The sequence below is a fragment of the Arachis stenosperma genome, chromosome 4 (assembly GCF_014773155.1).
Source record: "Arachis stenosperma cultivar V10309 chromosome 4, arast.V10309.gnm1.PFL2, whole genome shotgun sequence".
In the NCBI taxonomy this organism is placed as follows: domain Eukaryota; kingdom Viridiplantae; phylum Streptophyta; class Magnoliopsida; order Fabales; family Fabaceae; genus Arachis; species Arachis stenosperma.
The window spans coordinates 53,157,220-53,229,308 of NC_080380.1; the positions used below are offsets into that span (position 1 = coordinate 53,157,220).

Below are 72,089 nucleotides of genomic sequence, written 5' to 3' on the forward strand. Positions count from 1 at the left end.
TCAAAACTACTCCTATATATACTACTATTCATGATCTTCTAGTGAGTTCTTCAAGTCTTGGATGTGGACTTTGGACCTTGAGTTGAAGCAATTCTCATCTTTAGTGGGCCCAGCTTGCAGAGAAATATGAATTAGGCTTGGGCATTTAGTGAGATTAACGTGGAATACATTTCTGGGTGCGAGAACGTTAGTGGCATTCACCTTTTCCACTAACGTTCCACCTTTATATGCCCACATTATTTTCACCGTTAGAAGTCTTAACGTGACTTCTAACGTTCCTTCTCAATTCTTGGCCAACGTTAATGGGACTCACTTTTCCCATTAACGTTGGCTTGTGCCCCTTTTCGCAAACATTAATGGGAATCACTTTTCCCATTAACGTTGCTTGCCTCTTGACCCCTACGTTAGGTCTCACGTTAGCTTAGCTAACGTAGCTCTTAACGTGGGCATCTATCACCTTCAAGAGCGTTAGTGACACTCACCTTTGTTACTAACGCTCCAATTGCCTTAAGCCCCTACGTTAGAACCCACGTTAACTAAGTTAACGTGGCTCTTAACGTAGTAATGAAGCCATCTCCCAACGTTAGTGACAAAAGTGAGTGTCACTAACGTTGGCTCTTTGAACCCCACTCCACGTTAACTTTCACGTTAACAATCTTAACGTGAGAGTTAACGTAGGCAATGCTAATGATCCAACGTTAGTGACAAAAGTGAATGTCACTAACGTTGGCATTATTGATCCTCTTCCACGTTAGAGTTCACGCTAACTTAGTTAACGTGACTCTTAACGTGGGGCATTGCCTAGTTTCCCAACGTTAGTGGTGTTCACTTTTACCATTAACATTGAGGAGAAACGTTATTGGAGTTCACGTTTCTCATTAACGTGGAGTCCTCTTTTTCTTCTACATTAAGTACCACGTTAACTTAGTTAACGTGGCTCTTAACGTAGGCTATGAATGGCTTCGCAGGCTTTATTGGTGATCACTTTTCTCATTAACGTTGCAAGGTATTTGCCATCCCACGTTAGTAGTCACATTAACTAAGTTAACGTGAATGCTAACGTGATTCTTCCATGCTTCATTTGTCTTGAAATCAAGCAATTAAAGTGCATCAAAGCTCTAGCCAAAGTCATGAGATTATGCATCATTAAATTATCATGCAATTCTGGCAAAAATCTCATAAAATCATGCAAAATTCACAATAGTTGCTTAAATGAAGGTGTAAGTGTATTTTCACCCAAAACTTGCCTTGTTTACTAGGAAAATGCATGAAACTACCCTAAAACAGTAAAGAAAAGGCCAGTGAAACTGGCCTAGATGCCCTGGCATCACTCTCTACCATGCACCCCTTTACGTCAATTTTGTGGGGTCACGCGTGCGCGTGGGTGACGCGCACGCGTGGAGGGCTGGATTTGCAACTGACGCGGACGCGTCAGGGACACGTTCGCGTGCATGTGTTGGTGCCAAAGGCGCGCTTCCAGCCACGCTCCCGCATGAGTTTCTGTTCAAATCCCCTTTTTCGCTAATTCTCCTTTGACGCGGACGCGTCAGCGACGCGGTCGCGTGCTTCACCTTTTTTTTACAGAATGCAAAAATGCAGAATACAGATGACTATGCAGAAATTTAGAATGAACACGAATAGAAATGAAATAAAATAAAATTAAAAACAAAAAGGAAATAATATACCATGGTGGGTTGTCTCCCACCTAGCACTTTTAGTTAAAGTCTTTAAGTTGGACATTTGATGAGTCCCTTGTCATGGTAGCTTGTGCTTGTACTGATCCTTGAATCCCCACCAATGTTTGTAATTCCAATGGCCTCCGGGATCCCAAACTAGGCACACACAGCCGTCAAGCAATCTAAAGTAAGTGACAAGGCCCCAAGAGTGTTGATTGCTAGAATGAATTCCGGGGTCCCAAACCTTGCTTTTGCACCCGTCTTCTTCTTGATTATCATGCTTCCATCCGGGTGGCACGCAATTGAAATTCTCACTAAGGCATCCAAACAGCTTCCTAGACCCATTCAATTGAGCTTTACACCAAACCTTGCATTTCAACTTGGAGGGTACAACCATGTTGAACCTTGCTTGACAACTCCAACCACTAACCATCTTCCTCTTGCTCTTAATGCCACAAAGATCTCTAAGTTGACCATCCATCTCTAGAAGCCCATATTCAAGTGGGAAAGTAGAGGTTAAAGATAAGAATTTTACCCACTTAAATGTTGTATTGGACGGTAATGGCTTTGGGAGAGGTGTTTCTAATGATCTTGCAAGCTCCACTCCCTTGTGCTCTTCTTTGACATCTTCCACCTCTTTGCAAGCTTCTTCAATATCAACCTCTTCCTCTTGGTAGCTTTCTTCCAATTCGATTTCTTCTTCATTGTTCACCAAGAGCATGGAAGGCTGTGCTTCTCCTTCTTTAAACTCCATATCAAGTCCAATGGGAGAGGATTTAAATGTAGATAAGAATTTATTAATGATTGAATCCATCTCTTGATCGTCACCTTCAAAGTCTTCAACCATGATATGCCTTGGAGGTTGTACACCCTTCTCAACATCAATTTCAAACGTCTTTGAAGGAGGCTCTATAACTTGACTTTCCCATGGAGGTTCAGCATCTCCTAAGTCTTCAACCACTTCTTCCTCTTCAATGATTACGACTTCCTCCAATTGTTCTAATACAAAGTCATGCTGCTCGCTATCCACCGGAGTTTCTAGCTTCTCTTTCATGCTGCGTTCTTTGAGTGTCCGAACGTCAAGAAGCTAATCGATTTACTACCTCGGTTAAGGCAGTTGCGAATTCTAGTGCATCCCTTTTCATCTTCGCTTGCCCTTGAAGAAGACCACGAAGGATGTCATCCATTGGAGATTGGGGTGGATATGAGGGTTCATTTCTTGGGAGGAAGGGTTCATGATAAGAGGGTGGTTCCTCATGATAAGGATGTGGTGGTTCATCACTCTCCATCTTTTCCACTTGTTGCACCACACACTTCAGTTCCATGTTCTCAAATTAAGATTCTTTAGCCATGAGAGTTTCGGGTGCCATTCGGCTTACCACTCAGTCCAATTGACGAAGGGTTGCTTGAAATTGATCCACTGTTTCCTTGAGACCATCCCTTGACTCTTGTTCTGCTTGAATATCATAAGTAGGACCATAAGGCTTTTGGATTGATGGATATGGATGCGGTATATATGGAGGTGGTGGTTCTTAGGAATAATTGGATTGGAATTGGGGTGGTTCTATGTATGGTTCGTTTGGCTCATAGTGTGGTTGGTATGGTGGATATGGATTAGGGTCATATGGGGGTGTTTGGTGGTAAGGGACTTGTGAGTATGGTGGTTTAAAGCTATGTTGAGAAGGGGATTCATAGGCGTATGGTGGTGGTTGTCGATAATCAAAAGAGCGCTCACCATAGCCATTATCTTGATATGCTTCTTGGAATGGCTCTTGGTCATAGTATGCTGGCGGAGGCTGTTGCCAAGAGGGTTGATCAAATCCCTGTGGCTCCTCCCACCTTTGATTCTCCCATCCTTGATGCATGTTCTTATTGTAATCTCCTCTTCTTGCAACATGATTATAACCAAACTCATAGCCAAAAGGGTGAGAGTTCATAGTAGTAAGAGAAAATAAAAACAAAACTAATAAAAATAAGCAACAAAGTCCCAAAACTAACAAAAACTAACAAACAAGCAAAAAAAGCAAATATTAACAATAACCAATAATAAGGCACACGTTTGCAGTTCCCCGGCAACGGCGCCATTTTGACGATCGGATTTCTATCGGTAAAGAAATTCACAAGAATATAATCGCGTTGTAAGTATAGTTTCTAAACCAACAGAGAATCCTTTCGTACAAAAGTTTGGTTGTCACAAGTAATAAAACCCAATAAAATTTATAACCGAAGTATTCAAACCTCGGGTCGTCTTCTCAAGGAATTGCAGGGATGTGTTCTTATTATTGGTTATGGAAAATGTATCTTTTTTGGGGTTTTTAAATAGGTTGAACAAGAAAAGTAAATTACAAGAAAATAAATTAATAACTAATAAAGCTCTTGGCAAGGTATTAGAACTGGAAGTCCTATCCTAGTTATCCTTATCAATTGTGATGAGAATTGGCTTTTGCTCCCACTTGGTCAACCTCTAACTATGAAGGTATGTTAAGTGGATAAATCAATTTGATTCCTCAAGTCCTAGTCAATTCCTAAGAAAAGACTAGAGTTAGGGGAATTCAAATTAATCAGCAAAGAATTCCAATTTTCCGTCATCAGCTGAGTTTGATAACTCAAGTGTCACCAATTACTCAACCAAATCTAAGAGTGTAAAAAGCTAAATTAAAATCATAAATATGAAATACCTCAAATTGCAATAAATAGAAAATCAAATTAAACATGAGAAATCATAAACCAAATAGCAACATAAAGTAATCAACAAGGGAAAGTAAATAAACTAAAGTACTAGAAGAATTAAAAGTATAAGAAAAAACTAAATAAGAAAAGCAAATCCTAAAATCCTAAAACCTAAGAGAGAGGAGAGAGCCTCTCTCTCTCTAGAAACTACATCTAATCCTAAAATTGTGAATAATGAATGTTGTGTATGTTGTTAATTGAGTCACCGCATGTTCCCTGACTTTATTATGTGTTTCTTGGCCGAAAATTGGGTTAAAACGTTGCCCGGAATCGCCTCCAGCGTTTTCTAAATTTTCTGTAGATCGCGCATGTCATGCGTACGCGTCCGTCATGCGTACGCGTCATTTGACATTTTTCTCTCCATGCGTGCGCGTCAGGCACGCGCTCTCGTTGTTTGTGCAAACTCCAATCCACACGTACGTGTCAAGCACGCGTACGCGTCACTATGATTTTTTCCAAATCGCGCACACGCGTTAGCCATGCGTGCGCGTCGCTGTTCGCTGGTTGTCTCTTTTATTTCTTGTGCTCCTTCCCTTTTTGCAAGCTTCCTCTCCATTCTCTAAGCCATTCCTTTCCTATGAAGCCTGAAACACTTAACACACGGATCACGGCATAGAATGGTATAAAGGAGAATTAAAATACACCATAAAAATATCTCTAGGAAGCAGTTTTCAACCATGGAACAATTTTGGGAAGGAATTGTAAATACATGCTAATCATATGAATAAGTGGTAAGGACTTGATAAAACCACTCAATTAAACACAATATAAATAAAAAAATAATGGTTTATCAGTCAACATTATAGGGTCACATAGAGTCAATGGAGACCAAATCAACTAACTACTCTAATGTATCAAACAAGAACGGACATCAATGACTCAAGGATCACCAAAACCAACAATTTCAAGCCAAGAATGGAGAAAAACTAATTAAAAACTAAGCCAGGCATTTTATCAAACACTTGGTGTGCATGAAAATAAAATAACATTAAATTTCATTAAAATAAATTCTAAAGCTACCAAACCAAGAAAATAACAATAACAACTAGAAAAAGCAATAAATGACATGAAAACATAAATTTGCATTAAATGAAATTAAAATAACAAGAGTATCCATAAACATAAAAGTGACAAAATAAAAGAAATACAAGAGAAATGAAAAAGATAGAAAAAAGAAAGCATGAAAACATAAATGGAACTACACTAAAACAAGAATTAAAATTTGAAATTAAAGAGAAATTAACTAAACCTAACCTAATTCTAGAGAGAAGGGGGAGCTTCTCTCTCTAGAAACTAAGAGAAAAGCATAAAAAACCTAAACCTAATTCCCCCCCTTCATTCCTCTTCACTTTGGCCTTAAATAGCTTCAGAAATAGATTGGATTGGGTTTTAGAGGCCCAAAAATCGCCCCCAGCGGTTTGCAATTAATGACCTCACGCATATGCAGTCGTGCGTACGCACGACCTACGGTGCGTACGCACAGTTGCGCAAAATTACCATCGTGTGTATGCACGACATTTGGTGCGTACGCATCCTTGCACGAAGTCACTGTTGTGCGTACGCATGCGTCACTGTGCGTACGCATGCGTCACTGTGCGTACGCACCTTTGCAGCAGCTTCCAAACTCCATTTTCTTCATGATTTCTCCTTTTTGGATGCTCTTTCTTCACTTCTTCAACCCAAACTTGCCTTTAAAACCTGAAATCATCATCAAAACTATCAAGGCACCAAACGGGATTAAAGTGAATAAAATTGGCTAAATTAAGCACAAAAGAGCCTGTTTTCACTTTTAAGCACAATTTAGGAAGAAATCTCAAAAGCATGCTATTTAGGTGAATAAATTTGGGTTTATGTGATGAAATTCACTCAAATCAAACCAAAATATATCGTCAAATATAGATTCATCAGTTCTCCCACACATAAACAATAGCATGTCCTCATGCTACACAACCAAAGGAGATGAATGAAAGGGTAAACGATTTATTCAATGCAACTATTATATGCATGCCACTATGCTAAATGCTATCTATATATACCTACTATGATTTCGATTGAGTTTGGTAAAAAAAAAACAAACAAGAGAATCTCAATCAATCCAAAAATAAAAAATTATGGCTAAGACATGAAAATATAGCAATATGCTCAATTTCCAAAGATTTGATTTGAAATTTTCAAAATTCAGTTCAACAACTTGTAAGAAGACATAAGATAAAGGAAACATAGAGTTAAGCGATTGAACCCCTCACCGGATGTATTTACACTCTAATCGCTCAGTGTTTAGGGTCAATTCACTCAATTCTCCTTTAATCATGTTTCTCAAAGGTTTGCAAGTCGTCTAACAATCGACTAATATTCGATGCATGAATGCAAATATCATGAGGACTTTTGTGGGTTGTAATGGGGTTAAGGTAGGGGTAGGATTAATATGGTTAAGTGGGATAATAGATTGAATCTTTGATTAGCTCAAATATCCCACCTAATCCTATATCATCCTATATACACAACAAAACAACCTAACTACCCATTTATTTCTTTTCTCACATTCACTCATGTATATTTTCTCCAATTCAACTACATATGCATTTCTTATTTACATCCTTACTATCATTTCATTTTTTTAACATAAACAAAGTATGTACACCACAAATTTTTTTTCTTCCTCTTTTATTTTATCATATAAGAGAGATTCATATGTTTTAAGTAGTGAATGCATGAGTGGTTACCAATTTTTCCCAAATATTCACAATGAATACCGAAAACGCTAATCTACCAATGTTTTCCCACAAATTCCCTCCACACTTGATTAACACACACACTCAAACCCAAGCTAATCAAAGATACAATTCAAGGACATAATGATTTTTCACTTAGGGGAATGATGTGCTTAAAATTAAAACAAAAGGGGAATTAAAAGGCTCAAAAAGTGGTTTACAAGGGCAGATGTAAGGGTTGGCCATATGGGTTTGTGAGTTTAATTTCAAAAAAATGGCCTCAATCATACTAAATGTAATTCAAAAACATCAAATATAGGACATATAGACTAAAGCAAATCTAAGATCACAATCATAACAGGAGTTTAACAGACAATAACGAAAACTTGTGGCTGAAAAATGTGCAACCAAATAATTAAAGCTAAAGTCTCACTAGGTATTTGTCCAAGCTCTTTTCTATGTTCCATAAAAGGATACTTCAAGCAAGTTCAAAAACATGTTTTCAAATCCAATCAATGGAATGCCCAAAAAGAGGTTTCTTGAAAATTCTTTGTTGTTTTAACCAAATTTATTCAATCAAACATGCAAATGCAAACATCTATCATAAATAAACTATGAACAAGCTATGATATATACAAGCAACTAAACAAAGTGCAATGTAACAAAATACAAAAATATACTATCAAGACTAGAAAAAAAATAGTGCAAGTGTTGAGAAAGAGAGATTACGCCACAAATTTGCGGATCCTCTCCCACACTTAAACGTTGCACGGTCCTCCGTGCATGCACTCAATCCGGGGGTGAAGAGATGCTCTAAGAGACTCCACCTTCAGCTGGTGGGCACCAGGGCTCCGGGTTGCTGTAGAAAACAATTAAACAAGAATTGAGGAAAAGTAAGTTGTTGTGGTATAATGGAGACAATGTGTGTATCCTAAGTGTGCACGGTTTAGAACACACACATTTGTCAGCTAAAATGGTAACCACAAAAGCAAAAGAAATAGTTTGTTCCTCAACTAAGTGGCCTAGGTTGCAAGTGAAGAAAAAGCAAAACTTAAGGTACAAGCAACCCTAGGGAACCACATCTAAAGTGAATTGAGTGTATGAGATATTGGATATTGAAATTGTGCAAGTGAAAGCGCAAGATTAATAGAAAATGGAACAATTAACAATAACCAATTCAATGATGAAAAGAGACTACTTATTCATCCTTAGGAATAATGAAATAATCACATGTATAAGGTGCTTGTTACAAAAAGTGACAAGTCTTGATAAGAATCAAATCAAGTCAATTCAAAAAAATGCAAAGCATTAACAAGGAACAAATACCTTGTTATGTGATTATATTCACTTAAAAACCATGATGAATAAGTAGTTCAACCCAACTCACTAAATTCATTATGCACTTATAAAATTTTCACCTAATATGTATCAACATGTAAATGTGCAAATCCAATTAGGTGCTAGTAATTTAAGGTAAAGTATAAGTACATTAATAAAATTCAATCAAGAAGCAACCTGACGTTAGGATTTTTGCTAGTAAAGAATTTATAAAAATATTCGCATTGTAGATATAGCTTCTAAACTAACAGAAATTCCTTCGTACAAAAGTTTTGGTTGTCACAAGTAACAAACCCCTAAATAAATTGATAACCGAAGTATTTAAACCTCGGGTCGTCTTCTCAAGGAATTGCAGGGAGGTATGTTCTTATTATTGGTTATGAGTTTGTAAATCGGGGGTTTTGAGAATGAGGAGCAGATATGATAAATGACAAGTAAACTAAATAAATGACTGTAAAATAAACTCTTGGCAAGGTATGAGAACTGGAAGTCCTATCCTAGTTATCCTTATCAATTGTGATGAGAATTGGATTTTTCTCCCACTTTGTTAACCTCTAACTATGAAGGTAAGTCAAGTGAATGAATTAATTCGAATCCTCAAGTCCCAATCTTTCCTTGGGAAAACTTAGAGTTATTGGATCTCGAATTAATTCTTGAAGAATTCCAAATTTCAGTCAACAATGAGTTTGACAACTCAAGAGTTACCAATTAATCAACCAGAGCCAAAAGGTAGAAAATCTAAATTAAAATCATTTATCTGAAAATATCTCAGTAATGTATATTAAATAAGAAAATCAATCCTAGCATGGAAAGTTCATAAGCCAATTGGGCAACACAATTCAGATACAAATGAAAGCATCAGAGTAAATAAAAATAAAAGAGAAAATAAAAAGAACATTGAACCTAACACGAAAATGAAATATTCCTAATTTCTAAAAATTCTAATCCTAAATCCTAAGAGAGAGGAGAGAACCTCTCTCTCTCTCTCTAAAAACTACATCTAAATACTAAAAAGTAAATTATGAGAGCATGATCTGAAGTGTCCTTCATTCCTCCACTTTGCAGCCTTTAATCTATGTTTTCTGGGCTTGAAACTGGGCCGAAAATAGCCCAGGATTCGCTGTTTGCGAAATCTGCCACGCTGATTTTCGCAGATGCGACGCGTCCGCGTGGATGACGTGTTCGCGTTGCCTATCTGTACGGTCACTATGGCAAATTATATATCAAATTAAAGCCCCGGATGTTAGCTTTCCAACGCAAGTGGAACCGCATCATTTGGACCTCTGCAGCTCAAGTTATGATCGTTTTAGTGTGAGAGGGTCAGGCTGACAGCTTTGCAGTTCCTTAAACTTCTTGTATTCCTTCTACTTTTGCATGCTTCCTTTCCATCCTCTAAGCCATTCCTGCCCTGTAATTCCTGAAATCACTTAACACACATATCAAGGCATCTAATGGTAATAAGAGAGGCTTAAATAAAAGGAAATAAAAGCCAAAGAAGCATGTTTTCAATCATAGCACAGAATCAGGAAGGAAAATGTAAAACATGCAAATCATATGAATAAGTGGGTAAAGAGTTGATAAAAACCACTCAATTGAGCACAAGATAAACCATAAAATAGTGGTTTATCACAACCCAATCAACATTAGGCAAACACTTGCAACTTATTCAATTAACAAACAAGTAAATTAAAACTAATATAATTACCAAAAAGAAAATGAAATACAAACAAAACAAAGTAAAACAAGTAGAGAAGAGGGTAAAAGAAAAAGAAGAGAGGGGTGGAAGAAGGAAGAAGAGAAGAAGTAGAAAGAAGAGAAGAAAAGAAGTGTAATGGTGATGAAACAGCGGCGTGCGTATACACAGGTATATGTGCGTACACACACTAAGCGAATCAGGGGGTGCGTCCGCACAAAGTGTTCGAACGCTCCAAGCAGAAGAGGAATTAAGAAGTGTGCGTACGCACAAGGGGGTGCACACCCACAGAAGGTACAGAAATGGAGGGTGAGTGGACACACAAGTATGTGAGAGCGCTATCAGTAGAGAGGGAATCAAGATGCGTGCGTACGCACCAGGCTGTGCACATGCACGGAACAGTTTTTTTTTTAAAACATGAAACGTCAGAATTGCTAACTATCACGCCGTCTGTGCGTACGCACAAGACGTGAAAAGAGACCGATGTGGATGCACAAGGAATGTGAACGCTCCCAACAGAAGGGGTGTAAGCTGGTGTGCGTACGTAGAGACGGGTGCGCGTGCACAGAACTGAAAATTGGGGTTGTGTGCGTAGGCACAGGTGTGTGTGCACACACATGATCTGTTTTTCTAAAAAAATTTTAGTGCTCTAAGGCACCAAACATGAAATCCAAAATAGCTTTTCAACCCCAAAATATATTATTCATCAAAAACACATTATCTAAACTAAAATCTGATCAAATTAAGCTTGAAATTAAACTAAACCTAAGCTATATACAAGAGAATAAATGCAATAAATTGAAACTATGTACAAAGAGAAGGTTAGAAAAGTGTTACCATGATAGGGTATCTCCCACCTAGTAATTCTATTTAGAGTCCTTAAGTTGGACTTTATTCTGAAGCTCTAACAATGCTTGGGTCTCCAAATTCTCCATTGATTGCACCAAGTTTGGATGGAGTGTCCAACAAGCTATAAGCTCCCAACAAGAAAAACAAAAAGCAAACAAGAGAAATATATTCATAATATCAACATATTCACAATAGCAACCAAAAAGCAAACTATTTACATGTCAACATTTTTAAAAAAGCCAAAATAAAGCAAGCAACATATGCACAATCAAGCAAAAATAAGCTATTTACAATATTCACATATGCACAATAGCCAAAAACATACATCATTGCAACTCCCCGGCAACGGCGCAAAATTTGATGAAGAGCAAAACCGTCGGCTAGAAATTTTATCTCAAAAATAAGGTTGGCGTTGTAAGTATAGTTCCAAGCCAACAAGTAATGCTCAAATCAAATGTTTAATCCAAAGGATGTGTCACAATTAAAACACAAAATAACCGAGAGGATTTAACTCCCGGGTCGTTCTCCCTAGGAGTTGCAATTAAGTGTCAATTATTGGCTACGAGAGAGAGCATGGGGAATGTAAATAGCAAGAGAGAGATCAAGCGAATGTAAATGGCAAGAGAGAGTAAATGATCATGCAAGAAATTAAAGGAAAATAAGTAAAAAGGGCTCTTGGTGAGAATTGGGGAATTTAGGATTCCTATCCTAGTCATGGACTAGAAACATGGTAATTGTGTGTGAATTAATCCCAATTAGTCAATGCTAACATTGAGGATTAGTCAAAAGGGCATAATTGATCCCAGTCCCTAAGTCCTAAGTCAAAACTAGTGAGTCACCTAGAGTCAAGGGAAACCAAACCAAGTAACAATCCTTACACAATGCGGAATGGACATCCACAACTCAATTTCACCTAAACACCCAATTTCTCAACCAAGAGTGTGAAAACTAAACATGCAAGAAATTAAACATCAAAGCAATAAAAGTTAAAGCAAATAAAATCAAGGAAAGGAAACTTAAAATGCAAGAAACCTCTTGGCAAGTAATTGAGAGCTAAGGTTACCTATCCTAGATATTGACCACTGGTGGGCGAAATTGTGATCACTACAACTTCGCACAACTAACCAGCAAGTGCACTGGGTCGTCCAAGTAATACCTTACGCGAGTAAGGGTCGATCCCACGGAGATTGGTGGTATGAAGCAAGCTATGGTCATCTTGTAAATCTCAGTCAGGCAGACTCAAATGTATAATGGTGATGAACGAAAATAACATAAAGATAAAGATAGAGATACTTATGTATATCATTGGTGTAAGAGCTTCAGACAAGCATATGAAGATGCCTTCCCTTCCGTCTCTCTGCTTTCCTACTGCCTTCATCCAATCCTTCTTACTCCTTTCCATGGCAAGCTCATGTAGGGTTTCACTGTTGTCAGCAGCTACCTCCCATCCGCGCAGTGAAAGCTAATGCACGCACTCTGTCACAGTACTGCCAATCACCGGTTTGGTTCCCTCCCCTACCGGAATAGAATCACTCTTTTGCGTCTGTCACTAACGCCCAGTAGGTTACAGGTTTGAAGCACGTCACAGTCATTCAATCATTGAATCCTACTCAGAATACCACAGACAAGGTTAGACCTTCCGGATTCTCTTGAATGCCGCCATCAGTTCTTGCCTATACCACGAAGACTCTGATCTCACGGAATGGTTGGCTCGTTTGTCAGGCGAGCACTCGGTTGTCAGGCGATCAACCATGCATCGTGCAATCAGGAATCCAAGAGATATTCACTAAGCCTCAGATGCTTGTAGAACAAGAATGGTTGTCGGTCACCTTGTTCATGGGTGAGAATGGTGATGGGCGTCAATCATCACCTTCATCATGTTGAAGAACAAGTGATATCTTGGTAAAAGAACAAGCGGAATTGAATGGAAGAACAATAGTAATTGCATTAATACTCGAGGTACAGCAGAGCTCCACACCTTAATCTATGGTGTGTAGAAACTCCACCGTTGAAAATATATAAGACAAAGTCTAGGCATGGCCGTGAGGCCAGCCTCCCAAATGATCTAAGATAGCATAAAACTCAAAGATAGCTACCAAGATGATAATACAATAGTAAAAGGTTCTATATATAGAAAACTAGTAGCCTAAGGTGTACAAAGGTGAGTAAATGACATAAAAATCCACTTCCGGGCCAACTTGGTGTGTGCTTGGGCTGAGCAATGAAGTAATTTTCGTGTAGAGACTCTTCTTGGCGTTTAACTCCCATTTTGGTGCCAGTTTGGGCGTTTAACTCCCATTTAGGTGCCAGTTCCGGCGTTTAACGCTGGGATTTCTGTAGGTGACTTTGAACGCCGATTTGGGCCATCAAATCTTGGGCAAAGTATGGAGTATCATATATTGCTGGAAAGCCCAGGATGTCTACTTTCCAACGCCGTTGAGAGCGCGCCAATTGGGCTTCTGTAGCTCCAGAAAATCCACTTCGAGTGCAGGGAGGTCAGAATCCAACAGCATCTGCAGTCCTTTTCAATCTCTGAATCAGATTTTTGCTCAGGTCCCTCAATTTCAGCCAGAAAATACCTGAAATCACAGAAAAACACACAAACTCATAGTAAAGTCCAGAAAAGTGAATTTTAACTAAAAACTAATAAAAATATACTAAAAACTCAACTCAAACTACTAAAAACATACTAAAAACAATGCCAAAAAGTATACAAATTATCCGCTCATCACAACACCAAACTTAAATTGTTGCTTGTCCCCAAGCAACTGAAAATCAAATAAGATAAAAAGAAGAGAATATACTATAGACTCCAAATTATCAATGAAACATAGCTCCAAATTAGATGAGCGGGACTAGTAGCTTTTTGCCTCCAAACAGTTTTGGCATCTCACTTTATCCTCTGAGGTTCAGAATGATTGGCTTCTTTAGGAACTTAGAATCCAGATAGTGTTATTGATTCTCCTAGTTAAGTATGATGATTCTTGACCACAGCTACTTATTGAGTCTTGGCTGTGGCCCAAAGCACTCTGTCTTCCAGTATTACCACCGGATACATACATGCCACAGACACATAATTGGGTGAACCTTTTCAGATTGTGACTCAGCTTTGCTAAAGTCCCCAATTAGAGGTGTCCAGGGTTCTTAAGCACACTCTTATTGCCTTGGATCACAACTTTATTTCTTTCTTTTTCTTTTCTTTTTCTTTCTTTTTTTTTCGTTTTTTTTTTTTTTTGCTTTTCTCTTTTTTTTTTTTTTTTGTATTCACTGCTTTTTCTTGCTTCAAGAATCATTTTTATGATTTTTCAGATCCTCAGTAACATGTCTCCTTTTTCATCATTCTTTCAAGAGCCAACAATTTTAACATTCATGAACCACAAATTCAAAAGACATATGCACTGTTCAAGCATACTTCAGAAAACAAAAGTATTGCCACCACATCAAACTAAATAAGCTAGTTTTAAAGATGAATTTGAAATCCTGTACTTCTTGTTCTTTTGTGATAAAAACAGTTTTCATTTAAGAAAGGTGATGGATTCATATTCATAGCTTTAAGGCATAGACACTAAGACACTAATGATCATAAGACACAAACATAGATAAACATAAGCATAAAAATTCGAAAAACAGAAGAATAAAGAACAAGGAAATCAAGGAACGGGTCCACCTTAGTGATGGCGGCTCTTCCTTCCTCTTGAAGGTCCTATGGAGTGCTTGAGCTCCTCAATGTCTCTTCCTTGTCTTTGTTGCTCCTCTCTCATGATTCTTTGATCTTCTCTAATTTCATGGAGGATGATGGAGTGTTCTTGGTGCTCCACCCTTAGTTGTCCCATGTTGGAACTTAATTCTCCTAGGGAGGTGTTCAGTTGCTCCCTATAGTCTTGTGGAGGAAAGTGCATCCCTTGAGGTATCTTAGGGATCTCTTGATGAGAGGGGTCTCTTGTTTGCTCCATCTTCTTCTTAGTGATGGGCTTGAGGTCATGCCTTCTCAGTTGAACCGGCTTTGGATGCCATAAATGGTTATGGAAAAACAAAAAGCAATGCTTTTACCACACCAAACTTAAAAGGTTTGCTCGTCCTCGAGCAAAAGAAGAAAGAAGAGAGTAGAAGAAGAAGAAATGGAGGAGAGGGAGATGGCTTTGTGTTTGGCCAAAGAGGGGGAGAAGTGGTGGTTTATGAAGGATGGATGTGAGTGGTGAAGAGAAAGAGATGTTGAGGTGATTGGTGAATGGGTGAAGAAGAAGAGAGGGTGTGGTGGGTTGGTGGGGTCCTGTGGGGTCCACAGATCCTGTGGTGTCAAGGAAAAGTCATCCCTGCACCAAATGGCATCAAAATCCACGTTTTGAGCCATTTCTGGCGTTAAACGCCGGGCTGGTGCCCATTCCTGGCGTTTAACGCCAGGTTCTTGCCCTTTTCTGGCGTTTAACGCCAGTCTGGTGCCCCTTTCTGGCGTTAAACGCCCAGAATGGTGCCAGACTGGGCGTTAAACGCCCAACTGCTAGCCTCACTGGCGTTTAAACGCCAGTGAGTTCTTCCTCCAGGGTGTGCTGTTTTTCTTCCTGTTTTTCATTCTGTTTTTGCTTTTTCAATTGATTTTGTGACTTCTCATGATCATCAACCTACAAAAAAGATAAAATAACAAAAGAAAATAGTTAACTATAAAACATTGGGTTGCCTCCCAACAAGCGCTTCTTTACTGTCATTAGCTTGACAGAGGACTCTCATGGAGCCTCAGAAATACTCAGAACCGTGTTGGAACCTCCCAACACCAAACTTAGAGTTTGAATGTGGGGGCTCTGCTTGGCTCTGTTTTGAGAGAAGCTCTTCATGCTTCCTCTCCATGATGATAGAGGGATGTCCTTGGGCCTTAAACACCAAGGATTCTTCATTCACTTGAATGATCAACTCTCCTCTATCAACATCAATCACAGCCTTTGCTGTGGCTAGGAAGGGTCTACCAAGGATGATGGATTCATCCATGCACTTCCCAGTCTCTAGGACTATGAAATCAGTAGGGATGTAATGGTCTTCAATCTTCACCAAAACATTCTCTACAAGTCCATGAGCTTGTTTTCTTGAATTGTCTGCCATCTCTAATGAGATTCTTGCAGCTTGCACCTCAAAGATCCCTAATTTCTCCATTACAGAGAGGGGCATGAGGTTTACACTTGACCCTAAGTCACACAAGGCCTTCTTGAAGGTCATGGTGCCTGTTCATACCCTGACCGAGCTCCCCAAACTCGGTAAGTTCATAGAAGGTCCGACCTCGTCCCAAGGCCCACGCCTGAGGTCGGACCTCGGACAAATAAGCTAAGAAGGCCCATCAAAAGGAACGAAGCCCAAAAACCTAAAGGCCGAAAAGGCCTGGGAAAGGCGGTTCCACAAAGATAGGGATAAAACCCCCAAAAGATAAGATAAGATAAGAATATCTTATCCAGGGAAGATCACGGCCAACTACTATAAATACACTGGAGCACCCAGGTATAACACACATTCTATATTCTACACATATCTGCTTGGACCCATGCTAACTTAAGCATCGGAGTGTCATTGCAGGTACAACCACCCGCCGCTCAGCGCATCAAGCTCGGGTCACGGAAACCCCCACCTCGGGTCCTTGCCAGACGACCGAGCTCCACGTTTCAGGTAACCCTCGGAACATTGGCGCCGTTGCCGGGGACCCTGGAAGTCATCCCCTTACCATGGCGGACGACCCTCTCAACAACGACCACGCTGCTTCAGAACAAGAGGAGGAAGTTGACACCGGAGAACGACCGGACAGCCCTCTATCACCTCGCACTCCAGGAGGAAACAAACAGAATCGCCCAAAGACATCTCTCCCAAACAAAGATCCACAAAATCCCGAAAGAGAAAAGAGCTCGGAAATTCTAGAAGCAGTCCGGGCACAACAAAACCGACTGAAACAACTCGAAGAGGACATAAAGAAGCAAAAAGAAACTGAACAAGATCTGAGAAGGGAGGCTCGCAAGCGCAGAGAATTAGAAGAAAAACTGCGGAAAATAGAGGCCAACCTGAAAGATTGGACAGAACGCGACACCACCCCCGAAGGCAATCATGATCCCTTCACAAAAGAGATCATGAAGGAGAAGGTACCGCGAAACTTCAAACCACCCGATATGGATCTCTACGACGGCACCACCGATCCAAGTCACCACCTCAGCAACTTCAGAAGCAGAATGTACCTAGTCGACGCCTCCGACGCGATTCGGTGCAAAGCCTTCCCCACCACTCTCACCAAGTCAGCTATGAAGTGGTTCGACAAACTGCCACCAAGATCGATCACCAGCTTCGAAGACCTAACCAAAAAATTCCTAACAAGGTTCTCCATTCAAAAGGACAAGGCAAAGCACGCCCCCAGTCTACTCGGGATCAAACAAGGTAACCAAGAAACTCTCCGAGAATACATGGAGCGATTCAACACAACCTGCCTGGACATACAACACTTGCCCACTGAAGCGGCCATCATGGGACTAGCAAACGGCCTGAAAGAGGGACCGTTTAGCCAATCCCTATCCAAACGATACCCGACCTCCCTATACGAGGTGCAGGAGCGGGCAGAAAAATATATCAACATGGAGGAAACCTCCCAGCTAAGAGACTCTTCTAGGAAGGAATCAACCTACCCACTCCGAGATCGAGATCGGGAACAGAAGAAGAAAGAAGAACCCAGCTCGGACAAGCCACGGAAGTACCACAACTACACCCCCCTCCGAGTCTCCCTGGTAGACGTCTACAGAGAAGTATGCCACACCGAAAGAATTCCACCGCCCCGACCTCTAAAACACAAGAGAGCGGGGAGAGATCGGTCCGAATACTGTGAATATCACAAGCTCTACGGTCATTCTACCAACGACTGCCACGACCTAAAGAATGTTATAGAAAAGCTAGCCAGGGAAGGAAAGCTCGACAGATACATAGCAGACAAAGGAGAAGAGACCAGGAAGAGAAGACGAGGAGACAATGAAGGTCGGGCCGAACAAGTCCCGCGAACCCCTGAAAGACACGTTCACATGATAAATGGAGGTTTTGCAGGCGGAGGAACATCCAGATCCTCGCGAAAAAGATACCTCAAAGAAGTCTATCATGTCCGAGAAGACAGTCCCCTGCCCGAGTTGCCCACCATCTCATTTACCCGAGAAGATGCTCAAGGGATAATACCCGGGCACGACGATCCAATGGTGATCACCGTTATTCTAGCAAACGCCAACCTACATCGAACCCTGATTGACCAGGGAAGCTCAGCAGATATCCTGTTCAAAGCGGCCTTCGACAAGCTCGGACTTGAAGAAAAAGAGCTAAAAGCCTATCCCACCGACCTATTTGGGCTAGGGGACGTCCCGATCCATCCCTTAGGATACATCTCGCTACACACTACCTTTGGAAGAGGCGAGCAATCTAAAACATTAAGCATCGACTACATTCTAGTCGACGTCACTTCAGCATACAATGCCCTCATCGGGCGACCAACCTTAAACAGACTAGCAGCTATAGTCTCGACCCCACACCTCTGTATGAAGTTCCCTACCACACAAGGAATCGCTACCCTAAAGGGCGACCAAAAACTAGCACGGCGCTGCTACAACGAAAGCCTAAGCCTAAAAGGGAAAGAGATCAACACGATAGAACTCGGACGAGTTCAAGCCCGAGAAGATCTTCGGCCACAACCAGAGGGAAAAACCGAAAAAGTCCAGATTGGGAGCACACCTGAAAAAATAACAAACATAGGGGCAAATCTCGAGGCAGGCCTAAAAGAGGAACTCATAAATCTCTTAAGGGAGAATTCCGACCTCTTCGCCTGGAAAGCCTCCGACATGCCAGGCATAAGCCCCGATCTGATGTGCCACAAGCTATCAGTGTACCCGGGATCCCGACCTGTCCAACAAAGACGCAGGAAGCTCGGGCCCGAACGCATGCAAGCAATAGAAGAACAAGTACAAGCACTATTAGATGCAGGGTTCATTAGGGAAGTAAAATACCCCCTATGGCTCGCAAACGTGGTCCTGGTAAAAAAGCCCAATGGAAAATGGAGGATGTGCGTCGACTACACGGATCTCAACAAAGCCTGCCCCAAAGATCCATATCCGCTACCAAACATCGACGCCTTAGTAAACGCAGCCTCAGGCTATAGATATCTCTCCTTCATGGACGCATACTCGGGATACAACCAAATCCCGATGTATGGACCTGACCAAGAAAAAACCTCGTTTATAACCCCAAGGGCAAACTACTGCTACGTAGTAATGCCCTTCGGGCTGAAGAACGCAGGGGCAACCTACCAGAGGCTAATGAACAAAGTGTTCTCAGAGCACATCGGACTACAACTGGAGGTGTACGTCGACGACATGCTGGTAAAGACACAAGAAGACAGAAACTTGCTGACCGACCTCACCAGTGTCTTCGGCACCCTCAGAAAACACAACATGAGACTTAACCCGACGAAGTGCACCTTCGCCGCGGAAGCTGGAAAGTTCTTAGGCTTCATGCTGACTCAAAGGGGCATCGAAGCAAACCCGGACAAATGCCAAGCAATACTCAATATGAAGAGCCCGACGTGTGTCAAAGTACAACAACTGAATGGAAGGCTGGCCGCCCTGTCAAGATTCTTGGCAGGATCAGCGATAAAGTCACTACCTCTCTACTCACTCCTAAAGAAAGGGAAACCCTTCTCATGGACCCCGGAGTGCGAAAAAGCCTTTCAAGAATTCAAGGAGTTCCTCGGGCAGCCACCAATCCTAACCCGACCTGTAAAAGGGGAAGAGCTCGTACTACACCTCTCGGTCGGACATCGAGCAGTCGCTTCAGCATTAATACGAGAAAATGACCAAGGACAACACCCCGTATACTTTGTAAGCAAGGCACTACAAGGGGCCGAACTAAACTATCAGAAGATAGAAAAGTTCGCCTACGCCCTAGTGTTCACAGCTCGGAGGCTCCGTCCCTACTTTCAAGCCCACACCATCAAAGTCCGGACAAACCAACCCATGAGACACATCCTCCAAAAAACAGACCTGGCAGGACGAATACTGCAATGGGCGGTGGAACTGTCCGAGTTCGACCTCTACTATGAAACCCGGACTGCCATAAAGTCTCAGTATCTAGCCGACTTCATCGCAGAATACACTGAGACCCCTGGAGCCCCACTCTCATGGAACCTATATGTCGACGGGTCCTCAAACAAAACTGGAAGTGGAGCCGGGGTTATACTCGAAAGCGACCAAGGAACACGGATAGAACTATCCCTAAAATTCGAGTTCCAAGCTTCAAACAACCAAGCCGAATACGAAGCCCTACTAGCAGGTCTAAAGCTAGCCGAAGAGGTCGGAGCCCAGAAAATCACAATCTTCAGCGACTCCCAGGTCATCACATCACAAGTAAAGGGAAGTTACCAGGCCAAAGACCCCACTATGAAAAAATACCTAGACCAACCACAGGCACAATTGCGCCACTTTTCAGAAATACAGATCCAGCACATACCTCGGGAACAAAACGCCCGGGCAGACGCCCTCTCAAAGCTCGCGAGCACCAAACCCGGAGGCAACAATAGAAGTCTCCTCCAGGAGACCTTACAATCTCCCTCTGTGATAAGAGAGGAAGAAACGCTGAATATATCCAACCAACAGCAAGGATGGATGACCCCCATACTCAATTACCTGAAGTCGGGAACTCTTCCCACCGAAAGAAAGGAAGCTAAAAGACTCACGAAAGACGCCCAGAATTATACACTAATACACGACATATTATACAGAAGAGGATTCTCAAACCCCCTCCTTAGGTGCGTCCCGACCTCAGAAACAAAGAGCGTCCTTGAAGAAGTCCACGGAGGCATGTGTGGGAACCATCTCGGAGCTCGGGCATTATCCAAGAAAATAGTCCGAGCCGGGTTCTACTGGCCGACCTTGCAAAGAGACGCAACGGAATTTGTGAAAATATGCCCCCCTGCCAAAAACACGCCAATTTTCACAAAGCACCACCCGAAGACCTTATCAGCATCACCGCACCATGGCCCTTCGCAAAATGGGGACTCGACCTACTCGGCCCATTCCCACAAGGACCGGGGCAAGTCAAATACCTCATAGTAGGGGTCGACTACTTCACAAAGTGGATCGAAGCTGAACCCTTAGCCACCATTACGGCTCAGAAAAGCCGCAAATTCCTATACAAAAACATTGTCACAAGGTTCGGAGTCCCCTACTCCATCACAACAGACAACGGGACACAGTTCACGGACACGAGTTTCCAAAACTTAGTGGCCGAACTAAAAATCAGACAGCAATTCACATCAGTCGAGCACCCACAAGCCAATGGACAAGCAGAGGCTGCAAATAAAGTCATCTTGGCCGGGTTAAAACGAAGACTCCAAGAGGCCAAAGGGGCATGGGCCGAAGAGCTCCCCCAGGTGCTATGGGCATATCGGACGACCCCACACTCTACAACGGGAGAATCGCCATTCCGACTAGCTTACGGGATGGAGGCAATGATTCCTGTCGAAATAGATGAAGGGTCGCCCAGAATCATCTTCTACAACGAAGGAGGCAACCCACAGGCACAAAGGGACGAACTCGACCTCCTCCCCGAGGTCCGAGAAAGAGCCCGGATCCGAGAAGAAGCCCTAAAGCGACGAACGGCCCTCAGATACAATCAGAAGGTAATAAAGCGAAGCTTCTCCATTCACGACTTGATTCTAATCCGAAATGACATCGGAACACAAAAGTCGGGAGAAGGAAAGCTAGCTGCAAATTGGAAAGGACCCTACAAGGTAACAGAAGTCTTAGGGACAGGCTACTACAAAATATCCGACCTAGAAGGCAATGAGCTGCCCAGAGCCTGGCACGCCTGTAATCTAAGGCGGTACTACAGCTAGAAAAACTTAACCCGAGGTGTACTCTTTTTCCCTACAAGGGTTTTTTAATGAGACACCCGGATAAGTAAGATATCCGACCTAGTCAAAGGGTAAACACTCTGTAAATATTCTTTTTCTTTTAATACTAATCAAATTTCTCTATTTTCTTTTCTTCTTCCTCATGATGAAACGAATCCTAGAAAGTACCCCGCCAAGGCGCATTAATTTATGCTCGACAAAACGCAAAAAATCATTTGCCAAGAGACCACACAAGGTCGGCAAAGATAAAGCGACGAGGTTCAAATTAATGTGAGGAGTTATAAAGTAACTCTGGAAAGGCTCAAAAAGCCAAATAAAAAGAGATTACAAAAATAACTTAAAGGGCCGACCGGCAACAAGGTCGGACCCAACAAAGGAGGTACTCGAAGCATCCGAGGACCGAGGAAAGGCCCGGACCAGAGAAAGAAGCCTTAAAACGGCGAAAAACCAAGATTTCGAAAAACGCTTACTAAAAAGTTGCTTTACAAAAAACAACTAAAAAGTACAAGCGAAAGAACGAAATCGAAGGAGGTTTCGAAAACGCTTACTAAAAAGTTGCTTTACGAAAAACAACTAAAAAGTACAAGCGAAAGAACGAAAGCACAAGAAGTCAAAACGCTAGCTAAAAAGTTGTTATCCGAAAACAACTAAAAAGCACAAAAGCGAAAACAAAAGGTCAAAACGCTAGCTAAAAAGTTGTTATCCGAAAACAACTAAAAAGCACAAAAGCGGAAACAAAAAGCCAAAACGCAAACACCAAATAAAGCTAAAAAGTTACTACAAAGTAGCTAATAAGCAAAAAGGTGTCCAAAAGCGTTCACAGTAACCATCCAAAAACAAAAAAGCCCACAGGTCGGGCAAAACATCAAAGATTACAGAGGATCAAGGTCCTTTCCAGACTCCGCATCAACAGAAGACTGCGGAGCAAACATAGAAATCGGGACTGCATCGACGGCAACGTCACCCGGGTTCGAAACCCCCACACCAGATCCATCCCCGGCCAAAGAAGAAGTCGGGTTCTCAACAGGAACTTCGGGGTCGGATGCCGGAACCTCATCCTCGTTTGGAGCAGGAACAATCTTTCCCTCCACAACGACGTTATCCGTACTGAACAAGCTCAGATCTAGGTCGGGAGCAAGAACCCGAACCTGAGCCTTCAGATTTTCAAACATAGCATCCATGCCCTTGGCCACATGACCTTCCAGCTCGTAAAACTTGTCCTACGCAGATTGCAACTCCTCCTTCGTCTCCACAAGCTCGGCATATAGCCGAGTATAATTCTCTGTGGCTGCCTTCGCCATCTCCTCAGATGTCTTCGCTGACGCCACAGCCGCAGTAGCCCTAGCTTTCTCTTTCTCCAAAGAAGCCTCCAGCTCAGTAATCCTGGCAGCCTTCAGTTGACTAATCTTATCAAGCTCAGACTGAGCCTTCTCAAGTCGGGAGCTAGTCGCCCCAAGAGGAGATTTCTTGAACTCCCGGGCAATAGCAGCATGAAGACTAGCCATCCGGACACAGCTCCGCGCCATATACTGAAAATGATGCTCCATAGACACATCATCAGTAGAAATAAAGGTCTGAGGGAGGATATGCCGCTCAATCCAACCAAGAGCATCAAAGTCCTTGTCATTAAAACCGGCAAGCCCTTGAGAGGTCTTCTGCTTCTTGGGAGGAGGACCCGAGAACGGAGGAGGAGAAGAAGTAGCAGGCCCAGAGGTCGGAGGATCCTGACTTACAGCTCGGAACTGAGGAGTCGGAATAGTCTTCGACCGAGTTTGAACACCCACAGTAGTCTTCTGCGGAGAAGATCGGGCAGAAGCGTCCCCGGCCTCGATATTCCGAGCAGCCACCGACTTCTTCGTCCGACGAAGGAATTTCATGGAATCCGCCTGAGAAGACATCTCTGCAAGAAATAAAGAAAAGGATTACCACAACAGATAATCCACCAAAAAACAAGCAAAATACTAAAGAAGACAAATTTCGGAAGAGGTCGGGAACTACCTAACTCGGAACGGAGAAGGCTTGGATCTCCCAACATTTTCTTCGTGTCCAAGTGAGGTGCCCGACCCCATAAACTGCTCACCACACCCACAAAGGCCTGCTCCACCTCATCTAGACTCTCAAAGGTATACTTAACAGACACTACATTCTCCTGCCAACAAAGAGGAAAAGAAGGCTCCCCGCTCTCATCTAGAAAGAAAGGTCGGACGTCTCCAGTAGCCCGGACCTTGAAATAAAAGTTCTTAAAATCGTGAAAGGACTCATCATACAGGGTACAAAACTTCCTTCCCTGGTTAGCCCAAAAAGAGACCCAGGATACCTTCCCTCCACCCGACCCCGGCTTCGTCAACACAAACAAATAAGAAAAAAGAGAAATAGAGGGAGAGACACCCAAAAACTGACACAAAAGTTGGAACAGCTTTAAAAATGCCCAAGAATTTGGATGGAGCTGCGTAGGGGCAAGGTTACAAGACCACAACACCTCGGACTCCAGGTCGGTAAAAGGAAGTCGGACGCTCAGTTTAGAGAAGAAACAATCATAAGCGTAAAAGAAGAGCTTCTCGGAACTATCTAAGGGCGGGAAGCACACTCTCTCCTCGGAATCCGGGGCTACTAGCTCATAATCCCTCTCAGACTCTCTATCTTCACATATACTACATTGCCTACGAAACCTAGCTAAATACTTAGAATCTACCACAGAAGGGACTTTTAGAGGAACAGGATCTACCCAACCAAGACCACTCGGAATATTGGTCGACATTGCTTGAAGAACCTTTCGAGACATAAAAATCTTGCCTACAAAGAAGAGTACAAACAGCAAAACAAAAATCACATAAAGGCAGACAGCAAAAACCCATTCAGCAAAAGCAAGAAACAAAGATCTTTTAGAAGAAAATACAGCAACCTGGAGCAAAATACCAGAAAACAAAAAAGAGCCCCCCCATGTACAAACAACAAAGCAATGGCGGCGCCTCTTTTCGGGGCAACCCAGGCACAGAGAAAAAGAAACAGACAAAAGAGCCACACAAAAGAACAGAAGCATATGTACACAAAAAGAAAAAGAGACGAGAACGAACCTGGAAAGAAAGAGAACGACGAGTTCCAACAGCAAGGAGAAACAGGCGGCGCAGAAGAAACCCCAGAAAAACGCACAGAAAGAATCGGAGAAGAAGAACAAAAAGAAAGAAGGAGCGGTGCTCGAAGGAGAGATGGCGAAAAAAACGGAAAAGGGAACAGAATAAACGAAGAAAATGAGGAAAGGGGCAAATAAATAATGCCTTCACAGAGCCCGAACGGAAATCGAGGAGAAACGGTAAAAAGCAATAAATGCTGAAACGGCCATTTTCAAATTTTGAAAAAAAACTACTATGCCCGAGCTCGACCTCTCAAAAAGGATGAACTCGGGTAGGGGCACTGTTCATACCCTGACCGAGCTCCCCAAACTCGGTAAGTTCATAGAAGGTCCGACCTCGTCCCAAGGCCCACGCCTGAGGTCGGACCTCGGACAAATAAGCTAAGAAGGCCCATCAAAAGGAACGAAGCCCAAAAACCTAAAGGCCGAAAAGGCCTGGGAAAGGCGGTTCCACAAAGATAGGGATAAAACCCCCAAAAGATAAGATAAGATAAGAATATCTTATCCAGGGAAGATCACGACCAACTACTATAAATACACTGGAGCACCCAGGTATAACACACATTCTATATTCTACACATATCTGCTTGGACCCATGCTAACTTAAGCATCGGAGTGTCATTGCAGGTACAACCACCCGCCGCTCAGCGCATCAAGCTCGGGTCACGGAAACCCCCACCTCGGGTCCTTGCCAGACGACCGAGCTCCACGTTTCAGGTAACCCTCGGAACAGTGCCTATGGTACAAGGTATAGAAAACTTCCCAGGATCTTGCCTCTTTTGAGGCAGTTTCTGCCTAGACAAGTCATCCAGTTCTTTGGTGAGCAAGGGAGGTTCATCCTCCCAAGTCTCATTTCCAAATAACTTGTCATTTAGCTTCATGATTGCTCCAAGGTATTTAGCAACTTGCTCTTCAGTGACATACTCATCCTCTTCAGAGGAAGAATACTCATCAGAGCTCATGAATGGCAGAAGTAAGTCCAATGGAATCTCTATGGTCCCATTTTGAGCCTCAGATTCCCATGGTTCCTCATTGGGGAACTCATTGGAGGTTGGTGCACGCCCACTGAGGTCTTCCTCAGTGGCGTTCACTTCCCTTTCCTCCTCTCCAAATTCGGCCATGGTTATGGCTTTGCACTCTCCTTTTGGATTTTTTTTCTGTGTTGCTTGGAAGAGTGCTAGGAGGGAGTTCAGTAACTTTCTTGCCCAGCTGACCCACTTGTCCTTCCAAATTTCTGATGGAGGACCTTGTTTCATTCATGAAACTTTGAGTGGTCTTTATTAGATCAGAGACCATTGTTGCTAAGTCAGAAGTATTCTGCTTAGAACTCTCTGTCTGTTGCTGAGAAGATGATAGAAAAGGCTTGCTATTGCTAAACCTGTTTCTTCCACCATTATTGTTATTGAAACCTTGTTGAGGTCTCTCTTGATTCTTCCATGAGAGATTTGGGTGATTTCTCCATGAAGAATTATAGGTGTTTCCATAGGGTTCTCCTAGGTAATTCACCTCTTCCATGGAAGGGTTCTCAGGATCATAAGCTTCTTCCTCAGATGAAGCATCCTTAGTACTGTTTGGTGCATTTTGCATTCCATACAGACTCTGAGAAATCAAATTGACTTGTTGAGTCAATATCTTGTTCTGAGCCAATATGGCATTCAGAGTGTCAATCTCAAGAACTCCTTTCTTCTGACTAGTCCCATTGTTCACAGGATTCCTTTCAGAAGTGTACATGAATTGGTTATTTGCAACCATTTCAATCAATTCTTGAGCTTCTGCAGGCGTCTTCTTCAGATGAAGAGATCCTCCAGCAGAGCTATCCAAGGACATCTTAGATAGTTCAGAGAGACCATCATAGAAAATACCTATGATGCTCCATTCAGAAAGCATGTCTGAGGGACATCTTCTGATTAATTGTTTGTATCTTTCCCAAGCTTCATAGAGGGATTCACCATCCTTCTGTCTGAAGGTTTGGACTTCCACTCTAAGCTTACTCAATTTTTGAGGTGGAAAGAACTTTGCCAAGAAGGCATTGACTAGCTTTTCCCAAGAGTCCAGGCTTTCTTTAGGTTGAGAGTCCAACCATATTCTAGCTCTGTCTCTTACAGCAAAAGGGAATAGCATCAGTCTATAGACCTCAGGGTCAACCCCATTAGTCTTGACTGTGTCACAGATTTGCAAGAATTCAGCTAAGAACTGATGAGGATCTTCCATTGGAAGTCCATGGAACTTGCAATTCTGTTGCATTAGAGAAACTAATTGAGGCTTAAGCTCAAAGTTGTTTGCTCCAATGGCAGGGATAGAAATGCTTCTCCCATAGAAATCGGGAGTAGGTGCAGTAAAGTCACCCAGCACCTTCCTTGCATTGTTGGCATTGTTGTTGTTTTCGGCTGCCATGTGTTCTTCTTCTTTGAAGAATTCGGTCAGGTACTCTAAAGAGGGTTGTGCTTTGGCTTCTCTTAGCTTTCTCTTCAAGGTCCTTTCGGGTTCAGGGTCAGCTTCAACAAGAATGCCTTTGTCTCTGCTCCTGCTCATATGAAAGAGAAGAGAACAAGAAAATATGGAATCCTCTATGTCACAGTATAGAGATTCCTTTAGGTGTCAGAGGAAAAGAAAAATGGAAGACAGAGGTAGAAAATTCGAACTTATCAAAGAAGATGGAGTTCAAATTTTGCATTAAAGAATAGTGTTAGTCCATGAATAGAAGGATGTGAGAAGAAGGGAAGTAATTTTCGAAAATTAAGTAAAAGATTTTGAAAAATTTTTGAAAACACTAATTGATTTTCGAAAATAAGAGTGGGAAAGAAATCAAGTGATTTTTGAAAAAGATTTTGAAATTAGAAGTTAAAAAGATTTGATTGAAAACTATTTTGAAAAAGATGTGATTAAGAAGATATGATTGGTTTAAAAAAATGTGATTGAGAAAATATGATTTGAAAACAATTTTAAAAGATATGATTTGAAAACAATTTGAAAAGATATGATTTTAAAAATTAATGACTTGCCTAACAAGAAAAGATATGATTCAAACATAAAACCTTCCTCAACAGAAAAGGCAAAAAATGTTCAATCAAATCATTAATTGTTAGTAAGTATCTTTTGAAAAGGAAAGAAATTGATTTTGAAAACATTTGATTGAAAAGATATGATTTGAAAAAGATTTGATTTTGAAAAACTTTGAAAACTTGAAAAAAAATTGATTTGAAAACAAAATCTTCCCCCTTTGCCATCCTGGCGTTAAACGCCCAGAATGGTGCACATTCTGGCGTTTAACGCCCAAACTACTACCCTTTTGGGCGTTAAACGCCCAGCCAGGCACCCTGGCTGGCGTTTAAACGCCAGTCTGTCTTCTTCACTGGGCATTTTTGAATGCCCAGCTTTTTCTGTATAATTCCTCTGCAGTATGTTCTGAATCTTCAATTCTCTGTATTATTGACTTGAAAAGACACAAATTAAAAATATTTTTGGATTTTTAATAATGAGGAATAATCAAAATGCAACTAAAATCAAATAACAATGCATGCAAGACACCAAACTTAGCAGTTTGTACACTACTGACACTAACAAAATGAGAATGCATATGAGAAACAACAAAACACTCAAGTCAATAGAATTCAAAGATCAAAACAAGAAAATCATCAAGAACAACTTGAAGATTAATGAAGACACATGCATGAATGTAGTAAGAACAGAAACATGCAATTGACACCAAACTTAAAATGAGACACTAGACTTAAACAAGAAATATTTTTGGTTTTTATGATTTTGTAATTTTTTTGGATTTTTCGAAAATTATATGAAAAGGAAAATAAAGGTATCAAAATTCTTAATGAGAATTCCAGGAATCATGCAATGTTAGTCTAAAGCTTTAGTCTAAAGGAATTAGACATAGCTAGCTAAGCTTCAGCAGGACATTGCATTCAAGAGCTAAATTGATGATGATCAATCAGCTTTGGTGATGATGAGAACATCACCTTGAAACACTAGAATTCATTCTTAAGAACTCTGAAGAAAAATAATACCTAATCTAAGCAACAAGATGAACCGTCAGTTGTCCATACACAAGAACAATCCCCGGCAACGGCGCCAAAAACTTGGTGTACGAAATTGTGATCACTACAACTTCGCACAACTAACCAGCAAGTGCACTGGGTCGTCCAAGTAATACCTTACGCGAGTAAGGGTCGATCCCACGGAGATTGGTGGTATGAAGCAAGCTATGGTCATCTTGTAAATCTCAGTCAGGCAGACTCAAATGTATAATGGTGATGAACGAAAATAACATAAAGATAAAGATAGAGATACTTATGTATATCATTGGTGTAAGAGCTTCAGACAAGCATATGAAGATGCCTTCCCTTCCGTCTCTCTGCTTTCCTACTGCCTTCATCCAATCCTTCTTACTCCTTTCCATGGCAAGCTCATGTAGGGTTTCACTGTTGTCAGCAGCTACCTCCCATCCGCGCAGTGAAAGCTAATGCACGCACTCTGTCACAGTACTGCCAATCACCGGTTTGGTTCCCTCCCCTACCGGAATAGAATCACTCTTTTGCGTCTGTCACTAACGCCCAGTAGGTTACAGGTTTGAAGCACGTCACAGTCATTCAATCATTGAATCCTACTCAGAATACCACAGACAAGGTTAGACCTTCCGGATTCTCTTGAATGCCGCCATCAGTTCTTGCCTATACCACGAAGACTCTGATCTCACGGAATGGTTGGCTCGTTTGTCAGGCGAGCACTCGGTTGTCAGGCGATCAACCATGCATCGTGCAATCAGGAATCCAAGAGATATTCACTAAGCCTCAGATGCTTGTAGAACAAGAATGGTTGTCGGTCACCTTGTTCATGGGTGAGAATGGTGATGGGCGTCAATCATCACCTTCATCATGTTGAAGAACAAGTGATATCTTGGTAAAAGAACAAGCGGAATTGAATGGAAGAACAATAGTAATTGCATTAATACTCGAGGTACAGCAGAGCTCCACACCTTAATCTATGGTGTGTAGAAACTCCACCGTTGAAAATACATAAGACAAAGTCTAGGCATGGCCGTGAGGCCAGCCTCCCAAATGATCTAAGATAGCATAAAACTCAAAGATAGCTACCAAGATGATAATACAATAGTAAAAGGTTCTATATATAGAAAACTAGTAGCCTAAGGTGTACAAAGGTGAGTAAATGACATAAAAATCCACTTCCGGGCCCACTTGGTGTGTGCTTGGGCTGAGCAATGAAGTAATTTTCGTGTAGAGACTCTTCTTGGCGTTTAACTCCCATTTTGGTGCCAGTTTGGGCGTTTAACTCCCATTTAGGTGCCAGTTCCGGCGTTTAACGCTGGGATTTCTATAGGTGACTTTGAACGCCGGTTTGGGCCATTAAATCTTGGGCAAAGTATGGATTATCATATATTGCTGGAAAGCCCAGGATGTCTACTTTCCAACGCCGTTGAGAGCGCGCCAATTGGGCTTCTGTAGCTCCAGAAAATCCACTTCGAGTGCAGGGAGGTCAGAATCCAACAGCATCTGCAGTCCTTTTTAGTCTCTGAATCAGATTTTTGCTCAGGTCCCTCAATTTCAGCCAGAAAATACCTGAAATCACAGAAAAACACACAAACTCATAGTAAAGTCCAGAAAAGTGAATTTTAACTAAAAACTAATAAAAATATACTAAAAACTCAACTCAAACTACTAAAAACATACTAAAAACAATGCCAAAAAGTATACAAATTATCCGCTCATCAACCACAAACATATGATGATTATGAAGAGTTAATCCTACTTAGTCAACCCTAATATCGAGGATAAGTCAAATAGGCATAGTTGATTTCAATCCATAAGTCCTATGTCAACACTAAGGGGTCACATAGAGTCAATGGAGACCAAATCAACTAACTACTCTAATGCATCAAACAAGAATGGACATCAATGACTCAAGGATCACCAAAACAAAAAATTTCAAGCCAAAAGTGGAGAAAAACCAATTGAAAATTAAGCCATGCATTTTATCAAACACTTGGTGTACAAGAAAATAAAATAACATTAAATTACATTAAAATAAATTCAAAAGCTACCAAAGCATGAAAAAAACAATAACAACTAGAAGAAGCAATAAATGACATGGAAACATAAATTTGCATTAAACGAAATTTAAATAACAAGAGTATCCATAAACATAAATGTGACAAAATAAAAGAAATACAAGAGAAATGAAGAAGATAGAAACAAGAAAGCATGAAAACATAAATGGAACTATACTAAAACAAGAATTAAAAGTTAAAATTAAAGAGAAATTAACTAAACCTAACCTAATTCTAGAAAGAGGGGGGAGCTTCTCTCTCTAGAAGCTAAGAGAAAAGCATAGAAAACCTAAACCTAATTGTCCCTCCCACCCTTCATTCCTCTTCACTTTGGCCTTAAATAGCTTCAAAAATGGGTTGGATTGGGTTTTGGAGACCCGAAAATCACCCCCAGTGATTTGAAATTATTGACCTCACGCATATGCAGTCGTGCGTACGCACGACCTACGGTGCGTATGTACAATTGCGCAAAATTACCATCTTACGTACGCACGACATTTGGTGCATACGCATCCTTGCACGAAGTCATCGTTGTGCGTACGCACGAGTCACTGTGCGTACACACCTTTGCAGTAGCTTCCAAACTCCATTTTATTCATGATTTCTCCCATTTAGGATGCTCTTTCTTCACTTCTTCAACCCAAACTTGCCTTGAAAACCTAAAATCACTCATCAAAACTATCAAGTCACCAAATGGGATTAAAGTGAATAAAATTGGCTAAATTAAGCACAAAGAGCATGTTTTCACTTTCAGACACAATTTAGGAAGAAATATCAAAAGCATGCTATTTAGGTGAATAAATGTGGGTTTATGTGATGAAATCCACTCAAATCAAACTAAAATATATCGTCAAATATAGATTCATCACGCACGCGTAGAGGGAGAGAAAGGAAGATGATGCGAACGAGTGGAAGAAAATTGTGCGAAATGCACAGTTTCAGCACACTTGTGGAGTGGAAAGAACCTTGGTGAAAGACAAAGAAACTGACAAGAAGCTTATGGGCAATGACAAAAGGCCAACGGAGGAAGATGAAGCTGTACTAAATAAGAAAGAACCAGAGAAGCTTAAAGAAAAGAATGACCAGCCACAAAATTCAAGGAAAGGGAAGCATGTAATAAAGCAATCATCTCAAGAACAAAGGCAAGGAGTAAAGGCTCACACACCTCCTTTGCCATATTCTCAAAGGTTCAACAAGGAGACCAAGGATCAACACTTCCTCAAATTCCTTGAAGTCTTCAAGAAGTTGGAGATTAATATCCCCCTGGATGAAACATTAGAGCAGATGCCTCTATATACAAAGTTCTTGAAAGAGCTTATCAATAAAACGAGAAGTTGGCATGAGAAGGAAACCACTATGCTCACTGAAGAATGCAGTGCTGTGATCCAAAGAGGTATCTTACCAAAGCTCAAAGACACAGGGAGCTTTGTGGTTTCATACACCATAGGCAAGATGACATTAGAGAAAGCTCTTTGCAATCTAGGTGCTAGTATCAATTTGATGCCCCTCTCAATAATGAGAAAGCTTGCCATAGAAGAAATCAAACCTACCAGGATGTCACTGGTGATGGCCGACAGATCAATCAAGACACCCAATAGAGTTATGGAAAATCTATTAGTGAAGGTTGGAGAGTTCATCTTCCTGCAGACTTTGTGATCCTGGACACAGAAGAGGAAGGAAACAACTCAATTATATTAGGAAGACCATTTCTAGCTACAGCAAGAGCTACTATCGATGTAAGAAAAGGGAGAAATGATCTTCAGGGTGAACAATGAGCAAATGGTCATCAATGTTTTCAAGTTAATGCAACATCCCCCTGAGCAAGAGAACCACATGAACGTGGATATGATAGAAGGGTTGGTAGAAGTAATGTTAGAAGCCAATTGTCATGAGCAACAGGAAGAAGAAGTAGAGGAGGAGTCACTGGAAGATGACAACCAGGAGGAACAAGAAGAGGAAGTGGTAGAGATCTCCATTGAAGACAAGAAAAAGGAGAAGCAAAAATAAGAGTTAAAGTCTCTCCCTCCTCACTTCAAATATGTGTTTCTTGGAGAAGCAGAGGCCCTGCCAGTAATCATAAACTCCTCCCTGAACATGGAAGAAGAAACAAAGTTGATTGAAGTGTTAAAAGCTCACAAGACAACCTTGGGTTGGACAATTGAGGATATCAAAGGCATCAGCCCTTCCATTTGTATGCATAAAATTCTATTGGAGGAAGATTCAAAACCTGTGGTTCAACCCCAAAGGAGACTTAACCCAACCATGAAGGAGGTTGTTCAAAAAGAAGTGATAAAGCTATGGAATGTTGGGATAATCTTTTAAATCTCTGACAGCTCATGGGTGAGTCCGGTTCAAGTTGTACCAAAAAAGGGAGGAATGACAGTCATCTCCAATGAAAAGAATGAGTTAATTCCCACAAGGACAGTGACTGGATGGATGATGTGCATAGATTATAGAAGACTGAATGATGCTACAAGGAAAGATCACTTCCCTCTACCCTTCATTGATCAGATGTTGGAGAGATTGGCAGGCCATGCTTATTATTGCTTCCTGGATGGATATTCCGGGTATAATCAGATAGTGCTAGATCCCAAGGACCAAGAAAAGACCTCATTCACATGTCCTTTTGGAGTTTTCGCCTACAGAAGGATGCCATTTGGGCTATGCAAAGCCCCAGCCACCTTTCAAAGGTGTATGCTCTCCATCTTCTCTGACATGGTAGAAAAGTTTTTAGAAGTCTTCATGGATGATTTTTCTATTTTTGGAAATTCATTTAACACTTGCTTGCATCATTTAACTCTTGTTTTGAAAATATGCTAAGAAACTAATCTGGTATTGAATTGGGAGAAATGCCATTTCATGGTTCCTGAAGGGATTGTTCTTGGGCATAAAGTATCAAGCAAAGGTATAGAAGTTGATAAAGCTAAAATATAAATCATTGAGAAACTCCCTATACCTGTTAATGTGAAAGCAGTAAGGAATTTTCTTGGGCATGCTGGTTTTTACAGGAGGTTCATCAAAGATTTTTCAAAAAGAGCAAAGCCACTAAGCAATTTGCTAATGATTGATAGCCCTTTCATCTTTGATGACAGTTGCAAGCATGCCTTTTGGTGCACGAAATTGCAATAACACTTTTGCAATCCCGCACAACTAACCAGCAAGTGCACTGGGTCGTCCAAGTAATACCTTGCGTGAGCAAGGGTCGATCCCACGGAGATTGTCGGCTTGAAGCAAGCTATGGTTACCTTGTAAATCTTAGTCAGGATATCAGAAATTATCAGGATTGATTGTAAAAAGCAAAAGAACATGAAATGATTACTTGTTTTGCAGTAATGGAGAATAGGCTGAGGCTTTGGAGATGCTCCATCTTCCGAATCTCTGCTTTCCTACTGTCATCTTCATCAAACACGCAAGGCTCCTTCCATGGCAAGCTGTATGTAGGGTTTCACCGTTGTCAGTGGCTACCTCCCATCCTCTCAGTGAAAATACGTCCCTGATGCTCTGTCACAGCATAGGCTAATCATCTGTCGGTTCTCAATCAGACCGGAATAGAATCCAGTGATTCTTTTGGCGTCTGTCACTAACGCCCCGCCTTCAGGAGTTTGAAGCACGTCACAGTCATTCAATCATTGAGTCCTACTCAGAATACCACAGACAAGGTTTAGACCTTCCGGACTCTCTTGAATGCCGCCATCAGTTCTAGCTTATACCACGAAGATTCTTGTTAAGGAATCCAAGAGACATCTACTCAATCTAAGGTAGAACAGAGGTGGTTGTCAGGCACATGTTCATAGTTGAGAATGATGATGAGTGTCACGGATCATCACATTCATCCGGGTTAAGAGCAAGTGATATCTTAGAATGGAAGCAAGCATGATTGAATAAGAAACAGTAGTAATTGCATTAATCCATCAAGACACAGCAGAGCTCCTCACCCCCAACCATGGGGTTTAGAGACTCATGCCGTGGAAGGTACACAAGAAACGTGTAAAAAATGTCATGAGGTCATAAGGTACGGATACAATGTCAAAAGATCCTATAAATAGTAAACTAGTATCCTAAGGTTTACAGAAATGAGTAAATGACAGAAAAATCCACTTCCGGGCCCACTTGGTGTGTGCTTGGGCTGAGCAATGAAGTAATTTCGTGTAGAGACCTTTTCTGGAGTTAAACGCCAGCTTTCATGCCAGTTTGGGCGTTTAACTCCAAATTTTATTCCAGTTCCGGCGTTTAACGCTGGAATTTCTGATGCTGATTTGCCACGCCGGTTTGGGCCATCAAATCTTGGGCAAAGTATGGACTATCATATATTGCTGGAAAGCCCAGGATGTCTAATTTCCAATGCCGTTGAGAGCGCGCCAATTGGGCTTCTGTAGCTCCAGAAAATCCACTTCGAGTGCAGGGAGGTCAGAATCCAACAGCATCTGCAGTCCTTTTCAGTCTCTGGATCAGATTTTTGCTCAGAACCTTCAATTTCAGTCAGAAAATACCTGAAATCACAGAAAAACACAAAAACTCATAGTAAAGTCCAGAAAAGTGAATTTTAACTAAAAACTAATAAAAATATACTAAAAACTAACTAAAAGATACTAAAAACATACTAAAAACAATGCCAAAAAGCGTATAAATTATCCGCTCATCACAACACCAAACTTAAATTGTTGCTTGTCCCCAAGCAACTGAAAATCAAAATAGGATAAAAAGAAGAGAATATACTATAGACTCCAAAATATCAAGGAAACATAGCTCCAATTAGATGAGCGGGACTAGTAGCTTTTTGCCTCCGAACAGTTTTGGCATCTCACTCTATCCTTTGAAGTTTGGAATGATTGGCATCTATGAGAACTCAGAACTCAGATAGTGTTATTGATTCTCCTAGTTAAGTGTAATGATTCTTGAACATAGCTAGTGTATGAGTCTTGGCTGTGGCCCAAAGCACTCTGTCTTCCAGTATTACCACCGGATACATACATGCCACAGACACATAATTGGGTGAACCTTTTTAGATTGTGACCCAGCTTTGCTAAAGTCCCCAATTAGAGGTGTCCAGGGTTCTTAAGCATACTCTTTTTGCCTTGGTTCACAACTTTATTTCTCTCTCTCTTTTTTTTTTCTTTTTCTTTCTTCTCTTTTTTTTTCGAACTTTTTTTTTTTGTATTCACTGCTTTTTCTTGCTTCAAGAATCAATTTTGATGATTTTTCAGATCCTCAATAACAGTTCTCTTTCTCCTCATTCTTTCAAGAGCCAACAAATTTTTAACATTCTCAAAACAACAAATTCAAAAGACATATGCACTGTTCAAGCATTCATTCAGAAAACAAAAAGTATTGTCACCACATCAAACTAATTCAACTAAGTTCAGAGATAAATTTCGAAATCCTGTACTTCTTGTTCTTTTGTGATTAAAGCATTTTTCTTTTAAGAGAGGTGATGGATTCATAAGACATTCATAGCTTTAAGGCATAAACTTTAATTTTATTAATTATGAATTAAGAACAAGACTCAGAAAATAAATATAAGATTAAACTAGAAAATAAAGATAGAGAACAAAATAAAATAAAAAAAAAACGTAAAAACATAGGCTACTAATGATAGAGGTTTTCACAGAGTTAGGACTCAACAACCTTGACTTTGAGAAGTGGATGCTCCCTCAGCTTGAGAGGAGAGCTTTTGGCGTTTTAATTCTTGGATTTCACGCCCCTGCTTCTCTTGTTCCTTCCATTGACTTCTTGGTGATTGGATGTTCAATGGGTATGAATTCATCTGCTTCCATCTTCACCCCAGCCTTTTTACAGAGCAAGGAGATCAAGCTTGGGTAAGCCAATTTGGTTACAGTGGAATTCCTATTTGCAATTGTGTAGATCTCACAGGCAATCATATGATGCACCTCCACTTCTCTTCCAAGCATAATGCAATGAATCATCACTGCTCTCTTGATGGTGACCTCAGAACGGTTGCTAGTGGGCAATATGGAACGCCCAATAAAGTCTAGCCAACCTCTTGCAATTGGTTTGAGGTCTCCCCTCTTGAGTTGGTTAGGGACACCCTTAGAATTGGTTATCCACTTAGTTCCAGGGAGGCATATGTCCTCTAGAACTTGATCCAACCCTTTATCTACTCTCACCATCCTCCTATTAAAGGAGTCAGGATCATCTTGCAGTTGAGGCAACTTGAAGATTTCTCTTATTTTGTCTAGATGGAAGTATATAACTTTTCCTCTGACCATGGTTCTATAGGTATGGTAAGCGGTTCCAGTCATTCTCTGCTTATCTGTCAGCCACAGATTTGAGTAGAATTCCTGAACCATGTTCCTTCCAACCTTTGTCTCAGGATTGGTTGGAACTTCCCAACCTCTGTTTCGAATTTGCTCTTGGATCCCCGGATATTCATCTTCTTTCAGATCAAATTTTACTTCCGGGATCACTGACCTCAGACCCATTATTTTGTGATAATGGTCTTCATGTGCTTTGGTTAAGAACTTCTCTTGATTCCAAAGATTCTTTGGATTAGTCTCTTTCTTGCCTCTTAAATTGGTTTGTTTTCCCTTAGGAGCCATGATCTTGATGAATCTTGGCTTAGTGATCACGGAAAAGCACACCAAACTTAGAGGTTTGCTTGTCCTCAAGCAAAAGAAAAGAGAGAAGAGAGGGGGAGGAAGAGGAAATTCGAATGGTGTGATGGAATGAGGGAGCCAAACGTGTATTTATAAGGTGGGGAGGGGAGTTTTCGAAAAAGAAGAGAGAAATTTGAAAGGAGATTTGAGAAGATATGGAAAGAAATTGAGAGAAGGGTGAAATTTTTGAACATTGTTTGTAATTTATTTGAAATAAATTTGAAGAGTGGTTTTGATTTTTGAAGATTTGAAAGTGAATGATGAATGATTGAAGTGTGATTTTGTAGAAAAGTATGGGTGAGAAAAGGAAAGTTTGAAAAAAATTGAATTGAAAACAAAATTGTGGTCCCCCCACCAAACTGGCGTTAAACGCCCAGAATGGCACCCATTCTGGCGTTTAACGCCCATTTGCTACCCCTTTTGGGCGTTTAACGCCCAGCCAGGTGCCCTGGCTGGCGTTAAACGCCAGAATTCCTTTGTCACTGGGCGTTTTTCCAAAACGCCCAGAATGCTGCACACCTGGCGTTAAACGCCCAGAATGGTGCCCATTCTGGCGTTTAACGCCCAAAATGGCACCATTCCTGGCGTTAAACGCCCAGAATGGTACCCATTCTGGCGTTTAACGCCCAAAATGCCCCTTACTGGCATTTTTTCGCCAGTAAGCTCATTTTCTCTGCTTTTTGAGCTGAATCCTTCTGTAACTCTGTGAATTCCTTCATTTTTGATACTTGCCTCTGTAAGAACTAATCATATACCCTCCTAATGACTGGGTTGCCTCCCAGCAAGCGCTTCTTTACTGTCTTTAGCTGGACCTTCACTGAGAATCACTCAAGTCTCAGTTTTGAGCACTCCTGCTCAAAATTGCCTTCAAGATAATGCTTGATTCTCTGTCCATTAACAATGAACTTTCTGTCAGAATCAATATCCTGAAGCTCAACATATCCATATGGTGACACTCCTGTAATCACATACGGACCCCTCCACCGGGATTTGAGTTTTCCTGGAAACAATTTGAGCCTGGAGTTGAAGAGCAGAACTTTTTGTCCTGGCTCAAAGACTCTGGTTGACAATCTCTTGTCATGCCACTTCTTTGCCTTTTCCTTATAAATTTTTGCATTTTCAAAGGCATTGAGTCTGAACTCCTCTAGCTCATTTAGCTGGAGCAGTCTTTTCTCACCAGCTAACTGAGCATCCATGTTTAGGAATCTGGTTGCCCAATAGGCTTTATGTTCCAGTTCCACAGGCAAATGACAGGCCTTCCCATATACCAGTTGGTATGGAGAGGTTCCTATAGGAGTCTTGAATGCTGTTCTGTATGCCCACAGAGCATCATCCAAGCTCTTTGCCCAATCCTTTCTTCGGGCCATCACAGTCCGTTCTAGGATTCTTTTTAGCTCTCTGTTAGAGACTTCTGCTTGCCCATTTGTCTGTGGATGATACGGAGTTGCCACTTTATGGCTGATTCCATATCTAACCATAGCAGAGTATAGCTGTTTGTTGCAGAAATGAGAGCCCCCATCACTGATTAGTATTCTGGGAACACCAAATCTGCTGAAGATGTTTTTCTGAAGGAATTTTAGCACGGTCTTGGTATCATTAGTGGGTGTAGCAATTGCTTCTACCCACTTAGATACATAGTCTACTGCCACCAGAATGTAAGTGTTTGAATATGATGGTGGGAATGGCCCCATGAAGTCAATTCCCCATACATCAAACAATTCTATCTCTAATATCCCTTGTTGAGGCATAGCATATCCGTGAGGCAGGTTACCAGCTCTTTGGCAACTGTCACAGTTACGCACAAACTCTCGGGAATCTTTATAGAGAGTAGGCCAGTAGAAGCCACACTGGAGGACTTTAGTGGCTGTTCGCTCACTTCCAAAATGTCCTCCATATTGTGATCCATGGCAGTGCCATAGGATCCTTTGTGCTTCTCCTCTGGGTACACATCTGCGGATCACTCCGTCAGCACATCTCTTAAAGAGATATGGTTCATCCCAGAGGTAGTACTTTGCATCTGAAATTAATTTCTTTCTTTGCATATAGCTGTACTCCTTGGGTATGAACCTCACAACTTTGTAGTTTGCCATATCTGCAAACCATGGAGCTTCCTGAATGGCAAAGAGTTGCTCATCTGGGAAAGTCTCAGAGATCTCAGTAGAAGGGAGGGACGCCCCAGCTACTGGTTCTATTCGGGACAGATGATCAGCCACTTGATTTTCTGTCCCTTTTCTGTCTCTTATTTTTATATCAAACTCTTGCAGAAGCAACACCCATCTGATAAGCCTGGGTTTTGAATCCTGTTTTGTGAGTAAGTATTTAAGAGCAGCATGGTCAGTGTACACAATCACCTTTGATCCCACTAGGTAGGATCTAAATTTGTCAATGGCATAAACCACTGCAAGTAACTCTTTCTCTGTGGTTGTGTAGTTCTTTTGTGCGTCATTTAGAACACGGCTGGCATAATAAATGACGTGCAAAAGCTTGTTATGCCTCTGTCCCAACACTGCACCAATGGCATGATCACTGGCATCACACATTAATTCAAATGGCAATGTCCAATCTGGTGCAGAGATAACTGGTGCTGTGACCAGCTTAGCTTTCAGGGTTTCAAATGCTTGCAGGCACTCATTATCAAAGATAAATGGGGTGTCAGCAGCTAGCAGATTACTTAGAGGTTTGGCAATTTTTGAAAAATCCTTTATAAACCTTCAGAAAGCTTCTGATTGCCTTAACATTGGCAGGTAGTGGTAATTTTTCAATTACCTCTGCCTTTGCCTTATCCACCTCTATTCCCCTGCTTGAAATTTTGTGCCTGTTCATACCCTGGGTCAACCTGTCCGACCCGGGATGTTTAGCGACAAGCCGACCGACCTCTTCAGGTCAGACTATCCGACCTCTTCTAGAGCTCGGCTAAATGCCCGACCTCTTCTCAAAGAGCTCGGCTAAATGCCCGACCTCTTCTCAAAGAGCTCGGCTAAATGCCCGACCTCTTCTCAAAGAGCTCGGTCAACTCGCCAAAGGAGCCTAAAGCAGGCCCAAAACGAAGGAACACAGCCCAAATCTAAAGACAGCTAAAGCACAGAAAGATAAAGGCGGTTCCCTTGAAGATAAGATGACCTCACTTAAAAGATAAGATAAAGATAAGATAAGATAACTAACTTATCTTATCCACAGGAGGCCACATCTCACCATTATAAATACACTGGAGCACCCAGGTATAACTCATACTCTGATTCCACATAAAACCTGTTTAATACCCATGCTAACTTAAGCATCGGAGTCTCTTGCAGGTACCCCCCACCCTCCGGTGACGAAGGATCAGCAGTGCAACCAGTCCAACAAGTCGGACGCAACAGCTCCGACCAGTACAGAAGATCTCGTCCGAGATCGACCTACAGTTTCAGGTAACCAACGGAACATTGGCGCCGTTGCCGGGGACCCTGGAAGTCATCCCATCACCATGGCGGACAACCATGACAACGACCATGATTCAGATCTAGAGGATAGAACACCGCACAAAGACGCGGATACTACACCAAAAGATACTCTTCAACCCACCAAAGGCGAGAATTCGCCAAAAGAGGAGGCTATGGAGGCACTTCAAGATCGCTTAAAGCAACTCGAAAAAAAAGGTGGAACATCAACAAGAAGCCGAGAGAGACCTACGAAGGGAAGTTAGGTGATGCCACGAGTTAAAGGACAAGCTCCTAAAATAAAGGACAAGCTCCTAAAACTCGAAGCAGATCTCAAGGCCAAAACAACTCGATCCGGTCACGAAGACAGCCCCTACAAAGATCAAGACCCATTCACCAAAGATATCATGAAAGCTAAAGTCCCAAAGGACTTCAAGGCTCCCGACATGATCCCGTACGGCGGCACATTGGATCCAAGCCATCATCTCAGTAATTTCAGAAGAATGTACCTCACCGACACATCGGACGCCATTCGATGCAAAGTCTTCCCGACTACTCTAACGAAGACAGCAATATGGTGCTTCGACAGTTTGTCTCCAAGATCCATCACAAGTTTGGCGACCTTGTTAAGAAGATTCCTCGCCAGGTTCTCCATCCAGAAGGATAAAGCCAAACACACTTCAAGCTTGCTGGGAATTAAACAAGGAGATCAGAAAAGCCTTCACAGCTACATGGAAAGATTCAACAACGCATGCTTTGACATACAAAGTCTTCCAACAAAAGCGGCCATCATGGGACTCATCAATGGCCTAAGAGAAGGACCTCTCAGCCACTCAATATCCAAGAAGCACCCAACATCTTTGAACGAGGTACAGGAACGGGAACAGAAATACATCAACATGGAAGAGAACTCTCGACTAGGAGAAAGCTAAAAAACCGAATTCTCCTAACCCACCACGGGACAAGGATAAAGAGTCCAAGAAAAGAGAAGATCAATCGGAGAAGATCCCACCACCTCGCCCAATCAAAAGCAAAAAGGAGAAAGAGGTCGGACGAGTTGAAGGCCCACCTCATAACAAAGAATTGGGCAAGTTGAAGGTCCACCTCACACCGAAGAGGTCGGGCGAGTTGAAGGTCCACCTCACACCAAAGAGGTCGGACGAGTTGAAGGTCCACCTCACACGGAAGAGGTCGGACGAGTTAAGGTCCACCTCACAACAAAGAGGTCGGACAAGTTGAAGGTCCACCTCACAACAAAGAGGTCGGACAAGTTGAAGGTCCATCTCACAACAAAGAGGTCGAACAAGGTGAAGGTCCACCTCACACTGAAGATGTCGGGCGAGTTTAAGCTCCACCTCACACCAAAGAGGTCGGACAAGTTGAAGGTCCACCTCACACCGAAGATGTCGGGCGAATTGAAGGTCCACCTCACACCAAAGAGGTCGGACAAGTTGAAGGTCCACCTCACAACCAAGAGATCGGACGAGTTGAAGGTCCACCTCATACCAAAGAGGTCGGGCGAGTTTAAGCTCCACCTCACACCAAAGAGGTCGGACAAGTTGAAGGTCCACCTCACACCGAAGATGTCGGGCGAATTGAAGGTCCACCTCACACCAAAGAGGTCGGACAAGTTGAAGGTCCACCTCACAACCAAGAGATCGGACGAGTTGAAGGTCCACCTCATACCAAAGAGGTCGAACGAGTTTAAGCTCCACCTCACACCAAAGAGGTCGGACAAGTTGAAGGTCCACCTCACACCGAAGATGTCGGGCGAATTGAAGGTCCACCTCACACCAAAGAGGTCGGACAAGTTGAAGGTCCACCTCACAACCAAGAGATCGGACAAGTTGAAGGTCCACCTCATACCAAAGAGGTCGAACGAGTTTAAGCTCCACCTCACACCAAAGAGGTCGGACAAGTTGAAGGTCCACCTCACACCGAAGATGTCGGGCGAATTGAAGGTCCACCTCACACCAAAGAGGTCGGACAAGTTGAAGGTCCACCTCACAACCAAGAGGTCGGACGAGTTGAAGGTCCACCACATACCAAAAAGGTCGAACGAGTTAAACATCTACCTCACACCAAAGAGGTCGGACGAGTTGAACGTCCACCTCACACTAAGGAGGTCGGACGAGTTGAAAAGGACAACGGAGTACGAACAAGCCTTCCGAGATTTCAAAATTCTTGGGGCAACCACCCATCCTTTCCAGACCACGGGAAAGTGAAGAACTCATTACACCTCGCAGTGGGAAGTCAGGCAATAGCCTCAGCACTAGTCAGAGAAGATGAAAGTGGGCAACAACCCGTCTACTTCATCAGCAAAGCTCTACAAGGGACCGAACTAAACCATCAACAGATAGAAAAAGTTTGCCTACACCCTCATACTCACCTCTCGATGACTCCACCCATACTCTCAAGCTCACACTATCAGAGTTCGGACCAACCAGCCCGTAAAAGGCATCCTACAGAAAACAAACTTAGCTGGAAGAATCCTACAGAGGATAGCTCAGATAATTTGGGGGACCCTGGACAAAACCAGAGAACATCTCGGGCAATTCGGGGGACCCTGGACAAAAATAGAAAACAGCTCGGACAAATTCGGGGATATGAGGTCTGACACATACCTCGGGAGCAGAACGCCCGAGCTGATGCACTTTCAAAACCAGCCAGCACCAACAGCTCGGACAATTCGGGGATATGAGGTCCAAACACATACCTCGGGAGCAGAACGCCCGAGCTAATGCATTTTTTAGCCAACACCAAACCAGGGGGCAATAACAGAAGCCTCATCCAGGCTACATTACAAGACCACAACAAAGTCAATCTTGAAGGCGGTATAAGGGATGTACTCAGGGTCATCCAGCCAAATCAGGAATGCCGTCCGGGATCTTAATATATATCTCAAAGACATAGGTCAACTATGGGGTTACTACCAAACAACTCGGGCAAATAAGGAAACAACTCGGACAATAACAGCAAAACATCAAGTGACAGACATGGCAGTAAAAGGGAAACCCCAGGATTCACACAAAAGTCCAGGGGCACCCTTTGAGGCAACAACAGAGTAAAAACCCAAATACAAAGTCAAAGCTTTACATCAAAAAGTATGCCAACTTCCACATCGCCCCACCAGAGGAGCTCATTAGTGCAACATCACCTTGGCCATTCGCAAAGAGGGGACTCGACCTCCTCGGACTATTTCCCCAAGGATCGGGACAAGTCAAGTTCCTCATTGTAGAGGTGGATTACTTCACAAAATGGATTGAGGCAGAGCCCCTAGTTAATGCCACTGCTCAAAGAAGAAATTCTTGTACAGAAACATTATTAAAAGCACCAATTCACATCCGTAGAACACCCACAGGATAGTGGACAAGCAGAAGCTGCCAAACAAAGTCATACTAGCTGGGTTAAAACGACACAAAGGGAGCTTGGGCTGAAGAGCTCCCACAAATCCAAAATGATATCGGAACAACTCGACTTAGAGAAGGAAAGCTAGCATCCAACAGGAAAGGACCATACCAAGTTGTTTAGAAGAACTGGGGAAAGGTTGCTACAGACTGTCCGAACTCGAAGGGCAAGAGCTACCAAGGTCATGGCATGCCTGCAAACTAAAAAGGGCACCAGGCCGAGATCCAAAAAGATTGCCCGACCTAGAAAGGTAAGTACTAACATGTACACACTCTTATCTTTATATTATTGTTCAAAAGATTGCAGATTCCCTAAAAAAGTTTCCTACCAAGACGCCCGACTACGGCAGGTCGGCAAGGTGAAACACCAAAATCATCGCCCGATCACGACAAAGTCGGCAAGATGAAAACCAAACTCATCGTCCGATTACAAAGCGACAAGTCGGCAAGGTGAAAACCAACTTCACCGCCCGACCACGATGAAAACCGAATTCATCATTCGATTTCGACAAAATGAAAACAAAATTCACTGCTATACCAAGAAAGAGGATTACAAAAATAACTTGGAGAAGGGACTGACGTAAAGAAGTCGTCCCATAAACAAAAAGTTATAAAAAGTAATCCCTGAAAGAGACCTGGCAAAGGTCCAAGAAAGAGGGTTACGAAATAACTTAGAAGAGATCGACATAAAGAAGTCGGTCTCCTACAACGGACAAGTTATAAAAGTAATCCCTGAAAGAGATCTGACAAAGGTCCAAGAAAGAGGATTACAAAAATAACTTGGAGAAGGGACTGACGTAAAGAAGTCGTCCCATAAACAAAAAAGTTATAAAAAGTAATCCCTGAAAGAGACCTGACAGAGGTCCAATAAAGAGGATTACTAGAAATAACTTAGAAGCGACCGACATGAAGAAGTCGGCCCAAAGCAACAGCTTGGACCGACAAGAAGTCGGACCAACGAAAGCTACAGCTCGTCGACACGAGAAATTGGACCAACGAAAAGCGTGCGCTAAAAGGGACATAGCTTTGCCCAAAAAGCCACGGCTCCATGACAAGGCTATCAAAATTGTTCAGACCAACTAAAAAGGTTCTACCAAAGAACACTAAAAAGTTGTCGGACAAGTTAGCCCCAAGGACCACCTCAACCAAGCAGGAAGTGGACAAAACCGGCAGTGATCAAAAGAGGTCGGACAACAAAATACCAACACTCTACAAAGATCCACAAAGGGGACAAAGACATCTCGCAATGGCCAGAGGAATGCCAGGAATGCTTTGCTAAAAGGTACGAAGTCTTGAAAAAAGACACTACTTAAAAGGCAAAAGCACAAATCAAAACGGCGCTAAAAAGTCATCCAAACAGACTATAAAAGGTTTCCCATCAGGAACTATACCTAAAAAGTTGTTGGATTATGACTAAAAAGCCCGAACAGTGAAGACAAACAAGTCGGAAGAAGGCTGAAAAGACCTCTCAAACAAACTAAAAAAGGCAATGCCAAACTCGCACAAGATAAAACTACTCAAGATCGACCAAAGTCAGGATGCTTGAGTACGACTTCCCCCAAAGAGAGCACGATCTCACGGAAAGATCGAACTCAAGCAGGGGCAAAGTCGTACAGGTCGACGTCAGCTAAGAAGAGGCGCAAATACAATCTCAAAAAAGAACAAGCCAAAAGGTTAAGAAAAAAACCTTAAGGCTCAAAAGTGCTTAGCTAAAAGGGATACAACTCCACTCAAAGAAGGCACAATCTCAAACAGGGCTACGTACGTCATCCGAGACTAAAAAGGTTCTATACAAAGAACACTAAAAAGTCATCAGACAAGTCACTAAGAGTCCGGATATCAAGCCGCAAGGATAACTTCACCAAAGCAGAGGGTTGTCAACACAAAAGCAAGGCGTGATCCAGAAGGCAAGGGTAGAAAACCCACACTACTACTCAAAAGAGGACGGACTGTGAAGTACCAAACCTCTAGAAAATCTGCAAAAGATTTCAAAGCAATGAAGCGCAATGAAGATTCAAAGCCAGACAGATGCTCGAGCACGACTTCCAAAGAGACCGAAGCTCTGAAAAGCATGATCTCATGGAAAGATCGAACTCAAGCAGGGGCACTGTTCATACCCTGGGTCAACCTGTCCGACCCGGGATGTTTAGCGACAAGCCGACCGACCTCTTCAGGTCAGACTATCCGACCTCTTCTAGAGCTCGGCTAAATGCCCGACCTCTTCTCAAAGAGCTCGGCTAAATGCCCGACCTCTTCTCAAAGAGCTCGGCTAAATGCCCGACCTCTTCTCAAAGAGCTCGGCCAACTCGCCAAAGGAGCCTAAAGCAGGCCCAAAACGAAGGAACACAGCCCAAATCTAAAGACAGCTAAAGCACAGAAAGATAAAGGCGGTTCCCTTGAAGATAAGATGACCTCACTTAAAAGATAAGATAAAGATAAGATAAGATAACTAACTTATCTTATCCACAGGAGGCCACATCTCACCATTATAAATACACTGGAGCACCCAGGTATAACTCATACTCTGATTCCACATAAAACCTGTTTAATACCCATGCTAACTTAAGCATCGGAGTCTCTTGCAGGTACCCCCCACCCTCCGGTGACGAAGGATCAGCAGTGCAACCAGTCCAACAAGTCGGACGCAACAGCTCCGACCAGTACAGAAGATCTCGTCCGAGATCGACCTACAGTTTCAGGTAACCCTCGGAACAGTGCCCAAGGACAATTCCTTCAGTTACCATAAAGTGACATTTCTCCCAGTTTAAAACCAGGTTAGTCTCTTGGCATCTTTTCAGGACAAGTGATAGGTGGTTAAGACAGGAGTTGAATGAGTCTCCATATACTGAAAAGTCATCCATGAAGACTTCCAGAAATTTCTCTACCATGTCTGAGAAGATAGAGAGCATGCACCTCTGAAAGGTTGCAGGTGCATTGCACAGACCAAAAGGCATTCTCCTATAGGCAAACACGCCAGAAGGGCAGGTAAATGCTGTTTTCTCTTGGTCCTGGAGATCTACTGCAATTTGGTTGTAGCCTGAATAGCCATCCAAAAAGCAGTAATAGTCATGACCAGCTAGTCTTTCTAGCATTTGGTCTATGAATGGTAAAGGAAAATGATCCTTTCTGGTGGCTGTATTGAGCCTTCTGTAGTCAATACACATACGCCACCCTGTGACTGTCCTTGTAGGAACCAGTTCATTTTTTTCATTATGAACCACTGTCATGCCTCCCTTTTTGGGAACAACTTGGACAGGGCTCACCCAGGGGCTATCAGAAATAGGATAAATAATCCCAGCCTCTAGTAATTTAGTGACCTCTTTCTGCACCACCTCCTTCATGGCTGGATTTAGCCGCCTCTATGGTTGGACCACAGGTTTGGCATTATCCTCCAACAGGATCTTGTGCATGCATCTTGCTGGGCTAATGCCCTTAAGATCACTTATGGACCACCCAAGAGCTGTCTTGTGTGTCCTTAGCACTTGAATCAGTGCCTCCTCTTCCTGTGGATCTAAAGAAGAGCTTATAATCACTAGAAAAGTGTCACCCTCTCCTAGAAATGCATATTTCAGAGATGGTGGTAGAGGTTTGAGTTCAGGTTTGGGAGGTTTATCCTCCTCCTGAGGAATTTTCGAAAATTCCTTTACTTCCTCTAGTTCTTCTTGATCAGGTTGAGCATCCTTGAAGATGTCCTCAAGCTCTGATTCTAGGCTTTCAGTCATATTGATCTCTTCTACCAGAGAGTCAATAATGTCAGCGCCCATGCAGTCATCTGGTGTGTCTGGGTGCTGCATTGCTTTCACAGCATTCAACTTGAACTCATCCTCATTGACTCTCAGGGTTACTTCCCCTTTTTGTACATCAATGAGAGTTCGTCCAGTTGCTAGGAATGGTCTTCCTAGAATGAGAGTTGCACTTTTGTGCTCCTCCATTTCCAGCACCACAAAGTCAGTAGGAAAGGCAAAGGGCCCAACCTTGACAATCATATCCTCTATTATGCCTGATGGGTGTTTAATGGAGCCATCAGCAAGTTGGAGGCATATCCTGGTTGGTTTGACTTCTCCAGCCAACCCAAGCTTTCTGATAGTAGATGCAGGTATTAGATTGATGCTTGCTCCAAGATCACATAGGGCTGTCTTGGTGCAAGCGCCTTCTAATGTGCATGGTATTATAAAGCTTCCAGGATCTTGAAGCTTTTCTGGTAAGCTTTTAAGTATGACTGCACTGCATTCTTCAGTGAGAAACACTTTTTCAGTTTCTCTCCAATCCTTCTTATGACTTAAGATCTCTTTCATGAACTTAGCATAAGAAGGTATTTGCTCAAGTGCCTCTGCAAACGGAATCTTTATTTCAAGAGTCCTTAGATAGTCTGCAAAGCGGGCAAATTGCTTATCCTGTTCCGCTTTGCGGAGTTTCTGAGGATAAGGCATCTTGGCTTGATATTCTTCAACCTTAGATGCTGCAGGTTTATTCCTTACAGAAGTGGTTGAAGAGGCCTTGTTAGAAGGATTATTATCAGCACTCTCAGGTGTCTGATTCTCCCTTGGCGTTTGAACGCCAGGATTGGGAGGAAAATGGGCATTTAACGCCAGCTTTTCCCCCTTTTCTGGCGTTTGAACGCCAGAATTGGGCAAGAAATGGGCGTTTAACGCCAGCTTTCCTTCCCTTTCTGGCGTTTGAACGCCAATAACATTCCTCTCTGGGCTCTTACTGTCCTCAGAGGGATTTTTAACAGTGGTTTGGTTATCCTCTGTCAATTGTTCCTTGTTTGGCTTTTTGCTCTTTTGAACAGTGTTATTTAGTATCTTCCCACTCCTCAGTTGAACTGCTTGACATCCTTCTGTTATCTGTTTAGATATTTGCTGTTTTGCTTGATTCAACTGCAGTTCTATGTTCTTGTTAGCAACCTTAGTATCATGGAGCATTTCTTTAAATTCTGCTAACTGTTCTGTCATCAGGAGCAATTGTTGATTAAGCTCATTCATCTGTTCTTGAGGATTAGGATCAGTGACTAAGGCCATGACCTCCTCTTTTGGAACGAACTCATTGCTAGAATATAAGTATTGGTTTCTAGCAACAGTGTCTATAAGCTCTTGAGCTTCTTCAATTGTCTTCCTCATGTGTATAGATCCACCAGCTGAGTGGTCTAAAGACATCTGAGCTTTTTCTGTGAGCCCATAGTAGAAGATGTCTAATTGTACCCACTCTGAAAACATTACAGAGGGGCATTTTCTAAGCATACCTCTATACCTCTCCCAGGCATTATAAAGGGATTCATTATCCTCTTGTTTAAAGCCTTGGATGTCCAGCCTTAGCTGTGTCATCCTCTTTGGAGGGTAGAAATGATTCAGGAATTTGTCTGATAACTGTTTCCATGTCTTTATGCTTGCTGTAGGTTGGTTATTCAACCACCTTTTAGCTTGATCTTTTACAGCAAATGGAAACAGTAATAGTCTGTAGACATCCTGATCTACCTCTTTATCATGTACTGTGTCAGCAATTTGTAAGAACTGTGCCAGAAACTCAGTAGGTTCTTCCTGTGGAAGACCGGAATACTGGCAATTTTGCTGCACTATGATAATGAGTTGAGGGTTTAGCTCAAAGCTGCTTGCTTTAATGGGAGGTATACAGATGCTACTCCCATATGCAGCTGTAATGGGGTTAGCATATGACCCCAGAGTCCTCTTGGACTGATTAATTCCACTTGAGTCCATAATGGACAAAAGGGAAATGATAATGATTGCAAAGAGATAAATTTTGTTTATTTTTTTTTTGAATTAAACGAAAAATAAAAATAAAAATAAAAACAAAAAGAAATAAAAAAGAATAAAATTTCGAAAATCAAAAAGAAAAGAAGATCAAAGCAAATTGAGAACTGAATCAATTAGTTAATTAAAAAGATTTTCAAAACAGCAATTAAAAAGATATGATTGAAAAGTTTTTATGAAAAAGATTTAATTTTTAAAAAGGGGAAAGAGAAAAACACAAAATGACACCAAACTTAAAATTTTAGAAAATCAAACACTAATTTTTTTTCGAAAATTTTAAAGAGAAAAACACAAATAGGACACCAAACTTAGAATAAGAAACTAGACTCAACTAAAAGACTCTAAACCAACAAAAATAAACAGTCCTAATCTAAGCAACAAGATAAGCCGTCAGTTGTCCAAACTCGAACAATCCCCGGCAACGGCGCCAAAAACTTGGTGCACGAAATTGCAATAACACTTTTGCAATCCCGCACAACTAACCAGCAAGTGCACTGGGTCGTCCAAGTAATACCTTGCGTGAGAAAGGGTCGATCCCACGGAGATTGTCGGCTTGAAGCAAGCTATGGTTACCTTGTAAATCTTAGTCAGGATATCAGAAATTATCAGGATTGATTGTAAAAAGCAAAAGAACATGAAATGATTACTTGTTTTGCAGTAATGGAGAATAGGCTGAGGCTTTGGAGATGCTCCATCTTCCGAATCTCTGCTTTCCTACTGTCATCTTCATCAAACACGCAAGGCTCCTTCCATGGCAAGCTGTATGTAGGGTTTCACCGTTGTCAGTGGCTACCTCCCATCCTCTCAGTGAAAATACGTCCCTGATGCTCTGTCACAGCATAGGCTAATCATCTGTCGGTTCTCAATCAGACCGGAATAGAATCCAGTGATTCTTTTGGCGTCTGTCACTAACGCCCCGCCTTCAGGAGTTTGAAGCACGTCACAGTCATTCAATCATTGAGTCCTACTCAGAATACCACAGACAAGGTTTAGACCTTCCGGACTCTCTTGAATGCCGCCATCAGTTCTAGCTTATACCACGAAGATTCTTGTTAAGGAATCCAAGAGACATCTACTCAATCTAAGGTAGAACAGAGGTAGTTGTCAGGCACATGTTCATAGTTGAGAATTATGATGAGTGTCACGGATCATCACATTCATCCGGGTTAAGAGCAAGTGATATCTTAGAATGGAAGCAAGCATGATTGAATAAGAAACAGTAGTAATTGCATTAATCCATTAAGACACAGTAGAGCTCCTCACCCCCAACCATGGGGTTTAGAGACTCATGCCGTGGAAGGTACACAAGAAACGTGTAAAAAATGTCATGAGGTCATAAGGTACGGATACAATGTCAAAAGATCCTATAAATAGTAAATTAGTATCCTAAGGTTTACAGAAATGAGTAAATGACAGAAAAATCCACTTCCGGGCCCACTTGGTGTGTGCTTGGGCTGAGCAATGAAGTAATTTCGTGTAGAGACCTTTTCTGGAGTTAAACGCCAGCTTTCATGCCAGTTTGGGCGTTTAACTCCAAATTTTATTCCAGTTCCGGCGTTTAACGCTGGAATTTCTGATGCTGATTTGCCACGCCGGTTTGGGCCATCAAATCTTGGGCAAAGTATGGACTATCATATATTGCTGGAAAGCCCAGGATGTCTACTTTCCAATGCCGTTGAGAGCGCGCCCATTGGGCTTCTGTAGCTCCAGAAAATCCACTTCGAGTGCAGGGAGGTCAGAATCCAACAGCATCTGCAGTCCTTTTCATTCTCTGGATCAGATTTTTGCTCAGAACCTTCAATTTCAGTCAGAAAATACCTGAAATCACAGAAAAACACACAAACTCATAGTAAAGTCCAGAAAAGTGAATTTTAACTAAAAACTAATAAAAATATACTAAAAACTAACTAAAAGATACTAAAAACATACTAAAAACAATGCCAAAAAGCGTATAAATTATCCGCTCATCACCTTTGAAACTTTAAAGAGAAAACTCATTACAGCACCAATTATCACACCGCCTGATTGGAAATTGCCTTTTGAACTTATGTGTGATGCAAGTGACTTTGCAATTGGTGCTATGTTGGGGCAAAAGAAAGACAAGCTGCACCATGTCATATATTATGCTAGTAAGGTGTTAAATGAAGCCCAGAAAAATTATACTACCACCGAGAAAGAGCTTTTGGCAATTGTATATACATTTGATAAATTTAGACAATACTTGATTGGTTCAAAGGTTATAGTGTATACTGACCATGCTGCTCTGAAGTATCTAATGTCTAAACAGGATTCAAAGCTAAGGCTTATTAGGTGGGTGCTGCTGCTACAAGAATTCGACATTAAAGTGAGAGATAGAAAGGGGAGTGAGAATCAAGTAGCAGATCATTTGTTAAGAGTACCACAAGAGGCCAATCAAGATATACCACAGCAAGTAAATGAAAAATTCCCTGATGAGCATCTTTTCCAAGTTCAGCAGGCATCTTAGTTTGCTGACATAGCAAACTACAAGGTGGGAAGGAAGGTACCTCAAGAGTTTTCCAAGCAACAAGTGAAAAAGTTACTCAATGAAGCAAGGAAGTTTTTGTGGGACGAACCTTTCTTATTCAAGAGATGCTCTGATGGAATGATTAGGAGGTGTGTCCCTGAAAATAAAATGAGAGATATATTGTGGCATTGTCATGGTTCAGCCTATGGTGGACACTTTGGGCCAGAAAGAACAGCTGCTAAAATACTGCAGAGTGGATTCTATTGGCTAACCATCTTCAGGGATGCCAGAGAGTTCGTTCACCAATGTAATAAATGCCAAAGAGCTGGAGGATTGACAAGAAGGAATGAGATGCCTCATAACTACATCCTGGAAGTGGAGCTATTTGATCTTTGGGGCATTGATTTCATGGGCTCGTTCCCTCCCTCTTACTCTTTCAAATACATTTTAGTAGCAGTGGAGTATGTCTCAAAGTGGGTGGAAGCCAGAGCCACAACCACATGCGATGCACAGATTGTCCTTCAATTCCTTAAGAAGCACATTTTCACTAGATATGGAGTGCCCAAGGGTCTTGTCAGTGATGGCGGTAGTCATTTTTGCAACAAGCATATGGAAAAACTCCTTCGCAAATATGGAGTGATTCATAAAGTAGCCATACCATACCACCCTCAGACTAATGGCCAGGCTGAGTTAGCAAATAGGGAGTTTAAGAAGATCTTAGAGAAAATAGCAGGAAGCAAAAGAAAGGATTGGGCCAGGAAGCTAGAAGATGCACTCTGGGCATATAGGACAGCATTCAAAACTCCTATTGGAAAGTCCCCTTTTCAGCTGTTATATGGCAAATCTTGTCACCTCCCTATAGAGCTTTAACATAAAGCTTTCTGGGCCACTAAACTTCTCAACCTTGATTCTCAAGTAGCAGGGGAGAAGAGGCTACTACAACTAAATGAGTTGGATGAGTTTAGGCTAGAAGCTTATGAAAACGCTAAGATATACAAAGAAAAAAGCTAAGAGGTGGCTTGACAAAAAGATCTCAAGGAAGGAGTTCAAATTAGGACAGCAAGTACTCTTATATAACTCCAGGCTCAAAGTCTTCCCTGGGAAGCTCAAATCCAAATAGACTGGTCCTTATTTGGTGAGAAAGGTTTTCCCTTATGGAAGCCTTGAATTGCTAGATGAAGCAACAAAGAACCATTTTACAGTAAACAGTCACAAGGCAAAGCATTACTTGGGAGGCCAATGGGATAAAGAAAAGGAGGTTCAGAACCTGAACTAAACAAGAATGAAGGATGTCAAGCTAATGACAATAAAAGAGCGCTTGTTGGGAGGCAACCCAACCTGAGGTAATCTCTTTTCATAGCTATTACAATAAAAAGATTGAGTGATCTTATCTGTATTACAAGGAGCTAAGTTTGGTGTTGCACACCAAAATAATTTAAGGGAGAATGAAGAATGCTAAGTTTGGTGTTCCACCAAAATCTCATTTGAAAACACATTTTCACCTTCTGCATAAAGAGTTACTAGCTCCAAGTAATCAGAAAGATTACTTAACCATTGTTTGTTCCCTAGTTTTTAATTTTATGACCTTCAGCAAAGGCAAAAGGTTTCATATATATATGTGTGTGTGTGTGTGTGTGTGTGTGTGTGTGTGTGTGTGTGGTTGACTGGTTGCATAAGAAACTTTGGCAAGGAATTAAGTTTGGTGTTCACACACCAAAAATAAGCTCAAAAACCTACAAGCAAATCTTGCATACTAACCAGTTGCCTAAGGGCTTGAGAGCAAGCAACTTCTAAGGATTATGCAGGAAAACATCTAATCTGTGAAGGGGATCTACATCATCATCCAAAGGAGAAACAACAGAGAGAAATAATGATGACAAAAGGAAAAGCTGAGAGACATTCCCAACAGGTTGTATTGACACTTTATCCTTGTTGCTATGAAGTATTTTTACTTGGGAATTCCTTTATGTTTTGCTGAAGTGTTCAATTAGGTGTGAGTGGAAAATGTTTGCCAAAAATGCTAGTTTGCATTATGTTTGTCATACCTCATCTGCTAAATTTTTTTTTGTTTTCCCTTCTACATAAATAAAAGAAAAATGTTCGAAATAGAAAGTGAATGTTCAATGTTGAAGAAGTTAGAATGAAATTCAGTGGTGGTATTTGTTTGATTTAATGGTTAGCTCAAATAACAAAAGCTGCATAATAGCATGTTCTTTGAAGTGTGAATTAGTTTGCTGCTATAAAGTCCTTTATCAACAAATATCCCCTAAGAATGAAGCCAAATAAGAAAGAAAAAGAAAAAGAAAAGCCAAGAATGGGCAAAGAAACAAACAATGAGGCTAGACACCAATAGCTTGGACCCTAGGACATATGCCTGTGGTATTTTTGTACTAGGATATGCTTAGACAAGTAGGTTCTGAGGAGTATTTTGAAACTTGGCCACTTGGATCAACTGATCTGGGATTGCCAACCGAAAATCTACTATCAAGAGCAACCTAGTTACAAGGCATTTAGTAATCCAAAGAGTGCTGGGCATCAATGTTCCTAGGAAGAAATTGTGAGGCATGTGTTTGTGATAAGAAAGTGTTGAGCAAAATTAAGCCAAAAGGCTGCTGCAACACTTGCCACCAAGCTTTCATTAATAAATAAGCTTTTTAAAGCAAAAGAAAGATAGAAAAAGCTAGCAAGGGATCAATCAAAAAGCAAGGCAGTATTGCAACAACTCTAGTGAACCTTTAAGGAAACATTTCTTATCTATCAGCAAAGAATAAGTGAGCTATATTTGTCTGCATAAAATCCCATGAACCAAGTTTAATTATCTGCTAAATAAGGACATGTATGCTTCTCTGTTTCATTTCACTTCTTCTTATGTTTAAGTGCTTGCTTGGGGACAAGCAAGATTTAAGTTTGGTGTTGTGATGACAAGTCATCTTACGCTAGCTTTTAAAGCATTTTTTGTAACATCCCGCATTTTTGAAAATCTAATTATAAATAAATTGTGATTTTATTTTATTAAGTTTAAACTTTATAATTTTAGAAATTATTCTATTAGAATTAATTAAATAGATTCAGAGATAGTTTTATTTTGAATCAATTAATATTCTTACGTAATCTTATTATATTGGAATATTTTGTATAATTTTAGTAAATTGAAAAATAAGAAAGAATTGTACAATCTAATTTAAGTAACTTTTATTATGAAAAAGTTATAACTTATTTTATTAATTTGAACTCTTATTTTATAAATTAATCAATTAAGAGTAATTAAATTAGATTTATTAATATTTGGAGTTATTTTAATTAATATTCTTGTGTAATTTTATCATTGTTATTTCATATAATCTGAAATTAAGATTATAATGGAAGTATTATATAATCTAATTTAAATAATTTTGTTATAATTAGATATCTTGTAAATTGAAATTAAAGTTTCGGTGATAGAAAAATAATAAAGAGTTATATCATTTAATTTTGAATAATTAGTATTGAGTTTAAATTATATTTTATAAAAATGTGATTAATATGCTTATTTTATAATGTAAAATTAGAAATAATTGATTGAACTTAGCAATATGTTGATAAATAATGTTAATAGAGTATATTTAATTTTAAAATTACTCTACTCTTCAATTTTATCAAAATATCTATTCATATCTATCCATATTCTTTTATAAAATCCTAATTTCTAACCCTAAATCCCAAAATCCCCAAATTCATTCAGAAACACTAATTTCCCCAATTCACAAACCCTAACCCCTTACCCCCTTTCTCCCAAAACGCAGACACACACACACAGAGGAGATGAGAGCGTTTGAGAGAGCTGAGAGGAAGAGAGGGGACTACACCACATCGTCGTCCAGCCACCGTCCATCCCGCCATCACCGGCGTCTCACTGCTGTCGCTGTGGAGACCGAACGCCTTCGAGTTTCCTGCTGCCACCTTGGAGCCCGTCGTCATCAAGAGCGTCAGGAGAAAGAGAGAGGGACGAACTCGCGACGGAGAGGGAGGAGGTTGCGCCGCGCAGCCGTGGAGCCCGTCACACGTGTCACCACCGTCGGAAGCAGAACCACGAAGAGGAGAGGAAGAACGACGTTGGGAGGAAACTGTGAGCTGCAAGCCGCTGACCGAGAAGAAGCTCTGCCTTTGTCACCGTGTTGGAGTCGTCACTGCCAACGCCGCGCACCGCCGTTAGCGCTGCCGTTGAAGGGAGCTCGCCGTCACAGTTCAATCATCATTGAGCTTGAAGGGAGGCACCACTGAAATACCCGACAGCAGCTTCCCCTGTGTTCCCAATTTCATTCTTGAAACTGTAACACTCTTGCTCGTGCTCTGCTTCCCGATTTTATTTCTCTACTATATTTTCATTCTGAATACAATAGTGTATGTTCCTGTTTTGTATTGTTGTCTCCATTGTCAATCTGGATCCTAGTCGACCCCGTCGTTCATGCCCCTTTGCTGCACCTGTTTCTCTACTGCTATTATTTGGAATACCGGCGTTGATGCTATTATGAATCTGTTAGAGTTGCTATTGGTGAGTCTGATGCTACTTTAATTCTGGATTGATCTTTTCCTTGATCATTGTCTAATAACACATTTTATTGTCACTGCTATACTTGTTTTGAGTTGATTCTGGTATGTGCCCTGTCTTGAAATTTCCAGGGCTGTGATTACTCTTAATTTCCACCCAATTTGAATCCTTTGCTTGGTTACAACCCCGATCACTGCTGTGATGATTAACAATGCTGCTATTCTGGTTACTGCTTCTGCCGCTCCAGTTGCGTGAGAGTCACTGCTGTTGCCATGAAACTAAAAGGGAAGGGAGTTGTTACGTTAAAGTATGCGATTGCGACATCGAGGTAGGGGGTTTAAAACGATTTCAATTTAAGAATGCCTACAAGGTTTATTGAATAACTGCAAATAGATTTAATACCTGTGAGTAATTGATTGACTATGTGAATATTGAATTGTGGCTGAAATTGTAATTGGAATGGTTGGGATTGTGATTTGGAATTGTTGATTAGTGATATTGATTGATTGTGTGGACTGGGAATTGTTTGATGACTAATTGTTGAGAATTCCTGAATTGTAATGGGTTATGTTGGATTTGTTGCCATTGAGTTGTTATTTGGTATATTGTAATCTTAATGAACTTGGTTGGTGGTTGGTTTGGAATTGGTTTTGAGGGGTTTTGAAGGGTTGGATTTTGAATACTAAATAGATTGCTGAAAATCTGATTTTTGAAATTAAAAAGTGACTTTGGAAGTGAATCAGTTATTCAACGATAATCGAAGTGGTATAAGAGTAAAGGCTGAGTAAAGTATAATAAAAGTTGTTGTTGAAACTCAATTTTGAGAAGTTTGAATTAATTATAGAACTAGTTATGACTTTTCAAAGTTAAAATGTAAAAGTTGATTTTCTGCATTATTTTTAAAGAAGCCGGAAACTTTGAAAAACTATAACTATTTCTGCGAATATCGGAATTGCGTGGGACCAAGTCTGGATTGAGCTTAGGAATATAGGGAACTGGACTGCTGAATTTGAGACTTTTTCACTAAGTTTATGGTTTATGGTGAATTTTTGAATTATGAATGTCAAATCTGTTTTTTTTCTGCTGAGCGTTTAACACAGCAGCAACTTGTTTCCTCTATTAGAAATTCTCGAGTTTGCATTTTGAAATGGAACCAATTTTAAATGAAACTTTGGTTTTAACACTTTAATTTTATAAAAATTTAGAATTGTTAGAGTTGTGGTTTTAAAGATTTGGATTTTCAAAGAAAGATGTATTATGCAGTAAAAGTCAGGCTTTGTTTTCTAAGTCAGTAACTTTGAGGCTTTATAATTTTTAAATCTGGAATGATATTGAGATGCAACCAATTGGAAGTGAAAACTAAGTATGTTTAGCATATGTGACTTAAATTTCAGGGCTATCCATGTTTTAATGAGTAAGTTATGGGACTTGGAAGAAGATAAGTTCATTAACTTTTAAAGCAGAATTCTGCAGAAAACTAGTCAACTTCTAGGTTATATAACTTCTTCATTAAAAATGATATTGACCTGAAACCAATTGGAAAAGAAACTTGGATGAGTGAAGTTGAACTGTATTAATTTTCAAAGTCATTAGATTTAACTTGGATTTCATATTGAATTTTGAATGTCACATGCTGCTGCTGTTTTTCTGGTTTTACCCACTGCAGAGCAGTCTTGGTTTTTCCTTTATTCCTAAGGCTAGAGAAACCAGAAAATTATGATCTTTGGTTTGTTAGAAAGCTTATTTCAAGACGAATGCCTGGACATAAAGTTTGCGCAATTCCGAGTTCATTTGCTATATTAAAAACAGAAAAGAAGATAGGGTGTTGAGAATGCTTGAGTGAGAGTTATGAGTTCATAAAATTAAAGATGAACCTTAGCGTTATATGGCTGTTTCAATGTTGGAATTTGCTTGTTTCTGAATTGAATTGATATTGGAAAGGTTGAAAAGAGTTTGGTAAATTGTTTGGTTGGGACCCGTAAGGGTGGCTAAGTCCTATTTTTAAAAGAGATTATGTCCGAATTTTTATGAAAGTATAAGGACTTAGTCAAAATCAATATTTAAGGCTTATTTAATGATAGAAACTTCAATGATTCTTTTAAGAAGAGATTATTTGGTATACGAGATTGTTGGCAAGGGCGTGGGTCTTGTCCCGCTTGCGTATTTACAACTATGAAAGGAAATGGAAAGATGTAAAGTTTTTATAGTATGATTGAACTGAGAAAGGAAGTGGTATTGCATAAGAATGTGAAAGTGATGATGAATAATGAGAATGATAATGAATGATGGTAATGAGAATGATTATGTGATGATCTGCTGCATTGAGGCAGTCAGATAGATAGTGGTGCGACCACTGAGAACGCTTTCCTGCGGTACAGATCCATATTTTAATTCTGTAAGGCAGGGGTTATTTCCTGCTATAGAAGTATCGTGACCACCTGTTCCATTTCTGTAGTGGCAGAGGGGTTATTTCCTGTATACAGAAGGTGTGTCGGCATACATCCCTGCAGTGGCAGATGTGTTATTTCCTGCGTGCAATGGACCCTGTGGTGGCAGAGGGGTTATTTCCTGTACACAGGGGTATGCTCAACAGGAAAGCCATATCCAGCTAGTAATGCTGGGTTACGTCGGGAGCGGGTAGAAACCGACAGATGAGCTCATTACCTGCACTAGGACGAGACATTCATCATATGCATCTATGTGACATTGTTTGGGTGTTTATAATGTAATTGGTTTGCTTAAATGAATAATTCTGTTAACTGCTAATTGTTATACTTGATATACTTGCTCTTGATTGTGTTTGAACCTCATTACTTGTGTTTGTAACTGATTGACTGGATTGTGGTGAATTGGATGTTGATTGAATTGCTTAGTCCTGAGGCCGTGATTGGTTTGTGTTTGAGATTTAGTAAAGTATGAAAGATTAAGCTGGTTCAGCATAGACTTAATGAACCTATGCTTGGAACAGGTTGGTCATTCATACAGTCTAGGAAACTTTTACAAGTTTTATAAAGAAAATGTGGGTCTAGGACTTTAAATAATTAACTAATGCTTTTAAAAGAGGTTAATTTTCTTTTAGATGTCTCTGGATGAAATTAACTATTTGCGCTTTATTCTTTACTTTCACGGCATTCTGGACCTCTACTGAGAACATATGGTTTGCTTCTCACCCCCAAATTTTCCACCCTTTCAGTGACACAGGTTTGAAGACGCAATTTGAAGCTGCGAGCGATTAGTAGGTTTTTTTATGGTTTTAATTGCTTTCATAGAGTCCCCTCGCTCTTTTCCTTTGAAGTTTTATTTTATCAAAAGGGTAAGTTTTGTATTTGGGTTTATATGACTTCCTATGTATAAGAACTACTAATAATAATACTTCTGTGATGGTTATTATTATTTGCAATGTTTATCCTTGATACATGTCTTTGATGAATAAAAACAAAATTTTCTGGAATTTTCTTAAAACTAAAATGTGAACTCGATATAGAGGCTCGATAATTAAGTAGTTAATACTAGAGAAGGTTACGTAATGTTCTTTCTAGTAGAAATACCCTGACTTAAGCAAGGTATTTTGCTGGAAGGGATGTTATATTTTTCTCTTGTTTCATTAGGTTTTATGCACTTTCTTGCATTATAAGTAAGTAATTTGGAGTGAAATTGCATGGTTATGTCAATTCAATCAACCATTAATTATTTGACACAAAATCATAAGATTTAAGTTAAAATTAGTTGGTTTTTGAATGATTTAGAAACCTTGTGAAATTGGAGATGCTTTGATTGGTTGTTTTGATTATTTGTAGGTGAAAAAATGGTAGAAAAAGGGATTTTGGCACACTTTTGAAGTTAGAGCACGCTTCGGACTTTAGGCCACGCTTTGAAAAGCGTAACCCAAGACACAAAAGTGTGGCGCTCACCTAAGGGGCATCAAGAAAGCAAGGGTGCAGTGCTCTCTTATTAAGCACAGCGCTCGGTTAACTTTGTTAACTTTATCGGGCTCGTCATGAAAAAAAAAGCAAGGCGCAATACCAAGGAAAGGTGGAGCCATGATTCGAAATGGGGACCTTGTGCTAGCAAGGAAGGGGCACTGCAAGGCTTAGACAGGAGGTTGGCCAAAATGGCTTCACCAAGATTCGAAGAAGGGAACAAGAGCAAGCAAACAAGGGCGCTAAGTTAACTTATCTAACTGAGCGCTAGTGTGCAAGGGTATTGGCACAAATGGGAGAGCTAGGATTCGAAGGGGGAGTCCCACCCAAAGCTAGTAGCGCTACATTGAAATAAGTAACCGAGCACTATGAAGGAAGGCTTGGTTCGAAGCCTGGGCCAAGGTTGATAGCGCTGTGTTGCCTTAGTTAACCGAGCGCTCCCCTAGGAGGTGTCCCTTGGTTCAAAATTCAATTAAAAACCAATTTGGACCCACCTCTTCACCAATTTGAAAAGTCCACTCCAATTTCTGAAAATAAAAAAATAGAGAGTGTATAAATAGGAGTTAGTTTGACTTGTAGAGGACCTTTTTAGCATTTTTAATTTCCTTTAGCTAAATTTTTAGTTTTCACTTTGAATTTGGGAAATTAGGAAGTTTTCTTTTTCATTGTTTTTGCTTATTCAACTTTCACTTTCTGTTTGGGGATTTTAGATTGAAATTGAAGGAATTCTATTTCAATTCTTGATCTAAAATCCATTTTTGTTCTTCTGCATAATTCTGAGAATTGAGGATTGAATTTGAGTTTCCTTTACTGCTTTCATTTACATTGCTTCTGCAAGCTTATTTTTTGTTTGATCAAGGAAGGAATTGTGATTTAGATCTACTTTCTAGTCTCATTGATCCCCTGAGATCTTCAATTTCTCTTTCAGATTTTACAATTCAGCTATGTTTCTTTCTGTTTTATTTCTTTAAGCAAATTTTCCATTTATGTTGAGATCTGCTACATCTTACTTCATTTTTTACTTCTCTGATCTATTACTCTTTACATTCTCTTGTTGAATTCTGAATTCCAGCTCCCAAATCCTTTACTCTTCATGCAATTTACATTTCTTGCAATTTAAGTTTCAGTCATCTACATTACTTGCACTTTAAGTTTCAGCTCTTTTACTTTCTTGTACTTTAAGTTTCATGCAATTTACTCTCCTGCAGTTTATTTTTCTGTAAATTTTCCCTCTCCCTTTTATTTTCATGCAATTTAGCTTCTGTTGGTTACAATTCACTCAAATAATCAATTGTTTGCTTAACTAAATTAATCACCTAACTAAAATTGCTCAATCCTTCAATCCCTGTGGGATCGAGCTCACTCTTGTGAGTAATTACTACTTGATGCGACCCGGTACATTTGCCGGTGAGTTTGTATTGGAATGATTTCCACAGATCAGGCAAGCAATCCGAATTCTCAATGAAGTACCAAACTCTTCTCTTAGATCCAACCAAATTATCACTAGTCCAACCCTTGCATCTAGCTCTTGAAGCCTCAACCTTGATGAGCCTTGATTTACAACTCCAACCACTAAACATTCTTCTGTTCCGCTTCATTCCACAAAGCATCCTAAGTTGGCCATTGATGAGTCCATATTTGATGAGTTATTTTGGCTTGATTTGAGTGAATTTCATCACATAAATCTACACTTAAGCACCCAAATAGCATACTTTTGTGTTTGGTCCCTAATTTGATCCTAAATGTGAAAACATGTAATTTTGTGCTTAAAATGAGCAATTTAATTTCACTTTTATTCCATTTGATGCCATGACAGGTTTGTTGAGTGATTTTAAAACTTAAAGGCGAGAATGGATGGCCAAAAGTGGAAGGAAGCATGTACAAGAGAGAACACATGAAGAAAACAAGGAAAAACACACATAGCGACGTGTGCGTGCGCACAAGTACCTGTGCGTACGCACAGGAGGATTTTCAGCTAAGTGTGTAGATGCACACATCTGTGCATCCGAACAGGTCCCTGCACGTGATTTTATTAATGAAACACGTGTTTCGCGATTTTTGAGGCCTCTTGGCCCATTTTGGATGGCTTGAAGGCTGAATTGGAGTGCTATATCAAGGAGAATTCAACACTTATCAAGGGAGCCATCTTAGTTTAGGAAAAACACATAGTAGGAGTAGGAGTAGTGCAGATTAGGAAATTCTCTCTTAGGGTTTAGTTAGGGTTTGTAGCATTTTATACTTCAAGTCTTGCTTTTGGATTTTGCAATTTACATTGTAAGTATTTCTTTAATTGTCTCTTTCAATCACATTACTTGTTCTACACTTTCTTACAACTCCATTTCTCTTGTCAATATTTACTTTGCCTTGCAATTTTGGATTTCTAGTTATTTAATTTGATGTTTGATGGCTTTTATTTCTTTGTTAAGTTGCTTTTATTGATTTTTATCATTTATGGTTCATAGCTTTTACCATTTTCCCAATTTTGCCATGTTTTATGTGTTTGATGAAATGCTAATTTTGATTATGGGGTAATTTCCACCCCTTGGCTTGAGAAAAATGAGTTTATGGATTACTAGAGCCATAATGTCCAACATTTAGTGATAATTCTTGGGTTGTTAGTTGTTATTGTTTCCACTAACACTAGCTTTTTACTAAGGAAATTAGTATGTTAGCTAGGACTTGTGGATTAATTACAATTATACTCACTTAACTTTTCCTTCAATGTTAAGGGTTGACTTAGTGAGATTAATCCATCATAATTATCATAGTTGTGGTTAGGGTAAAGAAAGGATTCCATAACTCATCCAAAGTCAAGGTTTCATTTATGTTTTAAATCACATTTTCATCAATTTATAGTCTTACTTGTTTATATTGCATACATAGTTCTTTTATTCCTTTATTAGTTTATTAATTGCAATTTTGCCTTGTTCTTTAATTCCTTTATTTTGTTTGCCTTCAATCATTGAAAATTCCCTTTGCTTCTCACAACCAAAATCGTGTGCGCTCATTGGCATTAGTTCCTAAGGAGAATGACCTGAGAGACTAAATACTCTCGGTTTACATTTGCTTTGAACTGTGACATTTTTTATATTTGAATTTGATATTGGTCAATTTTTGGGTTTGGAACTATACTTACAACGCCAATCTTATTTTGAGAAAAATTTTGAACCTGCTCTAGGCCACTTATCAAAATTTGGTGCCATTGCCGGGGAACTAGCGTCAAGAGTGCCATATTTTGGTTGTTGTAAATATGTCCATAGTGTGAATACATGCTTTTCGGTTGTTTGTTTGCTTTTTTTGATAATTATTATTTTATTTCTTTTGTCACCTGATGTCTTTAGTTTTTATTTTCCATTTTCTATATGAGTTATCACTCTCTTGATTTGGAGTTTGGTTGTGATCATTTTGTAGGGTTTGATAACTTCAATTGTGGATTGTATCATGGGTTTGGAGCAACAATTTTGGAAGGAGCAACCTCCTCTATATTACAATGAACTATACCCTCCCCAATATGCGTACCCAAACCAAGGATATGGTAGATTTCACTATGACTATGCACTTCTACCACCATATACCTATGACCTCTACCCTTAACACAACCCTCAATCACCGTATTTTCAAACACCACACCACTACTACCAACAACCACATCCATACATACCACCTCAAGATGCTCATCAACATGAACTACCTCCCACATATACAACCTTCCTCCCAAACAATGGATTTCATTTTTCACCACAATGTGAAGCTTTCCCACCCTTGGGGCAAGAACCAAAAGACCTTCAAGCCTTTCTCCAAGAGTAAGAAGGATTCCAAAGGACACAAGGACAATTTGTGGCAACCATAGCCGAAGCGATGAACTGCTTGGTTCTCCTACGCTCATCCGATCAAGGTATTCCTCTTGAGAAATGTGAGGGATCAACTAAGGCTTGTAGTGAAGAGGAGAGCATGGATTCATGATGAGCGGATAATTTGTACGCTTTTTGGCATTGTTTTTAGTATGTTTTTAGTACTTTTAGTTGAGTTCTTAGTATATTTTTATTAGTTTTTAGTTAAAATTCACTTTTCTGGACTTTACTATGAGTTTGTGTGTTTTTCTGTGATTTCAGGTATTTTCTGGCTGAAATTGAGGGACCTGAGCAAAAATCTGATTCAGAGACTGAAAAGGACTGTAGATGCTGTTGGATTCTGACCTCCCTGCACTCGAAGTGGATTTTCTGGAGCTACACAAGCCCAATTGGCGCGCTCTCAACGGCGTTAGAAAGTGGACATCCTGGGCTTTCCAACAATATATGATAGTCCATACTTTGCCCAAGATTTGATGGCCCAAACCGGCGTTCAAAGTCACCTTCAGATTTCCCAGCGTTAAACGCCGGAACTGGCACCAAAATGGGAGTTAAACGCCCAAACTGGCACAAAAGCTGGCGTTTAACTCCAAGAAGAGTCTCTACACGAAAAATGCTTCATTGCTCATCCCAAGCACACACCAAGTGGGCTCGGAAGTGGATTTTTATGTCATTTACTCATCTTTGTAATCCTTAGGCTACTAGTTCTCTATATATAGGACTTTTTACTATTGTATTTTACATCTTGAGATCTTTGAATCTTCTGATCACTTTGGGAGGCTGGCCATTCGGCCATGCCTAGACCTTGTTCTTATGTATTTTCAACGGTGGAGTTTCTACACACCATAGATTAAGGTGTGGAGCTCTGCTGTACCTCGAGTATTAATGCAATTACTATTGTTCTTCTATTCAATTCAGCTTGTTCTTGTTCCAAGATATCACTTGTTCTTCAACTTGATGAATGTGATGATCCGTGACACTCATCATCATTCTCACCTATGAACGTGTGACTGACAACCACCTCCGTTCTACCTTAGATTGGGTGAATATCTCTTGGATTCCTGATACACGATGCATGGTTGATCGCCTGACAACCGAGCGCTCGCCTGACAAACGAGCCAGCCATTCCGTGAGATCAGAGTCTTCGTGGTATAGGCAAGAACTGATGGCGGCATTCAAGAGAATCCGGAAGGTCTAACCTTGTCTGTGGTATTCTGAGTAGGATTCAATGATTGAATGACTGTGACGTGCTTCAAACTCCTGAGGGCGGGGCGTTAGTGACAGACGCAAAAGAATCACTGGATTCTATTCCGGCCTGATCGAGAACCGACAGATGGATAGCCGTGCCGTGACAGGGTGCGTTGAACATTTCCACTGAGAGGATGGGAGGTAGCCACTGACAACGGTGAAACCCTTGCATAAGCTTGCCATGGAAAGGAGTAAGAAGGATTGGATGAAGACAGTAGGAAAGCAGAGAGACGGAAGGGAAAGCATCTTCATACACTTATCTGAAGCTTTCACCAATGATATACATAAGTATCTCTATCTTTATCTTTATGTTTTATTCATCATCTATACCCATTTGAGTCTGCCTGACTAAGATTTACAAGGTGACCATAGCTTGCTTCATACCAACAATCTCCGTGGGATCGACCCTTACTCGCGTAAGGTTTATTACTTGGACGACCCAGTGCACTTGCTGGTTAGTTGTGCAAAGTTGTGTTTATGCCATGGTATTGAGCACCAAGTTTTTGGGGCCATTACTAGGGATTATTTGAGTTGTGAAAAGTAGTGATCACAATTTCGCACACCAAGTTTTTGGCGCCGTTGCCGGGGATTATTTTGTGTATGGACAACTGACGGTTCATCTTGTTGCTTAGATTAGGTATTTTTTTTTTCAGAATTCTTAAAAATGAATTCTAGAATTTCATGATGATCTGTTGAAATCTGGCTGGCTGAGAAGCCATGTCTAATCTTATTGGACCGAGGTTTCAACTGATCATCACAAGGGCTTGTTGATCTCTATCAATCTTGCTATTGGAGCAATGATCTGCTAAGGCTTGGCTGGCCATTGGCCATGTCTAGTGTTTTGGACCGAAGCTTTCTTTGAAAGCTTGGCTGGCTGTGAAGCCATGTCTAATTCCTGGACCGGAGTCTTAGACTAGCATTGCAATGATTCCTGGAATCCAAATTGAGAATTCTGAAACCTTTATTTTCTATTTCCTTATAATTTTCGAAAAATCCAAAAAAAATTACAAAATCATAAAAACCAAAAATATTTTATGTTTCTTGTTTGAGTCTAGTGTCTAATTTTAAGTTTGGTGTCTTGCATGCATTGTTTATGTGATCTTGGTTCTATTTTCAAGTCAATAGCACAGGGAATTGAAGATTCAGAACATGCAGCAGAGGAATTACACAGAAAAAGCTGGGCGTTCAAAACGCCCAGTGAAGAAGGATAGACTGGCGTTTAAACGCCAGCCAGGGTACCTGGTTGGGCGTTTAACGCCCAAAAAGGTAGTGCACTGGGCGTTAAACGCCAGAATGTGCACCATTCTGGGCGTTTAACGCCAGGATGGCACAAGAGGGAAGATTTTGTTTTCAAATCAATTTTTTTTAGTTTTCAAAGTTTTTCAAAATCAAATCTTTTTCAAATCATATCTTTTCAATCAAATGTTTTCAAAATCAATTTCTTTCCTTTTTCAAAGATACTTACTAACAATTAATGATTTGATTGAACATCTCAAGTTTGTTGCCTTTTCTGTTGAGAAAGGTTTAATGTTTGAATCATATCTTTTCTTGTTAGGCAAGTCATTAATTTTTAAAATCAAATCTTTTTTAAATTGTTTTCAAATCATATCTTTTCAATCATATCTTTTTAAAACCACAACTTTTCAATCATATCTTTTTAATCACATTCTTTTTCAAAATAGTTTCCAATCATATCTTTTTAAATTCTAATTTCAAAATCTTTTTCAAAAATCACTTGATTTCTTTCCCACTCTTGATTTTCGAAAATCAAATTAAAGTTTTTCAAAATGTTTTTAAAATCTTTTTAATTAATTTTCGAAAAATCTCTTCCTCTCTTCTCACATCCTTCTATTTATGGAGTACTGATGACATGTCATCATATACCCATTTTCTATGCTTTTTCATACAAGAAATTGATGATTTGTGCTTAAATATTGAATGCTTCTTGTACTTAAATGATATATTTTCTTGATATTTTAATTTTATAAATCTTGTAGGAAATAAGAAGAAAAAGAAGCAAAGAAGCACAAAAAAAGGAGAAAAAAAGAGCTTTGGGACACACTTTGAAGTTGGGTACACTTTGGAGCCTTAGGCCACGCTTTTAAAAGCGTGGCCCATGACCAAATCAAGAAAGGAAGTAGCCAGCACGCACACGATCCTGCCCTTGCCAAGGGCAGGGCAGAATTGTGATGCAAAATGTGATTGGAAGCAAAATTTTCGCTAAGTTAAAATCTGGCCGCACACAACATGACCATGCCTACTTCAAAGGGCTATAACTTGAGCTACAGACGTCCGATTGATGTGCTTCCAGTTGCGTTGGAAAGCTGACATTCAGAGCTTTCCAACGATATATAGAAATCCATATTTGGCGTCCAATTGAGGCAGGAACGAAAGGCATCTTTAAGGGCCAAAAACAAGCGAAAATAAACCAAAATGCTTCCACCAAGGCTCGAAGAGGGAGACACACGGAACCTCATTTTTGAAACTCTACCCTGCCCTTGGCGCGGGCAGGGCAGCATCGTGTGGTGCATCACGCACATTCCTGGCACGCCAAATCACTCCCCTGGCAGCACCATGCGCGCACCAACTCTCAATCATGGCGCACCAACTTTTCTTGCCCTGCCCTTGGCGCGGGCAGGGCAGCATCCTTGCGCACCAAGCAGCGTTCCACGCACCTTTGGCGCACCAATCCTCGCACCACGCCGCACCAATTCTCACACCAAGCTTCAATTTTCTGCCCTGCCCTCCACAAGGGCAGGGCAGCCTCCTGGAAGCAATTTTCCTTCATGGGCTAAAATTGAATTAAAAACCCAATTTAATTCATTTCTTCACAAAATCAAAAGCCCATCCAAACCCCAAAATTCAAGAATAGAAAGTGTATAAATAGGAGCTAGTTTTATGTAATTGGGGGCTGGAGACTTTATCTTTGAATTTTCCTTTATACTTGCATTTTAATTTTGAACTTTGGAATTTGCTAGAGAATTGGGAAGGAGAATCGATCTCTCTTCTTCCTGGTTCCTGCTTGAGCACTCTTCACTTTTCTTGCTTTGGATCTTGGGTGAAGAATTGAAGAACTTCTGTTTCAATCTCACCTTGAGATCTCTTCTTTAATTTTCTGCATAATTGAATTCTATTTTCTGCTCATTTCTTCTTTTTTTTCTGATTTCTGCACTTTGCTTTCCTTTACTTCTTCTGTAATTGTTCTTGTTGGATCAAGGAAGGATTTGAGATCTAGACTTGGTATCTAGTCTCCTCCAATCCTGAGATCTTCAACATTCCTTTAAATTGCTGCAAATTAAGCACTGCTTTTCTGTTTAGAATTCTTCAAGCAATTTCCATTTTCTGTTTAGATCTGTTGCATCATTTTGCACCTTTTACTTCTCTGTTTGATTGCTATTTACACTTTCCTGTTGAATTTTAATTTCCAGCACCCAACCCCCTTTACTTTTCATGCAATTTACATTTCTTGTCATTTAAGATTCTTGCAATTTTACTTTCTTGTTCTTTAAGTTACTTGCCAATTTTATTTTCTGCATCTTTTAAATTCCTTGCAATTTACTTTCTGTTGATCAACTTCACACAATTCACTCAATGTTAGCTTGACTAAACTAATCACCGACTAAAATTGCTTGATCCATCAATCCCTGTGGGATCGACCTCACTCTTGTGAGTTATTACTACTTGATGCGACCCGGTACACTTGCCGGTTGGATTTGTGTGTTGGAAATTCATTTTTCCACAAAAACACCATCAAGTTTTTGGCGCCGTTGCCGGGGATTGATTAGATCAACAATGATTAAGTGGGTGAGAAGTCTAGATCAAGCATTTTTTTGTTTTTGTTCTCTGTTTTAAATTGATAGCAAGGTGTTTGAGTTATTGCCTCACTAAGAAATTCTATCCTGTGACATGAATTTCTAATTTCATTGATGTTTATAAAATACAAATGGAGTTCAACTCATCTTATGGTCAAACAAAATTTCATGGGATATCACCCACCATCACCGATCTCTAATGATGGTTGGGAATATCACCAAGAAATCACAGATCATGAGCACTCCAATCCATGGAGAAATGCTTCACAGACACAAGATGAGCAAGAAAATCATATGGTATACTTTCTTCCACCACAAAATGATGCTAGTCATGATTCTAATGGTGGCTGGGAAGGAAATTCTAATGCTCCATATGATATTCATCCAAAGACATCATCACTTGACCATACTTCAACAGAAAGCCCCTTTCAAAACTCACCACCCACACAAACTTCCATGAACCACTCAAGGTTCTCAAAGCTTGAGTCCATGTTCAAAAAATATGAGGAGGAGACAACGAAAGTTTGGAAAGAACAAGAGAACTTCCTAAAAAACATGGAAGTGCAGCTAGCTCAAGTGGAGAGTGCAATGAAGAAGGAGGAAAAACAAGAGGAAGAGGCTATTGCATCAAGTGAAATTGCAAAGAAGGAAAAGGTGGTTGGAAATGAAAATGCACTTGAGATGACAAGAGCACATGACAACTCACAACTCTCACAAACTTCCCTGGACCTAAATACCTCAACACTTGAATCCATGATTGAAAGGTATGAAGAGGAGATGAAGAAAGCTTGGGAAGATCAACAAACCTCCTCCATGAAAGAGCTATTAAAGCAAATGTTGAGTGTAAAAGAGGAAGTGGAAAAACAAGCTAGTGAGGAGGACAATCAAGAACGTCCAAACTCAAGGGAAACAGAGAGGTTCATGAAGGACAAGCTCATTGAACCACCAATTCAAAAGGCTCTGGATGAAGATCAAACTCCAAAAATCACACAGCAACCATGTCTTGAATTCAAAGAAGTGAAGGCAACTAACAAGAGCACCAATTCTGTCCCTAAGCCAGCAAGCAAGATCAATCAAGCCATTTGCAAAAGGAAGCTTGCTGAGAGGAAACCAAGAAAGGGGACAAAAGCTGAAACTTCTCCCCCCTTGAAGTCATTCCTCTTAACCAATTGGAAGAAGAGGAAGAAAGTGAATAACAACATGTCAAGCTAATGACACTAAAAGAGCACTTGTTGGGAGGTAACCCAACCGTAGGTAACATTTCTTCTCTGCTTTGTCTTCGTTCTTTACTTTGTTTAAATTCAATAAATGGGCATATGGTTACATTCTAAGTTTGGTGTTGTCTTGCAACAACTTGTTTTCAATCTTTTTGGATGAGTGCATCAAATCAAAAATGGAAGTGACACACTAAGATTCTAAGTTTGGTGTGCCACTTAATTCTCTATGCAATTCATTAAGCAACACCACTTGTCTGCATAATCATAAGGCCTTTGTAGTGTTGTTTTTCTTTTGGTTTGACACTTTATTATTCTGTTTACTTTAGTTACTTCTTTATTTTTAATACTTCCACTTATTTTGCTTCTTAACTGTTTTTGTTAATATATCACCAAGAGATCCTTATTCATGACATATTCTTGGCTTGGTGATTATATTTAACATATAACAGTTTCTTTTGTTTAGTTTTAATTCAAATAAATTGACATATGGTTGTATTCTAAGTTTGGTGTTGCTATGCAACAAAATTTGGTTCCAATCCTTACAAGATACTTGCATCAATTCCAAGTGAAAGTGTCACACTAAGTTTGGTGTGCCACTTATATTTTTTTATGCAATGTATCATGCACACCATCTTATGTTTGCAATCATAGTGTTTTTATTTCTCTGTGCCTTGATTGTTATCTTAATCTTGCTTGCCTAAACACATATGCTACTGACATCCT

At 40.7% G+C, this 72,089-nt stretch overlaps 1 protein-coding gene and 1 non-coding gene across 2 annotated transcripts; both read left to right on the forward strand.

Annotated features, from left to right (window-relative positions):
• The first annotated feature begins 26,908 nt into the window (after positions 1-26,908).
• Positions 26,909-27,016, forward strand: LOC130977426 (small nucleolar RNA R71). The gene has a single exon (XR_009085116.1). It is a non-coding gene; the product is annotated as a small nucleolar RNA R71 (small nucleolar RNA).
• Positions 27,017-32,102: 5,086 nt separating this feature from the next.
• On the forward strand, positions 32,103-32,759 carry LOC130974988 (uncharacterized). Its single transcript, XM_057899823.1, has one exon. The coding sequence runs from the start codon at positions 32,103-32,105 to the stop codon at positions 32,757-32,759; it is 657 nt and encodes a 218-aa protein (XP_057755806.1).
• The last annotated feature ends 39,330 nt before the right edge of the window (positions 32,760-72,089 follow it).

Excerpts from the sequence above, each read along its gene's own strand:
- LOC130974988 (XM_057899823.1), top strand. The coding sequence starts at position 32,103 with ATGGGCAATGACAAAAGGCCAACGGAGGAAGATGAAGCTGTACTAAAT.